A 72089-nucleotide genomic window follows, 5' to 3' on the forward strand; every position below is an offset into this window, starting at 1 on the left:
TTTTATTTCCATGATCTATTTACACTGTACAAATACTGTTGAAAAGCACGCTACAAATTCATAGGATGTTAACATATATTTACTTTAAAGTATATTCCTTTATAAAAGGTTCATAGAACATTGGCATGTCAACATGTGACAAAATGCATGCCACGAATTCTGTGATAGCAAGAATGTTTCCAAAGTGTTATCAATTTCACCATCACAAGTCACCATTTGAGTTTTAAATACATACAAGTTTTAAATAAAAAGTGAGGTCTACAGTGGAAAGTTCCTGCAGCAATACTTATTAGTTAATTAACATGTATTTTCATGGAGATGCTGTTTCATAATAATTTACAATTATCAACTTATCTGCCAAAAAAAACCATTTCAATAAGTTTTGCAGTCCAAAAATTCTTGTTATTTGTTGTTTTCTACTTTTTCTTCTTTGTTGGTTCTCCGGGTTCTACTTTGCGCCCTTTAGAAGGATGCTCATCTTTTTCATCCTCTGATTCCTCCCCTTCTGGGAGAAGCCTCCTTTCTTAACGTTCTGTGGGGCATCACCACCATTGTCCTCATCTATGTTAGACCATCTTATTGCCATATCCAGTTCTGGAGGGGGAGGTTTCTTCTCAGTAGTGTAGGTTTCCGGAGGTGGGACATAGTTGGACTTCCATATTTTGAATTCCTCTGGAGGCTCCTTGGGCGCCTTGATGACGTGCCTCTCCCAGTCTCCCTGTTCATTGAGTGGATTGTACAGAAAGGCGGGACGAGTCACGCTCCCAAACAGCCCAGCGTGTCCCGGCAGCCATTTCTCCATCTTGTTCCCACAGCCGCTACCCCATGTCTCGGAATCCAGAGCCCTGCGACTCCTGTCCTCCAGCTTGCTGTTACCCTCCTCTTCCAAGGACCCTGAGCTGCTGCTCCCATATGCTGTGAAATAGCTCAGGGGGTCCTTCTCCTGGCTGGCCATGACGGTTACCCAAAGAGAAGAATGCTAAGGAGAAGAACTGCAGTGGAGTAAAGCACGTCAAATATGCTACAATCCACGAGGTCATAAGGATACTAAACATAATAATAAAACTTCAGTAGTCACTTTGGAGGATGGTAGTAATCCCAGCCTCAAAATGAGTTTGGAAACTAAAGGTAGCATTTGGGCTACCTTTCTTACCTGAAGAGCAGCGTGGAATAAGCAAACAGTAGGTGAAGGTGGTTTCTCTGTATTACACCAGCTAGTAAGTGGAAAAGGAATGATAATTTAGGACAGCTCACTGGCCGTACTGGATTAATGGACACAGGCAGTGATCATCAGTGGCTGCTGAGGTCACAGAGACACAGCCACATGTCACGTGCCCCTCATAGAAGAGCACACCACCTCTTATGAAGTATTCTTGTCAAAATTTTTGAACCTAAATCAGATCAAACCTCTAGATCAGATTACTGCTTCCCAGAAAATAACCGTGATGCGGGGCAGGGGTGCAGTCAGCAAAACCCAGACGATGGGAAAGTCTCCAGGACAAACAATCCAATTTCTTCAACAAAAGATTTAAAGGAAAAAAATTAAATTGACGGGTAGCAATGGATTAAAAGTTACTTAAGAGCTCTATTAACCAATCACAATGCATGATCTTTACTTGGATTTCAATTTAAATGTAAAAAAATCATTTTTATAATTGTGGATTTGTGAACACAGACAGGATTTTTTTATGATATTAAGGGATTACTGTTCATTTTTTCTGGTGTATAATGGTATTGTGGATATCTTTAAAGTCCGTATCTAGTAGACAAACATACTAAAATATGTACAATTGATAATGTCGGACTTATGCAGATTAAAGTGGCCATGAAGGGGTACTTGTTGAAGCTGGGTGACATATTTAACAGAGTTCATTGTATGAACTTTTGTATGTTTGAATTTTCCATGATTAAAACTAAATTCATATATTTCGTGTCCGAGGCCCCACCCCAGACCTGCTGAATTAAGATCTCAAAGACGGGGACCTGAAATCTGAGTTCCAAGAGCTCCCATGTGATGTAGCCGGTCTGTGTACTGGGGTCTGGGAAACAGTGATCTGACTTACAAGGAAACTGAGTCACAAGAACAGTCCATTTCTTGCCCAAACTCACAGAGCTATTTCATGAAAGAACCTGAGTCTGGCCTGGGTTCTTTTCAAGATAATAGGCAGCTCTTGAATGCCAACGTCCTGGATCCTGAATGCAATTCCCCTCTTAGGCAGTGTGATGGTTTAACCCATTTATACGCATGCGACCAGAAGGCACCCTGGAAGTTGTCCAGGATCTTCCATGTCTCTGAAATCACAGCCCCAAGGGGCTTCCTGATCTGGATACACAGATAACATCTATAGATAACTTTTTGAAGTTGAATTGAATTATGGTAGCAATGTGTAGTATGGCATTTGCTCATAAGATGGTGTTAATCAAATGAATGCTAGCATCACCATGAGACAGGCAGGACAGTGAAGGAAAATGGCAAAAGCACAGTTGTTGTTCAAGGAGCGCAAGACCATTTTGAAGTGGTATTTGAAATTCGAGACCGTTGTGGAAGTACAATGACAATGGAGGCGTGAGTCTGCAACAGAACCTCCAACACGCCTGACAATTGCATGCATTCGTGCTTCTGGCGGTACTGCGGAAAGAAATTGAAACGGCATGCGCAGGGATACAAGTGGTGGACACTTTGGTCAATGTTGCTCAAGCAGTAGTTCGCCTTAATCAGAAGTGTCTGGACTCTGATGGTAACCACTTTGAACACCGCTTGTAATTGCAGAAGTCAAATGTGACTTGTATTCATCTTTTGTTATCGGTAAATATTGAGTATACAAATGTGTATAAATTTTTTTGGCACCTTCTGTAATATGGTAAAGGAGAGGACTTCTGAGCCATACCTGCACACAAGAACTCAAACTTAAGACCTCGGATATTATTTCCAAATGAGATTATATGTGAGGAGGGTAGGAAGCTTAGGGCAGGTATGGTCCACTCTCCGACTGTGCTACCACATTTGATGTACAGTACTGCTGTTCTGTAGATTAATCAAACACAAGATAAGATTTGGAGAATAAGAATCTTAAGGCCCAATTTTTTAAAAATTTGTTAATTCATTATTTGGTTCTTTAATATTTTTAAAAATTATGTTTCAGGTGAACATTATAATTTGACATCAGTATACCCTACAAAATGAACACCCCAAAAGTCTATCATTGTCCATCACCAGACACCCCTTTCACCGACGCCCAACCCTCTCCCCCTCCAGAAACCACCGATCTGTTCTCTGTATCTGTGAGTTTGTTTTTGTTTGGTTTGTTCATTTGTTTTAGATTCCACATGTAAATGAAATCATACGGTATTTGTCTTTCTCCTTCTGACATTTCACTTAGCATAATCAGGTCCATTTTTTATTAACTCTTAGTAGAGGAGGAACTCACAGTATTCCATCTCAAGAGTCATCTGTGGGGGAAAAGAAGGTTCCCCCAGCCTATACCAGGATAGAGTAGAAAAATGGAAATCTGTCTAGCTGGTCCCTTGTCTGGGAAAGAAGACACAGCATTGCTTAAACTGATTTTTTAATGTCCCTGAAATGTTTTCCTTTCTATCTCTCTTAATCCTCATCCTGCAACACACAACCATACTTGTACACTTACACACATGAAAACCTAACCTGACAAAATTAACACATTAAAAACTGAAAACAGCAAGTCACCCAAAGACTTACATTTATTATATAATTTCTTTCTTCTAAAAATACTATAAAGTGATTTTAAAAAAAAACTGAGTTACAACAGATTTACATTGGGAGTCTTTGGCCTTTTGCCTTAGCTGTCAGAGGAAATCCATGTTGGATCCAGGGACACAGCTGCCACTCACCGTGGTTTCTGGAGTGGGGCCATCTTAGAACCACACATTTCTTCAGATGACTAGACCAGTTACCTCACCCACCTATGTTGCCTGCCAGAATCACCTCTGCTTATAGATTCCAGAACCTTCCCAGCTGGGAGCCAATGGTTTCATCCACTTTGAATTACTTTTTAAAAGAGACTGTCACAGATTCCCAGTGCTGGCAAAAGTGTGGTGAAGTACTCATTCCCCAAGATCACAGTCTAAAACAGTACATTTTTGGAAAGAAAGTTGGCAACACGCACCACATGTGCTTTAAAATATTTGTATTCTTTGACCCAATAATTCCGTATCTAGGAATAATCCAAAACTTTTTAAGAGAATTAAAGCAAAAAATGTTATGCATAGTGATGTTCATAACAGCATTATTTAGAATAAAGTGGAAACAACCCGTTTCTAACAGGGTCTTGGCAAGCTATGTAAATGATTGTTTGTAGCCATTGAAGTTATATTTTCTAAAAGTTTGTAACCTGCAAAGCTAGGTCCATCAGGTGCCCTTGTCCTGGAACCCAAAAGTCCAGCAGAAGGCCAAAGGCTGAAGGAAGCTAAAGCTGTGGTCCTTCCTGGGATCCTGGTCAGATTGCCCAGTGCTGGCCGAGTCTGGCTCCCAACGCCTACTGTCTCACGTCCTCTCGCGTCCTGCTGATTCCCACATCTTGCTTCCCAGGTGCACTGTCAGCTCCCTGCGTCTCCATAGGCTTCCACTCAATTCCTTTTTGCTTCATTCAGCTATACATGGTGTCTGTTTGTGCCACAGAACCCTGACACACCTACACAACCCATTAATCAGACGGCCAGACTGAAAAGAAAGTTGTCCAATCACAATTTGAAAGAGGTTTCCAAAGTACGGTCAGTGAACATTAGCCCTGGATCACGTGAGTTTGGGAACTACGACGTCATGACTCCTGCCTGGGGATACATAGTATATATTCAGGGTTCTGAGAAGTATTGGTGTGAAGAAGCCTGCCTGTTTAGACCAGTGTTTCCCAAGTTACTTGACCACACAACTCCTTTTTCCAAGCAACACCTATTAACAGTGCAGTAGGTAGGAGAACCATGGGTAGAAGCGAACTGAAGATACGAAAGAATGCTTATGTAGTTTACAGTTTATCATTTCCTCAGATACCAGCCCAAGAGCCATAACAGTGTTACCGTGTTTCCCCCAAAATAAGACCTACTCCGAAAATAAACCCCAGTTAAGATCTTAGCCAGACGGACGCATTTAGTACATTATGACAATGTTCCAGAAGATGACATGACTGTGTTTGAATAAATGTAGATTGTTGTACATGAAAAAATAAGACATCCCCTGAAAATAAGCCCTAACGGAGCAAAAATTAATATAAGACTCGGTCTTATTTTCGGGGAAACACGGTATGACCCAATCTGGGTACATTTGTTTAAGCACCAAGTGAGGTGAATCTCAGGGTAAATACTTAGCTTCTCAGGGGGAAGGGAATCCAAAGATCCAAGACCAGGAGAGGAGAAGTTGAATTATTTAGGGAGCTGCTATGTGCTTGGGGAAATGCAAGATACTTTCCTTACAGGATCACGTGTAATCTTCACAACCGAGAGCTTCCTAACTGGTTTCCTGCTTCTCCCTCCTTGCCCGTCCCATTCTCTATGCACAGTGGCCGATGATCTGGGAAACGACTCCACTTCCTTGCTTGCAACAGCCCAGTCCTAGCTGAGCGCATGCCATGCTACACCTTCCTCCCCACGCTGCTTCCCACTCCTCAGCACACCAACTGTCCCCTAAAACACCCCTCCTGTCAGCTCTCTCGTGGAGCACACAAGTCCCTAGACTGCTCCCCCTCATTGCTCGGGTCTCTGTTTAAACAAGACCAGTGTCGGGAGGCCTTGACTATCCTCTCTACAGAGGGAACCTCACCCACTTTCTGTCTCACCACCGTTGGGTGTTTTTGTCATTTTATCCTCTAAAACAGTCTTGTCTGGCTCCTCAGTTAGTATGTTAATTCCACGACAGAGGATCACCAGCTGTCCTAGTCATCATCCTGGTCCTCAGCTGCTAGAACAGTGCCCCGCGCAGATTTGAACCATGTAAAGCGGGCAGTGCCCGCAGGCTGCACACCAAGAAATGGGCTCAGCAATGCCTCCTTTGAGGCAACCTGACCCAAGCCACCCAGCTGGGAAGTGACTGGACTATGCTTTGCAGCAGAGGAAGGCTGAAGGGGGTCTCTGGGCCGTTGGGGTCCAGGTGTCACGTTGGATGGATGGCCAGGTCTGTGGGGCCACAAAATACAAGAATTGGGTCTTCAGAGAGCCGCTCAGCTTGTGAGCTTTCTGCCTATCAAGCCATGTAGGAGCCAATCCAGGTTTATTCAAGACGATCACGGTCAGTTCATCTTTAAAACTCACATCCCACCCAAAATATCCCAAGCTCTAAGGCATTGAGGTTCGACTGGACTCACTCATGCAGGAGACTATGGAAGTGATGACACCTGATACTTCATGCCCCTGCCCATCTGTCTTATTGCACTGGGTTGTGTCTTGGCCAAAGTAATCGGTTAGAGAAATGTCATTTCAGCCAAGATCAGACAGGTCATCATATTTACCTCGTCTGCAACACATTCTACAAGGAAAGAGAAGCTTAAGAGAAAGTGCGGAGGAAAGAAGTACTGCCATGCAATCAGAAGGGGTAAGTGGGCAAGGCAAGTCCTCTATTTTCTCCTAAAGTATATCATCTCCTCCTCCATCTTTATCGAAAAGGTCTGTTTCCAGAACTAAGCCATCTTCCACACAGGCGGAAGGTGCTTGCTCTGCAGGTCCTCATGGGCCACTGGGTCCCCAGGGAGGGCACGGAAGGACACATCAAGGTACACTGACAAAAGGCCAGTGTTTAGGTTACAGGGGGGCGGGTATTTAGTACACTCGCACTAAAACTAGGCTGCAGGCTGTTGGCCTCTCATCTGAATTACATAAGGACACCTGAGGCACAAAGGACACTGAGGAGGCCATCTGTGTAGCCAAGTACTTTTAGTCCCACCATGATAGGCTGTGGCACCTGAAGACAATCATCAGACCTTTCACCGGAGAGAACAGCACCAGTGCGTGCCAAGATCGTAATCATAAAGAATATTATCAAATAAGCTGTTCCAGGAACACTCAACAGATCGAGATGAATTCTCCAACTTATCATGAATGGTATTATAAACTCTGAAATACACAATAGGTAGAGTACTTCTTTATCTTTGCACCAAACCTTTCTCTCATTCTTCATACACTGTTGTGGTTTTATTTTATAATTGTCAAAATAAAGACTAGTTTCATTACAAAATACACGCAAACAAAACATATTCTGAGAGGCACTGATGAGTTCCATGTCAGTCAGGAGAATAAACAAGTAAAAAATCATTCTCCACTCAGACTGTCTCTAACATATGCCTGCTGACTGAGATTCAGCATGTTTTTAGGGCAATCAGTCCAGAATGAAACCAGCATTTGTAGACGTGATGCCCTGGGGAGTCCTTGGTGAGTGTCCTCTGCCTTCCCGCACTCACAGATAGTATTTGGCACAGAGCTGGAGGTGCACGTTTCTAGTGAGGAAACATTCTTAAAATAACAGAGGATGTATCAGAAGTTGAGGATAAGAACCCTAGGAAATAAACATGTGATCTTGAAATTTAGAGTTGAAATTCACGTTAGCTAAATGTTACTGTGACTGGAAGATAAAAAAATCTCCTTAGAACACCTGTTGGTTTTGCTGCCACGACACCCCAGCGGGAGGCCAATATTAGGCCCAGGTATTTTCCCAGAAAGAAAGGGTTTGGCAAATCCTTTATTAAAATGGTAGCATGGCCAAAAACCAACTGAAAAGCATTTTCCTAAATGTTCTTAACAAACTGCACACACCCAACAGCCATTACAGTGCAATAAAACAAAATATGCTAAGAAAAATCATCTAATAGCACTTCACATAAATAGAACCATTGGCTGCTTAGCTAGTGTCAATGTATAGCGAGGTGCTTATTCAATTTCAATGTTTTAGCTATATGGAGGACCAATAATGTTTTCAATCAGTTTTGTTCTTCCCAATTTACATTGTGCAGTTTCTATAATGCCAAAGAGCTTTACAAATGTCCTGAAGACACTGCTACAAAGCCATATTTCTTAGTAGAATTTAAAGTGTAATTTCCTTTCCAAATTCTGTATGGTTTCAGCTCTCCGTCCTTACAGTAATTTTAGGATACAGTTCTCATTTCTGCATAATCTGAAAATACAAACTATAATTTGCAAATACACACGAGTTCAGTGACACTCTAATTGCCCCTCTTTTTATCTGCTCTAAGGATACCGTTCTGTGTCCATTTTGTGGAAACTACACATTGCTGCTCAGCTCTGGTAATTTGTATAGATTTCTTTTTTTTACTTTGAACTTGGACAAGAACTCCAGTGCTTCATTGTATTTCATACTGTTCTCTAGGCTTTCACATATATCCTATTGAAGCTGTTCACATTTCAATTTTACTTTAGCAACTTTGGTTAATGGAATCCTATAATGACAAGTAATAGAATGTTTTTAAATCCACTTAATAAAAATGTTTTTTTCTAAAATGAATTTAATGTCATCTAGAAGACTGGGACAGCAGATTATGAAGTGATATTCAGTGTGCAATAAACCAACATATCTCTAAGTATAAGTCTGTAAACTCTGTTAAATACAAATCGAGCAAAGAAAGTATCTTTTAAAGTGCTATGGAATTGTAGTGTCACTCCTTTAGTTAAAAGATGTTCACCTCTCTGGTTTTCAGGAATACTGGATGTTTACTGATTTCCAATATCTCTGTATGACAACTATTAATACGTGCCAGTGACTTACATGTGATTTCATCCTTACAATAAATACACAAGCTCAACACCCCATTTTATAGGCAAAAGAAAATTCTGAAAGATCAAAGTGGGGTATTCGAGTCCAAATATGACTCCACAGCAAAATGAGTATCTAATCCAAACACAGAGCTTACTAAATGCCAAAATTTGAGTTTCCTTTTCATGAGGCAATAAATAAAACTAAGCCAGCATCTGTGTATGGTCATTAATAGTAATTCACTACAATTTTCAAAATCACATAGCTTGATTTGAAAGTATATTTTGTACCCCATGCTATGAAGTGTTGAGATTAAATTATACCACATACCCATTAAAGAGAATACAGCATAAAAAGTGATAAAAAATGGTAAAGAAAGTGGTGTGGGGTAGTTGGCATACACACTTGGTTATTACTGTGATTTCTTTTGAAGTTTTTACTCAAAATAGTAAATACCACTGTGCCATTTGGGGAAAATCCTTTTCAAATTCTATAAGGAAATACAGAAACTTTAAAGAAAAAGGAGGCTTTAAAGAACCAATGCACATGCCACCACATGGATGAACCTTGAAGACTTTATGTTAAGTGAAATAAGCCAGTCACAAAAAGATAAGTACTATGTGATTCAAATAAGTACTAAGTACTTATTTGAGGTATCTGAAGTAGTCAAACTCACAGAAAATAAAATGGCAGTTATTGGGGGTGGGAGAAAAAGGGAGTTGTTTAATAAAGTTTCAATTTTCTTAGATGAAAAGTTGTGGAGACTGGCTGCACAACAACGTGAACACACTTAACACTAATGAACTGTACACCTAAAAATGGTTAAGATCGTACATTTTGTTGTGAGTATTCTACCACAATTAACAACCCTTTAAAAAGGAACCAATGTATAATTTTTTTTAATATGATAATGATACTGTGGTTATTACGCTTTAGAAACAACAGACACATACTACTAGGTTGATATTTGCAGTTTGATGGGTATTAACGACAAATGTTCATTCTACTATTGTATATGTTTGAAATTTTCCTCAACAAAATAAAACAGAACAGAATAATTTCAAAAAAGGGGAGAACCAATAAGGAAACAAAATTTCCTAATCAAGAGATTAATCTATCATGAAAACATTTTATTGTAGTTTAAACATGTAAAATGTAGTAACATTTTAGCTACAACAGAGAAATGTGACATCACTTATTTCACTTGGGAGAAAGCGGCCCAAAACTAGATACAGTTTACTGGGCTTGCATTAGAAAAACTATATGGAGAAATTACATGAACAGTCTAAAGTTTGCTATGAAAACAACGTATTTTATTAAAGAAATTAAAAGTCAAAAAAACAACAACAAAAGGGAAATTCCACAACCTTTGTTTGTAACTATATCATCTTTATGTAGAAAAACTATAAAGTGACAGTCTGGAAAGCAGCTCCACAATAAATTTGATCCTTACACAAAGAGTTAACTAAATTATGGAATCAGTTCACCCAAAGGAAATTGTCTTGCTGTAGAATATTTCAGCTGAGCTGATTTCAACTATATATTCTCATTTCTGAAAAATTGTCTTTCCTAATATTTCAAATCACCAGAGATAAAACGTACAAGAGCCTGTTGAAGTAAAAAGATAAATCACAAATACTGCAAGCACAATTCCATGAGAGAGTGAGGACATTTTATCTATAGGTCTACAAAACTGTATAAATAACCGTTATACACACAGTCCATTTACACCGAAGCTCCACAAGGTGGTACTGAGTAAACATGAGGCACTGAATTGTCAACAACGGAACGCGGTTCACTCTGCACAGCAGCATATCCCCACCTCCTCAGCTCTCCTATGACACAGCACTTCCCCTCAGATTTGTATTTGTGCGTTATCTAAGTCCTGGGAAATTGATTAACAACAAAGAAAAAAGCCAAAAGAATAATGAATTAAACACCCCTAAACACTATTCTGAAACATGCATGTGAAATATGAAGAAACCAAGCTCTCTGAGTTTTTAGTCACTAGTGCTTTCCTTAGTATCCGCATTAAATTTTCTGTAATTAGCTTTTCCATTAAAATATAATAGAAAACAACAAAGGAAAAAAGCTCTTATTTCTTCAATGTGCAGTCTTAGAAAAGTTGTAGTATTTTTTTTTAAACAACTTTCTCTGCTAAAGAAATCACATTGTGGTCACCTGAATAGGTTAAACAGTCACTTTGGCAACACAGATTAATTTGCTCTCGTTTATAATAATCAAAATATTATCATGGCCATATGATTTTTCAGAACTTACACCACCATGTAGTACACAATATTTCTAATAAACCTAAATTAGATCATGATTGGAATTTTTTACAAATATTTTTAAGTGCTTAAGAATATTAAAATTCAGGAGAAAAATACAGAAGTCATAAGCAAGTATGTCCTCCATTTAAGATTACTTAGGATAAGTCTCAGGGTAAACCCACAGGAATTGTCTGCAATAAAGAAAAATTAGGTCAGTGTATAATAATTTCTGCAATTTTAGGAGAAAAGCCAAGAACATTCTGAGCCAAATATGAGCATTCTTTTGCTCAGGGCTTTTCGTTTAATTCTTTCATCTCTAACTTCTCCACACATTATAATTCAGAATGGCCCATATGCTTATTAATCATCAAAAAAAAAAGATCACAAGCATGATTCTTTCAATCACAGGTCTCTCTCTCTCTTTGGTAAGAAACAGACCACCAATTTATTTACTTACTTTCTCCCACCTACAGAAGAGAGGAAGATTAAATGGTATGAACCTGGTAAGGAATCCTGTTTAGAGTTTACGCTGTCTGCTGTAAGAAAAGCAGACAACAGGACGTCCTCTTACACACAGCTATGGCAGAGGACAGTTAGCTGTCTATCAGAGCTGGAACAGGACAGTTCCTGTAACTAGAATGCTCTGTCTGTGAACATTTTAGTTAACCTGCAGAAATTTTGCTATACAATTAAAAGTGTCCTTTAGGATAGGAAACAGATGAATAATGTGCTATTTATAAAAATGTGGTAGAATATCTACCCCCTTACTATTCACCAATTTCTGATCTCATTAAACTTGCATAGAATCCATGGAGAATTAAACAGGCTTACTCTAGATGTTTTCTCATTAAGTAAAATTTGAAATAACTTATCAAACACTATCATTTGCAATTCCGGGGAAAAAAATCCAGTACAATCTAATACACACATTAACTTCCCAGAACATATTCCTCCCTGACATTCTGTCCAGCCTAAGCAATCCTCAGCCATCCACCCAAAAGGAAGCCAGTCTTACCCACCGTAAGATAAGTGAAGCTCGCTCTTACTGGTTCTAGATTAAAAGAACTGTTAAATTTCACTGCAGTAGAAAAAATACTACAAACAAGCACCGAAAACTGACATTAATTTCTTCTCCGGGATATTTTTTTAAAAGAGAGAGAAATAAATATTCCTTGCAACTTTACTGGCAAAATCATTAGCTGACTAATTATTTCTAAGTCTAGACTAGATACCAAATGAATGATGGAATGCCCAAATCACCAGGAGCTCAATATTATTTTTGCAAAAAAAGGTAATTATATAAAATTCCATTCTCCCAGGCAATGACTAGGGGAGAAAACCATGTAACTTTACAAATGGCTATATTTGTAAGTTTTAGAAAACCAGCACCAAATGTTCCTGTTTATTCTGAGCAACATTTAGAAATTAACATTTCCTAATATGGACAAACTAGAGTGAACAATAAAATAATAACTTTCAAGCAATACTGCATATTGGTAAGAACCATGAAGTAAAAGAATCTGATTGGCTCATTTCTAAAGCTACTGTAGGTTTGCCCAGTTTGGAAATAGGAGGCCTCACTGCTCAGCTAATATATCTAACTCCCCATATCATGGGCACAGCTTATTTAATATCTGACTAGGCAAAATTAAGTAAAACTTGAAAAGCAAGCTAACTGAAAACAACCTCTTATTAGAACACTCTTCCACTCTCCCTATTGAGGGGGCTAAACTCCATCAAAGCAGAGTACAGTGCCTAAATGAAACCCTGAGAGCAGATTCACGAATAGCAGTGTCAGTTCAAGTCTCCATAACCTGTATTACACCACGTTTATAGCAATATTGATTAATGTTACACAAGGCTTCTTACTTCTTCCTTATACTGCAGCAATTTTTATTCCCACTGCATAAGTGATTTCAACTCTAACGGTTTACATCAACTTTTTCCACCTTGAATTTATAATCCACTGGATGTTAAGTTTCCTGAAAACTATTTTATTTTTAAATTTTAAACTTAAAGCTAAAACTATACTAAATTGAAAAAAAAAAAAAAAACTAAGGTGCTTTAAACAGAACCTTGTAGAAATACACTAATACCAGTGTTTAAAAGCCCAGAGGGCTATAAAAGGACAAGTATCAAACAAAAAATTGTTAGAAAACTTTTATAAATAAACTTTTCATGATACAAGATGAAATCAAAGATGGATATTTAAGTTTTCCCTAATAATAAGTAGTTGATCAGAACACAGGTTGAGTGTATCAAAATCACATTGTTACTTTGAAAAAAGAAACACCATTTTAGCCAGGCATTCCATTAACAAAAGACCACACCCACCTAGTCTTTTGATCTCTGGGTTACCAGTAGGACCCATGAGAACCTTCTCCAGGAAATCGGTTGGCAAACATACCAAACGCGAGTCTTGGGTCCCTTAATTTGACAGTCATCTCAGTCAATATAAAACTGCAGCGACTTGAAAAACGGAGCTTGTAAACGCATTAGATATAGAAACACAACAGAAGTGCTCAACTCAGTAGGATTTTAAGAGACTTGATGTCACCAATATGGCAAAAAAACAACATTACAGTTTTCTGTTCAGATTTTATTTGAAATCTAATTCAAATTGTCAAAGCTACAAAAGGGAGGAAGACATCTGTATCATTTTTGCTAAGTCACAACATCCTAAAACAAAATACTACTACTGCCAGCAGATCCATTATACACATTTCCAATGAAATTCATTAGCACAATAAAAACTTCATCTTGAGAAACAGCCACAATGAAAGTAATTTATACAATAAAAAACAATGACGGGTCTACAGATGCAGTTACTCATGAGTTTACACATGCATTCACAAACAAATAAACAAAAACCCCAGGAATGCTCTTTCATTTGATTTTTTGTTTTTTTTTGTTTTTTAAAAAAACAGACCGTTCAGGCACAAAACAAAATCGCATTTCCAATAAGTGACAGCATCTTAAAAACTTATGTCAGTGTTTGTTTTTCTTTGACTTTTTATGAGACCTGTGTGGAGACCGGGACTGGGATCTGGATTTCTTCCCTGATTTCTTAGGAGATCTAGACCGTGAGCGCCTAGACCGTTTAGGTGTCCTTGAACCAGATGGTGACCTGAGGAAACAAACAAAAACAATTTATCAAAGTACTCATGTGACTAAAACTAGTTATCTAAAATGAGCTTTAAGGGAACAAAACAAATGTCACTGAAATGAAAAAAGGTAAACTTCCCAAATTTATGCACGCGCGCGCGCGCACACACACACACACACACACACACACACACACACACACAGTCTGTATTTCCTATGCGTTAGTGGTGCACTGGTGGTGCACTTGCTTAGAAAGACAGTTTCCTAAGCCTTATTCACACTGCTCTACTGAATCAAAATCTCAAGAGGTAGGGACTGGGAATTTGTATTTTTAACAAGTTCCTCAAGTTACTGATAACCCCCCATAGTCCGAACCTCTAAATCTGCAATAGAAAGTTCAAAACGGCATCTAATATCATTCACAAAATTTAAAAACCATGGCAGCTTTTCCAGCCTATATTCTTGACGGAAAAAGCACCAACTACAGCAATATCATCCAAGGGAACAGGTTAAGACAGTATAATTTGGGTAAGTGCTATTCATGAAGGCTACCAAAACAAATAAACACATTTATATGTACATGTAAGTACCATTTAGAAAAGGAGAAAGGTATCGATTTTGTAAGATTTTACTAAAAATGGATACAACTATAAAGTTTTAGACATAAAGCAGTGTTAGCTCTCAAGAAAATTCCTCTATAAAAGTAAAATATTTCTGAACCACTTTTCTGGAACTCCAAGGAAAAAAAGTATGTAGCACACTAAATTATACACTGAAGAAATGGTATTTATTTCCACAAGTTTCTACCCAAGATTGCCGGAGGGTAGGGAGATGGATTTTTCTTTCAGCCTTGACAAAAATCAAATATTCTACAGAAACTAAAGAAGAACAGAATGAAAAGTAAAGCAGCTACTCCAGAGGAAACACTGGGTCTGAGGTTTCTAATTCTTGGCTGGTCTTACTGTTGGAAGCCTTCTTGGGCTTTAGTCACGAGGCGACTGGTAAAGGGGAGGTGCGAAGGCATAATCTAAGATGACAATATGTCTCTTTGGTTTTCAAAAACCCTTTAAAAAAATGGCTACCAACCAAATTATTTTCAAAAACTCGTGGAATGACAGGGAAATTGGTGTTTGAAATATTGCGAAACATGACTTGCATTTACCTTTTGGCCTTTTTGCTAACATCTCTAGGAGAGTCTTTGTGAGATGACCTGGACCGTGAGCTCTCTTTATGAGATCTTTCTGAACGCTCTGACCGCTCCGATTTTGGTGATGGGGATTTCACTCGTCTACCACTGCTACTGCGAGATGGGCTAGGGGATGTACTGTGTCGCCTTTTCCTACGGAACAAAGCGCCAAAACATGCCATAAGTGAGCAAAGGATCAGGTATTCATTTTCCTTCTACTAAATTAGCTATTAATTCCTATCAGTTTAAACAAACTTTATTTTCACTAATCTTATTGATGTTATTTTCCAACAACATTCAATGCCCTTTATACCAAGACCGATTAAGTCTCAAAGACAGGTTGATCAAGACAAAAACTGAATTCAACTAAACTGGATTTTCTTTTGCTATGAGATTACTGGGACAATGAACAAAATTTCATTAAGCTCTCTGACAAGCTTTTTTAATGTTAGTTTCCCAGTCTTGAAACTTTTATTGTCGTTATATAAGAAAATGGGGCATTGAGTTAACAAGTTACTCTTAAAATGGTTGGGGAGAGAAGAAGAAAATAAGGCAAACGTAGAAATATTTTAACATTTAGGGAACATGGGTGAAGGATATCTGGAAATTCTTTACACTATTCTTGTAAATTCTGTAAATCTGAAATTATAGCCAAATAATATAAAAGCAAAAACAGTGATAGATTTGTTATTTAACCATTTAGTATAACTATGTTATTTGTCTGTAAAGTGACTAAGCCAGAATTTTATTTGCAGTCACTTGGTTTTTCTTAGGAAAACCTCAGTTCTGTTAACTGAAGCAATTGTGTCTACTAAATCAGAGATGTGGGGACTATGAAAGTAGGAAATAAAAGCTAAGAGAAAAATGATGTTTATTAGAGAGAAGACAAAGTGAGGAGCAAGTCCTTACAGTCTATGTACACAATCTCCCTTCGGGAAAGGGCTGGGAGACTCAAGTTTACAGGCAGCAGGCTCCGCCACGGAAAAAAATGCTTACACTGGAGTCAACAAGAAAGGCCTAGCCAGCTGCTGAGTTATTTAAGTCTTCAATGTGATACCTAATACGGTAACTGAATTCAGCACTGAACTAAGGCTAAGGTACCACATGAACCACGTAAAGGGGTGATGCCCCAGTTCACTAAGCCCAGTGCCAACTCACTGTCCCATTTCTCAGCTAATTCTACCTCCTGTAGGCAGGAGCCAAACATGTTTATCATGAAAATATACTTGTCTAGTTTGCTGGAATCGGCGATGAAAATACTGTAAAACTGAACATCATTCTTAATCCTGAAACCAGCATGCGCAGTAAATGAGAAATGTTATACCTTTCTTTCCTTGTTGGAGTGCACTCGTCTTTTTCCTTCTTGTCTTTGGATCGAGATTCCAATTTTTCTTTATCCTTCTTATCTCTTTCTCGTTCTCTTTCTAATTCTTTCTCTTTTTCCTGTTTTGTTGTTTTTTTAAAGAAAGAATATTTAGTCATTACAATTACCAATCTGGGTTAATCTCATTTATAGAAGTTTCTCTTCTAGTTAACTACTTCTTAAACCACTACTGAAGGTGTGAGATACCATTTTTTTAAAAATACCAACTCTTCCAGGAAAGTTAGTCATTCCTTCTACTTATCCTAAACAGTGAGACCAAACAGCAGCAGCTTAACACTCACTGACTGCCTCCCACAGGCCAAGCAATTACTAAACAGCTTTCCACACACCATTTCAGGTAATCCTTCGAAACACCCATAGTACTGAATAGTACTATTATCCTCATTCTAGAGGTAACAAATGAGACTCAAAGATCAGGTGCCATGCCCATGGTACCACAAGATACTGAAATCCGGATCTGGTCCCAGCTCTAGAGCCAAGGCTCATAACTACTTACCCTGGGTGCTGTCCCCCCACAAAAAAAGAAAAAAAAATTGGGAAAGCTAAGCTAACAATACACTGACATTGCCATTTCAGACTATAATAGTCAGTTGTGATTTTAATTGTTCAGAAAGTCAGTTCATTTAATCAAAAGAGAGCCATTACCAAAGCAATAGGCTGAAAAGGAGAAATAGCTATTCACAATAATCATTAATAAGAAAATCTTATCAGTGAGAAACAAGTACCAATTGTATTAGAAATTTTAAATCCTACTTTATGAAAGTACAGACTGGCTACATGACTATACAATTATGTAAACCAGAAAAATAACTTCTTTGCTTATCCCCAAGCTGCGACAATTGCCACTTCTCACTTAAATTATGATTTCTGTTGATTACATAACTAAAGGAGTGGCTGGGGACAATGAAGCCACAAAGGCAGCTTAGCTCTTCACTAACAGGACTTTAATTTCTCTATGATTTGTATGCATCGGGAAGCTATGACAACTGATAAAAAGCCTGTACTAGACGTTGGCAAACATTTTCTAAAAGGAGCCAGAGAGTAAACAGTTTGTGGTCCGTGGGTCACACAGTGTCCGTGAAAAGCATACCGCACTGCCACGACAGTCCCCAAGTTCCCGGCAGACAGTCTGTAAGGGAAGGAGCCTGACTGTGTTCTGTAGATTTATGTACAAAAACGGGGTGACGACCAGTCTGCTAACCCTGGTGTACACCTTCAGGAAACACAGCCTCCTTTCCCACTGCATCATGGAAGGCAAGGGAAGTAAAATGGTAATACAAGTATCACTGCCCCTGGGACCCAGGGGGGTACAGTCAAGGGGCAGTCTTCCATGAAGATCAAACACCTGCCTCCGTCACCAAAGGCATCCATGGGGTACAAATACGAAACACCTTTATACAAATTATCATTTATCTTTTTCCAAAATAAAACATACAGAGCAAAAATTTTAAAAGTGATGCTGAGGAGACTTACTCTGGTAATCTGTAGGATGTATATTCCTGATTGATAATTTTATAGGAATCAAACTACAGTTAAAATATTTTAAAGATTTTAATAATAAAGTGTAACAGTAGTAATTATCTAACCCCGTCCTGCACAATCAGGACTAACAGCCCAGTTTCACAGAGAATAAGTGGCTGCAGCAGCCTGCTGTGACATGCACAGCAGGGATGCCAGGAGTCCGAGGGCTGTGCAGTGACAGCCACCAGCCAGTCAGTGCTGCCCGTCACCAGCCTGCCACCCTCACAGCCTGCTAGTGATTACACTCTCCCTCTAGCTTTCCTATTTCCCTTTCTATATGATCTTCTATAATGACATTCAAGATACAGCAGTCCCAATAAAATCCTTGGAGTCTTTCAATTAGCACATGGGCCTCCTTGTTCTAAAATTCTCCGCATATACATGTTTTTTTATGTGCAAGAATGTCAGGACCCTCAAAAGGTTAAAATTCACGGATGAGGTATTCTACCACTTACTGTCCTTCCCTGAAAACAATGGGAAAAGTGTGCAAAATGAACTTCCTAACCCTAACTCCATCTTTTTGTCTCTGTGCCACTTCTCATGGTTGCTAGTGTCTCATTGTCACAAATATATAGGGTCTTCCAGATTGAAAGCATACTCTTAGCAGGATTTTCTAGTCCACAGGTAGTATTCAGAATAAAAGAGAAAGCTGTGGCCCTAAGCATTTTGCAAGTTGAAATAACTGTAAAACACCAAATTTCAAATGTTCCTAATTGTCTACCAGTACCCAGCATTTACACATCAAAGGTTATGATATGAGGTATACTTTTCCTTCGTACCCCAATATTCTAGGTAGTCTAACAAGTAACTTCAGAAAATGCATATCACTGAGTGTACTTATTCCTTACTCGTTGAAGAAGTTTATCTCTGTAGTGTTCTACTTGCTCTTGAAAGCTCTGGCCTGGTTTTTTAGGTCTTTTTCCAGATTCCAATTCATCCTGAAACTTCATAACTTTGAGCTGTGAAATAAGACATTTTTATAATAAATACTTTCATAAGAGTCTTATAATAAATCTTTTCATCACTATAGCTTCTTAAGCACTGCTGTGCTCCTCTTCTGAAAAATTCTTTTTGAAACATGTGTAAAAAGTAAAAACATAAACAGCAAAGTAGTAACTGATAAAACCTCAGTCAAAACACATCAACACAATACCCCCTTATCTGCTTGCTGGGCCACTTGTCAGACAAGCCCAGCTATGCAGATCTCACGTTAGCAGGTGTGGCCCCACATGTTCTCTGCAAAGCCGTAACACGACTCAAAAACCATGGGCTGTGGTTCACGCCCTTAATAACTTACTTATTATCTCAACACAATGATAACAAATTCCGCGTCTGGTTCCCCAGAGACCTACATTTGAAAATTAGAATTTGGTTCACAGCCCAAATCTCAAAAGGATTAAGATGTGAAAGAGGCATAACGAGAAAAAGAGAAACCATCGCCGAGTATCTAGCAGAGAAAGGGGGTGCCAGCTCAGCAAAGAGCGCGTGACGTATGGGGATGTGCGTGCAGCATGCCTATCACACATATACAGAGTAGAAATAAGAATGCTCATAGAAACCACCCAAATTAAGAGGAAGTTAAATTACTTCTCTTAGCTTTCTTCTCTTTAAGCCAACAAGGAAACAGAACATTTAAGAACGATTAGTCTGTTCTGGCCTTTTGCGGGTAACTTGAATTATTTTTACTGAGCCCAGTTTTTGTTTCTCCTCCAATAGCCCCACTAGGTCAGTGAGGCAGAGTTCAGTAAAATAGAAGGAGTCCTGAGAGAAGAGGCATGTGCAGCTTGAAAAAGGTCAACAGGTGAGTGTCTTCATGACACACCTCACCTTACTTATTCCCCTAAAAATTTTATAAAGAATGTAATTGAATATATTCAAGGAAAAATGAATCAATGTATTAACTCTGAAAATCCTTCCTCCCCCAAGTATAATTAACACCATATTAATTCTGTGCGAGGTTAAAACAAAATGCTTTCTGTTAACTTTTCGGCTTGGTAACCTCTGAGAAAGAAGTAGGCAAGAACTTATAGTAGCCCAACAGTGAGTAGGTGGAGAAGTGGAAGTAAGGTAAATGTAAATATTACCAGTGAACAAGAGGAATAGTGCTAACGCACAATAGGCATTCCAAAAAACTTAAATGAATGGACAGTGTTAAAATTCACTCTCATGTACACTTTTGAGATTTGGGACTGACTGCTACACTACTGCTAACATTTACTGGGCATGTTTCATCATCCTGGGGCAAGAACAGGAAGGTTCCATCATAAAACCCTTCCCTCTCTAACACATCTGAGTACCTCTGGTAATAGAGGCACTGAGAAAGGAGAGGAGATAGAGGGACAATCTGTTTGAGATACTTTGGACTCTCCCCTAAGTTGTTCCCCTTCTTAGTGTTGAGCCCCACTTAATGTCTACTCTGTCCCCATCCATCACTACAGGTGCAGACATTTAAAATTAGCCTGTTGTAATAAAATGTACACACAGCCCGAACATGTCAGAAAATACCTCATGTGTCTTAGTTATATACCATGTGCACTCAACATGTAACGGATTGCATAATGCCAGCTACAAGCTACCCCTTAGAATCACTGTCTTCAGAGGATCTCCTCTGTGCCAGCAGTAGAGATAGAATGACAAACAGTTGATAGACATAGTTCTTTCTCTCCATGGAAATCACGGTCTGGTGGGGAATACAGACATTAAACAAACAAGCAAGCAAGCAAAAGAAAACACAATACACACGACAATACATGTACAATCACAACAGAGATAAACAAGGAACAAATCCAGGTTAAGGAAATGACACCAGGAGAAGGGATGCTTGCACCACGACGCCTGAAGGAAGGCAGCTGGTGTGATGGTTTCTAGGCATGGAAGGAGCAGGAGGCACCAACCCTGATGTCAAGAGGGAGCCTAGTTCAGTGGCAAAAGTGAAAGGCCAGTCAAGTGTAGTTTCAACTTTTTTATAACACTCACCTCGATTTCACGAAGTTTAGCTCGTTTTTCCTCACTCATTTCAGAGTACTTAGAGAACTTGGACTCAGTCATTTCTTCTTTGATCGGATTAGAGTACAAATGATGTTCTTCGGACTTGGAACTTTGAGTATCTTCTTCATCTTCACTTTCTTCTTCTTGACTTTGGAAATAAGCAGAATATATTGTATGTCAAGGCAGTAAGAAAAAGTTACATTTTACAGTCTGGTTTAAACTGCCTTAAAGCTTAAATGTTAACAAAATGTAAAAGGGTAGTTCATTACTAAAATATTTTTTACAAAATATTTGATCAAATAATATAGACAATTTTGCTTCCTCCATAGAAAAAGTTTGAGCTTCAACAATCATACTTTTTCAAATTCTGCTTATGTTAATATCAGGTATGCCTTTAATTTTGCAACAAACCTTATTAACATTGTTAACATTTAGTTAACATTTAGTTAACTAAAATGAATAATCAATGATTTTTACATACTTGACGATTCAGAGTAACTTCATGAAGCTTAATGTTTAAAAAGCCATGTTTAACCTTCCTCCAGCAGAACCTACAAACTAGAGAATACATGACCTCAAGGCACACAGAGCTGCTATAATACAATCAATGCAGCATATAAAGACCTTATTTGATTAGCACATAACCCTACGAATAAAGCATTGTATACATTTTAAATAGCGGCACACCATACTACCATGTTTCCTCGAAAATAAGACCTAGCTGGACCATCAGCTCTAATGCGGCTTTTGGAGCAAAAATTAATACAAGACCCGGTATTATATTGTATTGTATTGTATTATATTATATTATACCTAGTCTTATGTTATATAAAACCCGGTATTATATTATATATTATTTATATTATATTATATATTATACCCAGTCTTGTATTACATTAAAATAAGACCAGGCCTTATATAAATTTTTGCTCCTAAAGACGCAGTAGAGTTGATGGTCTGGCTAGGTCTTATTTTCAGGGAAACACAGTAGTCATGTCATAGTTGATTCTGGAAGCTGACTGGTTCTATGTCAGATAAGAAGAAAATGAAAAACTGACTACCATTGGTAGGTATACAAAGAAGAAAATTCCTTCTGTCCTTCCAGAAGCAATCTAGTGGAAACAGACAGGTAGGCAACTATGTATAAAGCTGGTCATCACTGCTAGAACAGGATTAACAAAATGTTTTTGAAGCACAAAGAACGAAAGGGCTTACAAAGAAAAGCTGTGTGTTCTCAGACTGGTCTCTATGTGTGTATATGTTTAATGTGGACAAAACAGTCATCCGTGTACAAACAAACTCAAAATGTTTACATATATGAACAAAATTCCTTATAAACTAGTATTACTGGCATGGCCTAGAAAATACGCCATTTCCCTTTAATATTTGAGCCTGATAAGCCCTTCTATGTTAGTATTTGGGTACTACATACCTTCTACCATAAGTAGACCTGTTAGTGCGTGTGTTTGTGTGTGTGTGTATATCTATACATATATATACACACACACATACACACACACACACACACACACACACACACACACACACACACACACATATAACTATTCATAATATGTAGAAAGTTGTAACTTCTTTCCAAATAGAATTTTAATTATTTTAGAATCTGATGATAAGACTCACACACTGAATGAGAAATATTTAAGCAAGGCAGATAAAAATAAAGTGCCAGCAACACAGAATCAGAAAAGACATAACACTAAGAGAAAACCATGCTACTAGCTTTTTAATTTCTCATCCAAAGGTTCTTTCCAGGACATTATTAAAATGTTTTATAAACTTGATACTCTCTTAGCCCACAAATCATTAGTACCACCTTAAGGTACAACTCAATACAACATTTAGGTAAGGAAAAAAAATCAAAACCAACCATTAAAACAAAAAAACTATCTCCTTTTTGGAAATAAACCTTTCACTTAATATTTCTCATTGTCAGAAACTTCCAAAATGCAGTTTTTAGTTAATTTTTTAAAACACAAGAATTTGTTTTATGGTGCATGAAATTTTTACAAGTGTTTCAGATGCTTTTAAATGGTTAAAGGTTAAACTATGTGGTTTGTGTATGTATACGCATAAATGCAGATGTTTGCTGAAGGATTATTCTGGAAAGGGCCGATGAATAAGGACATGACACAGTTAATTAAACTGTGGTATCCACGTAATGGAAATCACTTAACCAACTCCATCCTGTTATTTATATATGTATTTTTCTTGCAATTTTCAATATTCCTTGATAAACATCCTTGTAACTTATCTGAATGCTTGCTTTCAACCATAGATGAATACATAACAGATAAATATGTTACATATTTGACTGACATGGAACAATACCCATGACACTAGAGTGAAAAATGTGGGTCACAGAATAGTATGTATAGTGTTATATAACTTAGTTTACAATAGATGCGCATGTTTTTATACATACAGAGAAAAGAGCTAGATGGCTAGATATTAAACTATATTAAGACTTTTTAAATGAGCTGTATTTCCATAACTTAAAATATATACATATTTTACAGTTGCTATTTTAAATTATGCAAGGCCCGAGCAGTGTGTTCTAATTGGTTTTGACTTTAGCTCTTAGCTACCAATTCTAGATCTCATCACAGCTTCACCTTGCTCTTCTTTTAAGAAATGAAAATTCAAGATTCTAAACCCATACAGAATTCATTACAAATGAAGCTAAATTACTATTTGGAACTTTTTCCCAAAGCCTTCGTAGTGTTCTCTATTTTTCAATCACATTTCTGCCGCAAATACAATAATTAACTAGTTTCAAAAAGCAGCTCCTTAACAAAAAGAAATTTTGGATTCAGCCACTAGAGAGCAGTATTGAGACTCAGGAAAACGTCAAGGTTCAGAACGTTGTATGTGAAAGTATTTTTTCCTTGCTTTGTACTTTCATAAAATTATTTTATTATGATGATTTATTTGGAGCTCCTAGGAAAAATCAAAAATATAACTTACATTTTCAGTGACCCATGCTTTACTATAGGAACATGATTTATTCTACCGTCAACACTAAAATGCGTTCACATTGCAAACATTAACACACATATCAAATTTATGCAAAAAAAAAATTAATACCTAGAAACAAAACCAACCAAACAATACTGGAGTTCTGCAATGGCTTTTTTACCCTTTCTTTCCCCTAAATTAAATAGTTTATGAGTACACATACTCATTTTAAAGCAGTGATTCTACAATGATGAGATGTTACTAGTGATGGGATTATAGATACAAAAAGGGTTCAGAAAACCAGTGTTTTAAAGCAAACTGAACTGCTCACATCCCTGTTCCCTGTACTCCTAGCCGGCCTCAGACAGCTATTTCCATCAGCAAACCAAATCTTTAATTTATTTTGTAAATATTTTGTCATAAACATTGCTGTCTTGTTCTGGTCACACCAACATTTTCTGAAAAGGCATTGCTATTGCCAACTTTTCCTCATAGTTTCCAATTGTTTCCAGGAGTGCTGATCAATCACATTTCCCTAACAATCTGCTACTAACATCAATTACTGAATCCATACAAATGAACAAACTATGCTGGGTCACAAAGGTCCCTCTGTTCACTCTTCCACTTGAGAAAAATAAAAGAACAAAGATTAAAAAGCAAAACAAAACAGGAACCTCTACTTTGTGTTCTTGATGCCATCTCTTCTATTTAAAAAATTAACTTCCTTTGCAATGATTTGGAAAAGTATCACATGCTCCTACAAACTGGCAGAATTTGGGAGCAGGGATTCCTGTCATTCTGTTCGGCGTCAAATACAAAAACAATTTTGGTGTAATTACCAAAGAGCAAAATTCAAAATTATAATTTCTTTAGATGTGAAAGGAAAGGTTTCTTTTCCTTTTAATCTTAGTTCTGAGATTTTTACATTTAAAAAACAGAGCAGTAATAATGCAATATATATGTTTTTAACAGTGTACAATCCAAAAAAAAAAAGCATAATCTTCCCATTCATATTTAATAATCACGTTTTGTGAAGCCAAAACAATATTTGATGACAAAGTTTTGGAATAAACTCAGGTGACTATTTATTAACTACAAAGTGAGAATGTATAACCTAGCATAGAAAAACAAACTCAAAAGCAAACTCAAAAGCAAAAACAAACTCAAAATGTATAACCTAGCATAGAAACCAGATGCAGAAAGACCAGAAACCAAAACCTCTTTATTCACTGGATAAACAATGGAGAACTACAAATGATCCTCTTAAGTTTTCTCAACTGTGAAGTTTTCCTCTTCCCTATTATTTCAAGCATACCTCTTAATGAAAAAGGGAGCATATATGCAATAAGAAACTGAGTATATTCGAAACTTAGATTCTTACTTTTGATTTTCTTCTTCTTCTGATTCTTCATGCTGGTCAAATAACTCCCATTTAGAAGTTGTTACAGCTGAATGGAAGGAAAAATGGATGTAATTCCATAAGGTAAATTAACATTTCTGCAGTAGCATAGTAGACGCCCAGCTTTAGAATTGAAATTTTATATTACAGAAGCTATCTACATTTATCTATTCTTTGAATAGCCACTTGTATGTGCTAAATCTATTTCTTTCCTCACACCTACACTAAAATTGTATTCAAATTCATGAAGTGACAAATAATGTTATCCTTATTTCTGTGCTGGACAGTAAGATTTATTTCATTAGAACTTATAAATATTAACTATTACAGATGATAAGCACTAGGATATATGTCCAAGTATGTATAAAAGGCAGGTCTAAACTCCATTTAATGAGTCAAGCATTATGCGAGTCAAATCTTGATTTCTCTGAAACTAACCTCTAAGTAGATTCCCAAACAGGTACAGCTTCCTGTCTACATTTTCTACTGAAATGCCTTAACCTGAAAGGTTTTTAGTGATTTCAGATTATTCTCAAAGCATCCAAACTGAAAGATCTAAGAAAATTAAATCAGCAACCACAACGAAAACTTAGCCATAAAATACGGTTAACACTGGGTCTTAAGGTTGAAATGTTGTAAAACATAAAAGGAAAACATACATACAAATACATACACACCAATGATTAATTTTCAGTAGTCAATTTTTTAAAGCTCAGTATTTATGGTACTTTATGAACTCACCCTGTGCTTCCAATTCAGATTCATCTACAGCTTCCCATTTTGATGGGGCAACTTTAAATATAGGCTCATTCTTCTTTGAGTCTTCAGTCGCATCTACTATTGAGGAAAGAGAAGTCATTTAACCTTGACTTTAGGGGATGACCTAAATTAAACAGTTCATGGGTATTCACTATATTATTAAAAAGTAAAATAAAATAAGGCCACACATGGACAAATAATTGTAGTGTCAAGAACAAGGATTATAACTGATCCAATTCTCTGCATCTGAGGTCCAATTTTTAAGTAGTGTATAAATCAATTCAGAACATGTAAGTTACTATTATTTCAAGCAAATGGAGAAGTTAAAAAAATATTTAATACCTTTACTGAATTATTAAACCCCAGAATTCATATATTACTCAATACTTTAACATAATTTAAATGTACTAAAGACTGTGTATAATTCCTATTTCCAAAAATAATTTCAGGCAGCTAGGAAAACTGAACCTATTAGTTAGGAAGACTAATAATAAAAACAACTGATAAAACTAAGTACCTGGGATTATGAATACAATTGAGAACAAGATTTTGCCTATAGTTTCCTGATAATTAAGACAAAAAGAGAAACTTATTATAAAAGGCTGACTGTCCAAAGAAATGTGACACCCACCCCAGGAAAATAAAAAAAACACCACCACAAAATAAACCTTACTTTTGGCACAGTCAAATGTGTTACTGGGTATTTGAGTTTTGAAAAGGCAAAAAAAACCCGAAGAAAGGTAATGACTGGCACCTTAATGAGAAATTGTAACTTTTTTCCACATCAGCTTGTGTGGAAATTGGCTCTGGAATCAAACTTACTAGATCTAATCAGTCTGAAACCTGAACTTACAAGGCACTCCATCGAGATCGTCGTCGAAACTCTTAATAGGGACCCCATCGAGGTCGTCGATGGGAGCAGCATCAATAGGAATTCCATCCACATCTTCCAGAGGTGCCCCATCCAGCTCCTCCTCGATGGGGGCACCATCGAGATCTTCTGGTACATCCTGTGGAAACACACACACTACAGTCACACGTTTTTTCATTTGCTAAAGTCACACTGCTGAAGATTAATCTGTAACCCAATACAAACTACTCAAATGGATACCCACATTCCCAGATACAGTGTGAGGACACAAGAAGATATTTCATCATCCAGTCTGACAAAGCAGCAGTCATTCATGCGTCACTTATCAATTATTTACCAGTTCTTACTGATGCCAGGTACCATGGGAGACACTGACGACACAATGATGAGCAAAAACGAGCTTGGTCCCGTGGTCCCTTCTGTCACAGAGCTTAGTAAAATTTTACTGGGCTGGGGGATGTTGAGGGAGGAGCCAGGCACTCAGACAATCAAAACAATTTACATGTAACTGCAACTAGGCTGACTGCTACAAGGAGGTACGTCATACTAGTAGAGTACATAATAAGCAGGTATATATAACAAGTATGTGTATATAATAAGTAGGTTTCACTCAAAGAGGTCAAAGACTTTATGAAGTTATGCTTCAACTGTGGGCAGAAGGATCCCAGGTAAAGAGACATTCCAGAAAGAGGGAAAAACATGGACAAAGGTCTATAGTACGAGGAAACATTGTATATTTAAGAAACCGATACAAGGACCTGTGCTTGGAGAAGGGAGGCCAACAGGGAGGCCCCTGTAACAGTGAAAGTGAAAATGTGATAGCTGGGTTAGGATTACAGAAATAAGGAAGGACTCAAGGACTCCTGAGGAGATAAGAAGCAACAGAATGATGAACAGAATCCGTTCTCACTGTGGCACATCTTTTTATGAACATAGTTACTTAGGTAGTTATCTTCAGTCCAACAAAATGAAATCATGCTATATATATTGCTCTATTACTTGCTTTTAGTGGTAAAGAGTAAGCATTTTCCACAAAGAAATGTTACACCTGTAACATCACACCTCCACGGCATCCCCAGAAATAAATTTTAAAATAATCAGACAAATACACTGAGTGCCTACCTCTGTCTCCTTTTCTTCAATAATATTTACAAGTCCTAAGAAAATATTTTGTAGTTTGATCAAAAATGGTTCTGGATAAATTGCCCAATCTTCCCAAGCTCTGAAGCAGGTCATTACCCGTTGCTAAATAGCAAAACAGACAACGAATTATAATTTAGGACAGTATGTCTCAAACTTCATCTCATGAGAATGACCATCACAATTTGCTAAATTTTTCTTTAAACCAACATTCTTTTTAAAATGTAAAGAAAATAACTATCATTACCATGTTTTTTTTAAAAAAAATCAGTGTTACCTTTTAATTAAAATGAAAAAGTCATATAACTGTATAATGAAAAAGACAGTCACTGTTTGCTCTGACTACCTAAGACCAATGTCCCACACCATGTACATGAGGCCACATTCTGGAAAACACTAGCGTAGACATTTATATAAGCTGGATATCAAAGTAGCCAAGTATTGACCCAACTTTCTTTATGGTCCAATAAAGAACTTCCTAATTCTTACTAACACTTTTCTCTGTCCTGTCCCTAAACTTTTCTACATAAACTCTGACTTGTGGTCAAAACTTAAGGTAAAAAAAATTTTAAGTGTGGTTGTTTGTTTGAATCCCCTAAATTGCAGGGGTCACTGGGCATCTTCCCAAGCTAAAATATTTCTTCACAAAAATCTTCCCATGAAAGCATATCTGTTTATTCATTAATAAGGTATTTTATTTGGCTTTTCTTAACACTGGTTTAAAGCTTAAGAAATTATAGAAATTAGTAACTGCATATGCTTTGTAAACATGAATAACTAAAATGTATGTTCCTAATCCAGCCAAATCATAAGTCATAAACTGCTTAACAACTGGGATCCATTCTGAGAAACGAACATCAGAGTACACTTATATACACCTAGATGGTCTAGCCCAATGCACACCCAGGCATATAGTGTAGACTACTGCTCCTGGGATACAAGCCTGTACAGCATGGTACTGTACAAAACATGAGATTGAATCAAACACAAACAAGGGATAAAAAATGATGCAATCAAGAGATTTCGAAAAAAAAGAAAAAAAAAAGAGATTTCGGAGGCTGCAGCTATTTTACAGCAAACATTTTAGTGGTAAGTAGAAAGAGAACACTCTAAAATAACGATAATAGTATAATAAAACATAAACCAGTAACATAATTGTTTATCATTATCAAGTACTATAAACTATATGTAATTGTATGTGCTATACTTTTAGACAATTGGCAGCATAGGTTTGTTTACACATCACCACAAACCCTTAAGAACGTGTTTGTGGTACAATACCATGATGGCTGTGATGTCACTAGGCAATAGCATTTTTCAGCTCCATTATAATCTTACAGGACCACCGTCAGTATGCAGTCCATTGTTTACCAAAACATCACTATGCAGTACATTATAAAACAAGTGATCTTCTGAATGTGTTTCATGAAAAAAGACTAATATTGAAAATATTTAAATAAAACACTTCAAAATAAAACAAACACCTGACAAAATAACACTAGGCAATATATTGTAAAATTTCAGGAATTTTTTGATACTGAAGATAAAACTTCAGTAAATTTTAGAATAATAATTTATGAAAGACGAAAGTTGTCTTATACTTGTATTACATACTTTTTTAGCCCTCCAAAGTGCTTCAAACCCCCACGCCTCATCTACAACACTAAGACAAAAGCAACAAAACAATAAACATACCTTGAAGTTCTCAGACTGTAAATGGCCTTGAATTGTACGATAGGTAGCATTGAGGTCTGAAAATATCTGACATAACTTTGTTTCAAAACTGAAATTCAAATAATATATTCTTTACAATATGTTTAAAAATTACTATCCAATTCAGCATGCTAGCCAATGAAAACCCCTCCTGAACTTAAAAAAAAAGACCTTATAATCAAATAATTCTTTAAAAATCAAGAGCTAGGTGTTTAAACTCTAAAACTGTAAATGAACTGCTTTAATTCCTATAATTCTGAATATTTCACCAGCAAAATCCCCAAGAGTTTTTAGGAGTTCCCTTGGTTAGCCAGGAACCTCACATCTAGGATACTCAGCCATCTAGTCTGATCTCTCTGTTTTATAAAACAAGAAATGGAAAAGTGACTTGTCCAAGGCAAAGAAAACTAACAGCAGACTAAGACTAGGACCCACACCTCCATATTTTTTTTCAGAGTCAGTTACTAGAAAAAAAGTGCCTTAATTCACAAAATAAACACCAAAAAGGAACTCTGGGGAACTAAGGAAAAGTTATATATTAATTACAGCAGAGCAGCGTAATTTCCTATTGCCTAGGAAAACATTAGCAATGAATTACAACTAATACAATGATTAGACAAGAACATAGATTCTACAGTTAATGCTGTCTTCAGTCTCTTCCTTTTTGCCATTATTTTTATTGTTTCAGCTTATTTATTATACAAGTGACAAAATATGCAGTAAAAAGTTATTTTTTTAACTCTTATTTGTCTTATTATCAAGTTAATCAAGAAACTGATATAAAAACTTTCAAAAAACCGTGATAATTTAGCTTACAGTGGTTTAATTCAATGAATGCAATCCAACTTTTTAAGAAAATTCTACGACTATGAAGAAATTCAAATTATTCCTTATTACTGGATCTCAGGTCAACATTCACCGATGTTTCGGTAAATAATCCTCTTTTCTGAACACCCTACCGTTAAATATTTTATTTCAGAAATATCAATTTACATCATTATACTTACAATTTTCTATAATATGAAGCATTGGCAACTTTGGCTGAAGAGTTGTACAAAACATCAGAAACCAAATATAATCTGGCAATCTGGAATACCAAAAGATAACATAAAACCACTTAAAAGATAAAAACCATCAGCAAACAATGTATCTAGAAAAAATTCCATATTGAATTTGTTTGGAATCAGTTTAGCTATAATTTAATAATCACAACTAATTAGAATAGTGATAAGCAACTCAACATCACCACAATCATAACTTTGGCAGAGATAAAATTTGTTAACTCACACTTCAACCTGTTGATAACATGTGTGTCAATTAACATAGTAAGTCTGCATGGAAACATTTCTTCAGTCAAGTTCTTCACGCAAAACGGAAACCAATTTCCATCTAAAAAAGTCAACTCTCCTCTCCCTTTTACTTCACTGAATGTTCCACACAGAAAAACCATTCCCATACCTTTTTGGGCAGGGGTGTCTTTAAGATGGACAGTGACTCAGTAATGCAATCCACTATTTCTTCTGCAGCTTCAGCATTATTGAGACAGAAAACCATCGCATCTCCAATATCGTTTTTCCTTGGAGTTAAACCTCGCAGAATTTCTTCTAATTTGTCCCTCTGTCTGAATACAAATTTTGTAAACTTATAGATACAAACTTCAAATGCCATTATAGTGTCTGCTTACAAAGTCATTTCTTTAAAACTAACTCAGATAAAATAATTCTGAAGACTAAATTGTGTTAAGTCAGATTTGTAGTAATTCCCCCAAGTAAGTTACATTTTTTTAAGAAGTTATATGAGGAAGAATAATTTTCCTGGCCTGGAACTAATAAATGATTCCAGTAAGTTTTAGCTTACAAATTAAGTAAATTTAAAATTATGGGCATTTTTTTCAAGCTTCTTTGAGAGGATCCTAGTCCTAGGACCCCATTACGTAATTAAGACCATTAATCAAGCAACCATTAAAGCAACTTTTCTGATGTGTAACGGAAACGGAAAAAATCTTACTCTTCCTTAAGTGCTCCCTTTTTACTAGTCTCCTCTACAAAAGCTTCTGTTTCTTGCTCTTCTGACATCCCATGCAGGTATGGATTTAATGGGGGTGGCCTCCAAAAAGATCCATTTTTGAACATACGAAAATCTTCCGTCCGCCACTTAGTTGGAGAATCTCCCTAACAAACACCCAGAATGTTATTAGAAAGTTCTGATACCTCAGTCAAAATTAACCAAGTAATTGATTCTACTTGCCTGCAAAATAGAATAAAGCTTCCACCTATAGTAAACATGGGCTGGTGTCTGGTTTTCAAATAAGAATCTAAGGTAAAACAAACAAACAAAAAACATCAAACATTACATTCTTTAACAAAGAACGATATTCAATTAAATATAAACAAATGAAAAACGTTATTTGCGTATTTCTAAATGAAACCAAAAGCAAAGATCCCTGAAGAGAAATCCTCACCCGCTGTCATGTACCATCTATTATCCCCTTCCTCACCCCAGCCCCAGACTGCCTCCATGACTGACAGTAATACTCAAAGATATGTATGCAGTGTGCTGAGCCTTACAATTTTACTGAACACTTGTATGTCAGATACCTTGTCTGGCAATGAACAATTTTCTCAAGATATCATTTCAAAAGCAGTGGTTTTTAAATTACTTAGTAACGGCCGGCCCGGTGGCTCAGGTGGTTGGAGTGCCGTGCTCCTAATGCCGAGGTCGCTGGTTCTATTCCCCTATGGGCCAGTGAGCTGAGCCCTCTACAGCTAAGATTGTGAACAGCTCTCCCTGGAGGTGAGTGGCCGTGTGCTGCCATGAGCGGCTGGTAGCCAGCATGAGGGGCTGGCAGCCTAGTGAGTGGCCAGCAGCCAGCAAGAGCGACCGGCAGCCATCGTGAGAAGCCAGCAGCTGGCGAGAGCTGCCATGAGCTGCTGCGAGTGGCTGACCGATGGCCAGCAACCGACTGCCTCAGCCGCAGGAGCCCAAGGCTCATAATACCAGCATGGGCCAGGGAGTTGTGTCCCACACAACTAGACTGAGAAACAACTTGAACCGGAGGGGGCAAGGGGGGGAAGGGGGTGAAGGGGGGAAGAAGGGGGGGAAATAAATAAATATCTTAGATAAACATGAGCATCTTAGATACCATAGCTACTTAGAAGATGAGCAATTTCCTGTAAACCTCATTGATTCTACTCATATATCTGACTTACAAAAGATTCACTGAAAACCATAATGGAAAGTATTTTCCTCCTAAAGAATGCTAAAAACAATGTTATATAATTAACTAAATCAAAATCACATGGAAAATTGACCGAAGCACATTCTGGTCCAATTACTAAAACTGCTTTCTCATTCCATTGCAAAAATAACCTGATACTTTTAGAACTTTATTCTTTTTTTTTTTTTTTTAAACAGGACTTTATTGGGGAACACTGTGTACTTCCAGGCCTTTTTTTTTCCAAGTCAAGTTGTCCTTTCAATCTCAGTTGTGGAAGGTGTTGTTCAGCTTCAAGTTGTTGTTCTTTCACTCTTAGTTGTGGAGGGCGCAGCTCAGCTCCAGGTCCAGTTGCCGTTGCTAGTTGCAGGGGGCGCAGCCCACCATCCCTTGCGGGAGTCGAACCGGCAATCTTGTGGTTGAGAGGACGTGCTCCAACCAACTGAGCTATCTGGGAGCTCAGCGGCAGCTCAGCTCAAGGTGCCGTGTTCAATTTTAGTTGCAGGGGGCACTGCCCACCATCCCTTGTGGGAGTCGAAGAATTGAACTGGCAACCTTGTGGTTGAGAGCCCGCGCTCCAACCAACTGAGCCATCCGGAGGCAGCTCACCTCAAGGTGCCGTATTCAACCTTAGTTGCAGGGGGCAGAGCTCACCATCCCTTGTGGGACTCGAGGAGTTGAACTGACAACCTTGTGGTTGAGAGCCCACTGGCCCATGTGGAAATCGAACCGGCAGTCTTCGGAGTTAGGAGCATGGAGCTCTAACCTCCTGAGCCACCGGGCCGGCCCCTAGAACTTTATTCTTGGAAATATTTTTAATTCCAAAAATGAAGTGAGAAGTATTTTTAAAATGCACATCTGATGATAAATGCAATGTGGTACATATATCCAATGGAACATGTTTTAGCCTTAAAAAGTTAAAGAGATTCTGACACCTGCTACAACACAGATGAACCCTGAAGACATCAGACTAAGTGAAATAAGCCAGTCTCAAAAGTACAAATACTATGATTCCACTTATGACAGTCTAAGAGCAGTCAAATTCACAGAGACAAAGTACAATGGTGGCAGCTGGGTTTGGGGGACCAAGGGAATGGGGAGTTGTGGTTTAAGTGGCACAAAGTTTCAGTTATGGAACATGAGAAAAGTTCTGTGAATGGATGGTGGTGAGGGTTGTACCAACAACATGAAAGTACTTAATGCCACTGAACTGTACACATAAAAATGGTCAATTTTATGTTAGGTGTATATTTTAACACAATAAGAAAAGCACACCTGAACATGGGATTGTTGATTTCTCTGTTCATAATCATAGCTTCAAACATTGGCCCTTCACGTACAACAAACTCGATCATGCGATGTATCAGGGCGAGCAAATTCCTACAACAACAACACAGTTAAAGAAAATGGATTCAGACCCACCACTACATAAACTACACTTGACCTAAGTTACTATATTGTGCAGAAAAAGTATTCTGCTGACTAATACAGAATTTTACACCAAACAAGTAACCTGGAGCACGTTAATGCCTTGTGTATTAGGAGGGAGTGGGGCAGTGAGGATAGGGAAGTGGGAGGGGGAGGCAAAGTGAAGGGAGGGTGGGAAACCACAACACAGCTTCATAGCAATAAAGATTTAATTTTCTAAATGCCACTTAATTTTATTTTCCAAATGCAAAACATTAAATTATGAATTCACAACTAATTGGAAAGCTGCAAATATATAGTATCAGTAACTTAGAGCTTACATGTTATCATAGCCACCTAAAAACTTACACACTATTTTAGGCTTAAAATATTCCTAAACCAAGCACTTTTGTGGTGGTTTTGAAATGTTATATACATGACTGTAATTTATAAAAATGCAAAACTATTTAACAAATTGAAGGCCTGATTTAATAAAAAATCCATCCAACTGCTGTGCTTTTCTGGTACACATATAGCAGATGGAGTTTTTATTGAATCTGACCTTTAATGAGACAACATCCCTTTGGATCACACTTCAAACGAGGTCAAACAGCTCATGACATGTATAATTCTGCCTGGGTATTACGAATCAATGAAGCAATTACATTGCCAAAGCCTTAAATGAATGGAGTCCTCTTTCCAAAATATCCCAAAATAAGGGACATGGTGAGATGCCCTTCCCATTTTTCATAACAATTACTTTCCAATATTTAAGCCAAAGATAAACACATTTAAATTTTTAATATTCATTTTATTGGTTGGGCTCAGAGAAAGTCTTTTTTTTTTTTTAAATCTGAAGCTGAGTCCTACAAGCATATATAACTTCTTAGACTCCAACAGAATTTTAGACACTGATTATGGTATGAGGCAAAAATGACTCAGCTCATTACAAGATGCTTTTGTGTTCTCATTTCACCAGTCCCCTAGCATATAGAGTTGACAAATAACAATTGGGAAAAGCAAAAGGATATTGGCTCTTGGTACAAGGCACACATTAAATTACACCTTTAGCATTCCCAGCTCAAATTAAGTTCATAAAACTGCTAGAATATAAATAAATATATAGTTATAGAATAAGACAGATTATTTTGGCTCTGTAAAGCCTGCTTCAGAATACATGAACAGTAAAATAATTAATCTCATGGTGATTATAATTATTTTCTCACAGTTTTCAAACAAACCTACTTGAGTGGAAACTAAAATCTCTACATAGCGAAAAAAGTGAATTTTTTTGACCTCCTAAAGGGTCCTAAAAGAGGTCAAAAAAATTATATGAAGGTTTAAATCTTTACAAAGGGCAAACTATATATTTAAAACTATTAATTCAACTTCAAATTGTTAAAAAGCCAAAAGCATTAATTTTAAATCTAAAAATTATTTTTCTTTCACAGAAGTATTAATCACTCTGCAAATTTGCAGTTCTTGATATCCAAATGAGAATGAATATGTTCTCAGATCCATAGTTAATAACATTATTTTGAAGGAAGGGAGATAACATGAAGTTATGATTCAGTTCCAAAACTCTTACTGGTATGTGTCAAATTAAGGGAAGGGAAATTTTATGTATCATAATATATGAAAAACTACTAGGTGGCAAACACTATATACATCCAGAAACTTGTATAAATTAAGTCAAAAGCAACTTGACTTGAATATCAAAGATAGATGAAAAAGTTTTAACAAGTTTAAAACGAAGAATTCACTGTAATGGTGAGTCAAGACTTTTTTCAGCAAAATGTATACTCAAAACTTTACTTAGAAAGCAGCTGAGCCACATGGAAAGCTACTACTTAATATATACTTTTTGAATGCTACAAAAATACTTTCCCGTGAATGCTTTATCAGTGGAGGAAAAATAACCACTATAGTTTTAAACAGGCTTGTAACTGATAAAATCTATTTTTAGAAAATTTAAAGTTTAAAAGTCTTAAAATGTTGCATATGATTTAAAATCAAAATCTGACAATTTGTTGTTGCTAACTTAAATTCAAGATTATTAAAGAACTGTAATCACACTTTTTCCTTAAGGATTGTTTCTTATTTTAAAAAGGGTGACTTTTCTATCAGAATAAAACAGTGTAGTACAAAAAGATGATATATTTTAAGTGCATTATTTTATTTTAAAATGGTAATTATCTTATTCTGGGCAACAACAAAAACAAAAAAAAAAATGCTTCTCAGTTATAATAAAACCACATTTATTGGAGTCGATCGTACCAATGTCTGGTCAAAAACTGTATACTTTCCCAATCCATCCCATGATGTTTTCCTGGTCCCCCGCTGCCGCAGACAGTTCAGCTGGTGTTGCTCACCAAGGCCAATGTCAAAGAGAATTTGGTATTCTTTTGTGTTCATTTATTATTCAACCAGTGTTGTGTTCCTGTGTTTGGGAAAAGGCTTAGCTTGACTGAGCAAGAGCATACCTAGAGCATGAATTCTTCTGCTTTAACATTATGTTGGAAAAGAAAAAAAACAAGAAAGGGAAATAAAAGAATTCCAAATACCTTTACCATGAAAAAAAAAGTTTCTAGTATGTTTAGTGTTCATGAAAATAATAGGAATTCCTTCTTAAAATCAATCAGAAAAAAACAAACCTATGCCTTCAATAAGGACAACTCCAACTAAGGTTGCATATCAAACAGATAATTCAGAAATGAAGAAAAAAGTAACAGATTGGGTCAAATTGTAACATCATCTAAAATTCAAGATACATTTAAAACACCCATTTTCCCATCACAATAGTCTAACATTATTGGACTAACAACTCCAGATTATTACACATATCCTAAATACTAAAGCTGTGAAATTGCCTACATTGGTAGCAATAAAAACAAGAAAGATAACGACATAAAATTACAAAGTACACTAAAGATAGTTAAATTTCACATATCCCCCCAAAAAGTACTGGGAAGGAACCATTGCTCAGTCAAGATATTACCTTTTCCTCAACACCATTTTTTTTAAAATTCAGAAGGGGATATTGTCTATATTTAGATCAGTAATAATAAAGAAAAACATGTACCTTTCTGTTGGGATAACCACTTTGACTATGGCTTGCGACAGAGTCTGTATATGAAGTCACATCAGATAATAAACATAGAATATGTGAGTATTGTTAACAAGTAACAAGCAAAAATATACATATGCATTGAAAATACTACATATCTAATCTAATCACAAGTTTTGCAGGCAATCACTGCATTTGAAGTAATTATACACTAAGCAATTACATAAAAGTAAATGGATGTGTTCAGTGAACAGTAAATGTTCACCAAATGCAAAGAATCAGAACATCCCTGTCAGAATGCACATCAATGCACTGAAATAGGTACTACACTGAGAATTATCAGATAAAGATTTTAATTTGTGAAATAATTAACCGTTTGTCTCTGACCATAATACAGTTTGCTACTTTGTTCCCAAGCCTTTAAAACCAGCCCTGTCATTTTAAGTGTAATAAATTCATAACAGAACCAACAAATTCTTATAACTTGAAATTAAGTTGGTTTTATGCTTAATAAAAAGAAAATACTCACCCTTCGCTTTTACTAGTAGTTAACTTTTTTAAAGAAAAACCACATATGCTCTCAAATATTCTAATACCTCAAATCTTGAGAACTAAGTTAACCTAGCTGCCATCCAAACAGTTTAACTATTTAGGTCTTTCTAATTGAAAAGTCACTTAACCAAATACAAAGTATCACTTTCTCAAAACAAAGTAAATTTAGATACTGTACTTAAACTAACCTGGGTATAAAAGTGGGCAAAGAGGGGGAAAAACTTAATAAGTGGTCAAAAAGGAATGGTAGCCACAAATAAAAATATGACCTAAGTATTTCAAACAGGGTCTCCTTGGGCTAAGGCAGGGAACACATCTACTTATTTCTTTAAGAGTTGCCAAACAGAATTACACACACATTTTCTATAAAATTGTTGAAAAGAAATACTACCACAGATTCAGTATTTACAAATAGATGCGGCCCTATGTACATTTTTAAAATTACCTTCTCAAAATCCTCCTTGTTTTTAGGTGGTGGTAACATGGGAGCATTGGGGTTTTTTAACCGCTCTCTAGGCTGCGCATTAAAAGGCAGTCCTGATGGAGGTGGGGGAAGCGTGTGTTCCATCATAGAAGGTGGGATGTATATCGGATGTGGAGGAATAGGCACAGCTTTACCCCAACCTAGCTTCATTTCAAAAGACATAATCATCTTTCCTACAAGAAAGAAAAGAAAGGTAGTAACTCTCAAAAGAAAATAAAAGATTTTGGTGATCAGAATTTTTAACTTTTCCGTTTCTGGTCTATTTTCTCTCTAAAATTCTTATACTTTTCAGAACCAATATAAAATAAAAGTCTGAATTAATGGACAATAAGTACTTTACCATTTAAATTTTTTAAAGCTCTTTCAGCATCTCTTCTATTCATAAAGGCCACAAAGCCACAATTTCTCTCTCTTGCTCTTTCTTCATCGGTTCTAGGCCACATAATTTTTACACTAGCTAATGGTCCAAATCTTCCAAATTCTTGGCACAGCATTTCTTCATTCATCTATTAAAAGGCAGAAGGATTTTTTGGTATGCAGAAAAAAAAAGGAAAAAAGAATTCTATGCAACAGAAAGCAAAGTAATTTTTGCAAAATGAACAGAGATATTATTACTGCTACATTTTTCCATTCAAGTACTAGGCCCTCCACACAAATCATATCCTGATCTCCTGGGACATTCGCAAATCCTCAGACCAGAAACCTACTGTTTTATGTAAGTGCATGGCCAGGGTGAAGAGGCTGGTGGCTGGAGAAATCCAAGGCACACCGTTACCTCCCCTCTTCTTCCTTTGAAGGTCCTGCATCTACACACAAAGCTGTTCTGCAGTGATTGTTAGGCACTGAGAAATACTTTTCAGGCAGCAGTTGTTACCACATTTAAGAAGGAAATATTTGTTGGTGATGAAAGAAAAACAGGATCTGATCACTCTTTTTCTAACTACCAGAGTAATCAAGAAGAGAGAAAACAGAAAAAGGTAAGCATGCAGCGAGGTCCAATATATAACTTTTTGAAAGAGTGTATTATGTGTAACAGTCACTACATTCCTCATAACACAATTAACACCGATGCAGGGAAAAGAATTAAAATATAAAGACAAAAAGCACAAATACTAGATTTACTATTATGACGAAAAAACAAAAAGGAAATCCATAAGGAAGCAAGCTATGCCATCAAAAGGGGACAGTCTCAGAAGAATACTGTCCACCACTGGTCATATCCTGATGTGGTAAATAATAAGATCACCACCTAGTAAAACATTTCAAATTCAGCGCATGTACAGTCCAGTTACAGGAAGAGGAGATAAGCCCTTAAGAATTACAGCAAGACAATTCAGCCCTTACTAGAGAGATAATTTTAGAGTCTATCCAGTTCCATCAAATCTGCCTACCTCATATTCTTGACTTTATTTTTTTTTTTTTACTGATTGACACAACAGTTTTCTTCCAAAAGTATAAAGCATATAAGCCAACATTCATCTTACTTTTCTAATATTACCTGTGGATTAATGTTTCCAAGGTATAAATTAGTGGTGCTCGGATCTCCTACATCATGTGATCCAGGTGCATAATCATCAAGAACTAGGGCAAAGAGAAAAAAAATTATAACCTGAAAAATACAAAGTCTGGACAATTTCTGTTAATTAAAAAAGCAAAAAACTGTATTACCACCAGATGATCTATTTCTTCTTGAAGGCGCATCCACTTTAAAAGGGAGAAAAGAAAATAATTCTTAGTTTTTAGCATAGTTAATCACAAATATAAACATTAAAATAAACGTCACTTACTGGAACGACGCTGACCATCAGAATCTGACTGAGGAGGCTCAAATCGACTTAACCTGCCTTTTGTTTTATGCCTCTCATCACGCTCTTCTTGAATTCTGTTGAAAATATTCAAAATCACTAATAATGAGCCAAAATTTGTTCAAATTTAATAAAAATAGAGCTTTTCCAAGTATCATCTTCAAAGAACTTGAAATATTTATAATCAAATGCCAGTACTGACAACTAAGATTAGAGAGTTCCTCAGCTGTAACAGTTATGGCAAAATTTCTGAAACAGCATACAAGCAATGAAATACAAAGCTCACTTCTAAGACAAGAAAGAAATTCAACATTAAAACCAAGGATTTGTTCTTTCTTGGCTAAGTTCAACCATTCCTCACCCCTACTTCAGTAACTGTATTGTTTCCAATGCAAACAGGAGTCTGGCCATTAATCAATTGAATTGCACCCACATAATGCAAGCAACCTAGATGCTAGAAGAAACGCTAATTCATTTTCAAATATACCCTACAATGTATCACTGTGATATCTAAAACAACCTCATGGTAAGCCAGTTAGAAGTAATTAACTGGTCCACTACACTCTTCATACCTACATCTGTGAGTACCAATACACCTATGCTAACCATTCTTAGCACTAGAAAACTTACTGTTTCAATTCTTCTTTGAAGAGTTCCAAATTGCTTTTTTTCTTTTCTTTCTCCCCTTTCTTCAGTGGCTATGAAGGATACAACAAGTTATACTTCAACCAAAAGAAGGTTACACAAAACTAATACTTCAATAATCATTTTAAATAATTTATAGCTTAATGCCCACTCTGTTCTAATTATTTAAATTAAAAAGAATGATACTTCTGTTATCATTGAATTTCCCTTCCTGTTCTCTCAAACTAAGAATTAAACAATTATTAAAACAAACAACATGACAACGAGCAGTCTTCAAGTATAGGAGCCACTAACTTTATCCCCCAAAAGCCTGAGATACTTAGGCCTGAATACTGTTGGAGGGGAACAGGGGGCAAAATTAATGAGCATCAAGTAACTAAACTAACATGTAAAGTAACTGCCAAGAACAGCTACCAAAATATGTACTCGACAAAACAATAATCTCAGGAGGATATGAATTACTGAAACAATCAATAACATATGTAAAATTCCTTTTAAAATTACTTCCAGAACTGCTTTTGGAATAACCTCTTTTAAAAGTACCAGAAGAATTCAATGGGGAAAAAATATAGTCTTTTTAACAAATGGTACTAGGACAACTGAATATCCACATGCAAAAAGAATGAAGTTGGACCTGTGCTTCACACTATACACAAAAATTAACTCAAATGGTTCACAGACCTAAATGTTAAGAGCTAAAACTATAAAACTCTTAGAGAAAAACATAGGAGTGAATCTTCATGACCTTGAATTAGCTTAGTTTCTTAGACATAACACAAAAAGCACAAGTGACAAAAGAAAAAAAAAACTGATAAACTGAACATCAAAATTAAACTTTTGTGCTTCAAAGGACACTATCAAGAAAGTGCAAAGATAACCTATGGAATGGTAGAAAACATTTGCAAATCATACAGCTGACAAAAAACTTAATTCAAGGTGTAATATATTCTTACAACTCAACAATAAAAAAGACAAATAAGCAAATTTTAAAATGGGCCAAGAATCTGAAAAGAAATTTCCACAGAAGACAACAAATGAACAATAAACACATAAAAAAAAATGCTCAATGTCATTAGGGAAGTACAAGTCAAAACCACAACTAGGTACAACTTCACCTTCACTGAGATGACTAAAATAAATTTAAATACAGATAACTTTAACAGATGTTGACAAAGATATGGAAAAACTGGAATCTTCACACATTGCTGATGAAACTGTAAGGTAGTACAACTACTTTGGAAAACAATTTGGCAGTTTCTCAAAGTTAAACAAATAGTTACCATATGACCCAGCAATTCCACTCCTAGGCATATAGTATAAAAGAATTGAAAACGTAGTTAAGCTGTTATACGTCAGTGTTTTATAGCAGCATTCTTCTATAATAATGGCCAAAAAGTGCAAAAACCCAAACGTCCATCAAATGATAAATGGATAAACGATATGTGGTCTACGCATAATACAGAATATTATCCACCATAAAAAGGAATGAAGTACTCATATACACCACAAATGAGCCTTAAAACAGTATGCTAAGTAAACAAGCCAGACCCAAATGACCACATGTTATATGATTCCATCTGCATGAAATCTCTGGAATCAGCAAGTCCAAAGAGACAGAGTATATTAGCAGTTGCCACAGATTGGCGATGACTAAAAACAGGTATAAGGTTTCTTTCTGAAATATTAATAATAAAAATGTTCTAAAATTAGCAATTAGTGACAGTTACACAACTGTAAATATACTAAAGAAAGACATACTCAATGGTATCTTTATAAGGAGGAACTTTATGGTATGTGAATTATATCTCAATAAAGCTGGGGTTTTTTTCATTGCTTTCAGAGTTATTTTAAAAGTCACAAGAGAAAAATCAGTCTCACTATTCAATGGAATCATACTTCTTCGCCAAATCTAATTATAAATGACACAACCCACATCTACTACCTTCCCCCATAAAACACCTCACCCTCAAAAAATAAAGTTCTTTAACATTAAGAATATTTAAAAGAAAGTGTTGCTAGTTCTAATAGTAATTCTAAATAAATCCCAAAAATGTTCTAAGTAACAGACACATCGTTGGAGTATGTAGTCTTCCAAAATTAACTGACACTATATATGCTGATATAATTTAAGTACCATAGTTCAGAATTCTTTCAAAATACAATCCCATTATTTTACATTTACACCTAAAATACAGTCAACTTTTTACTTGCAATATGTTATGAGTATAGTAACAGCAAATGTCCATGGCTCAAAGAGCATAAAAATATTACCTACATTTCCTACTCTCCTAGGAAAATTACTCATCAAAACTCAACATCTATTCCCAAAGTAAATAAAAACAAGAAACCAAAGTCCTGCTTACAGTGCAAGTACTGAAAGTACCACCGGCAGTGTCACTTCTTAACATAAATGCTCACTTACTGAAGTCTGACTTACAGGTTTTTTGGTTTCTATCACAAGAAGAGATGGCGGTCTTTCATTAGATGACTGGCTTGGAGGAGTTTTGGGATCTGCAAATCTTGAAGACGGCTTATAGATTTTGCCTCTTTTTTCATCTGTTTCATGTTCTTCTGAAATTTAAAATACTCAGTTTCAATGCAAACTTCCCATTATTTTGATTTCATTTACTTGCTATTTTATTTAAAAATAAACAAAAATAAAATGCTTTTAGCACTAAGATATATCATTATTGAAGAAATATGTTAAATTCAAATATTGGTGCCCTCCTCCCCCAAAATGCTAATTTAATGATTTTATAGTAAAACTATGAAATATATTAAAATTTTTGCAAAGTTCTCTGCTGTCTTAAATCTTGGAAAGTAGTAAATATTTCTAAAACTTATCTGGCTCCAACTTCTTATTAATCTACCTTTGGCCATTTATTTTGCTAATTAATGTCACCACTAGAGGGTGCTGATAGAAAGGAAAAGCAACCAAACTCCTTTCATAATTACCTGCAGTCATTCAACTAAGACTTTTTGGGTTTACTATAATATTCACACTTACCTTAAGCTGCATTAACAGACTATAATATTCACACTTACCTTTAGCTGCATTAACGACACCTCCACGCACAAACGTTTTCACTTTATTACCATCACTTCCTTCAAAAGCAGCAAGAAATTCCTCATAAATCTCAGCAGCAGCCTTTTCATCCTCCTAAATACACGATTATATTAACAGCACTTAATACAAAATTATTGTAAATAGGGAGAAACTCATCAAGAAATAATGTAAATGAAACCTTTTCCTTCACTAGGGAAAGAAGGTTAAGCAGTCTTAACAGGTAATATCTAATCCTTAGTAGATATTAGATGTTAACACTAAAACTAAGAGAAGCTTTGCTCTTCTATTGGCAATCTGTGTAAACAGCAAAGGACCCACTAAGTAATTCTGTTCAGAGACAATTCAGGGGTCAAATTGTATGACAACTGACCATATAAAATGTATTATTCTATTAATGTTTATGATGTTTCCAAGGCGTGATGATTTAATTCAGTGGACAAAAGATTTCCTTTACAAACCACCAAAGACATGTTTATTAAAAACTGAAGAAGGGGATGGCCGGTTGGCTCAGTGGTTGGAGCACACTGCTCATAACACCAAGGTTGCCAGTTCGATTCCCACATGGGTCAGTGAGCTGCACCCTCCACAACTAGATTGAAAACGACTTGACTTGGAACTGAGCTGCGCCCCCCCCACAACTAGATTGAAAACGACGACGTGACATGGAGTTGATAGGTTCTGGAAAAACACAGTGTTCCCCAACATTCCCCAATAAAAAACAAACAAAAAAACAAAAACAAAGCTGAAGCAGCAATATCTCGAGTTGATATTTTTTTAAAAAGCTCAAAACCTTGATAATTTCCATTATAACAATTTTAAATGCCAATTTCCATTATAACAATTTTAAATGCCTCCAAAATGTATGAATAGGAAGGCCAATGGAGCAGAATAGAAAATACAGAAATAAATCCAATAGCATCTGGAAATTTAGTATTCAATAAAAGGGGCATCTCAAATCAGTGAAGAATAGATGGACTTGAATGGTGTTGGAGTAACTTAATAGCTATTTGAAAAAAATAAAAATGAACCAATTGTTCACATTATATACAAGTAGAAGTTGCAAATTAATCAAAAATTTTTTTAAATAAAACCCTATAAGTATTAGGGAAAAAATGAGGAAATGTATAAGCTGGGAGTGGGAAAAACTTGACTGAAAACCCAGAAACCATAAGGAAGGACTGATAAATCTGATTACATAATAATAATTTCTGCATGAAAAAAACACCAGAAGTAAAATAAAAAGACAGTCAACAAACTGGGACAAAACACTGCACCTTGTATTATAGACAAAGTGTTAATCTACTTAATATACAGAGTTTCTAAAAATAGAGATAACTTACTTACAGAAAGATTGGTTTAGTTATGAGTAGACAGTTCACAGAAACAAACACAACAAAAGCTGTTCAACCTCTTATAAGCAAAATGCCTATTTACAACTACACTAAGATACTATTTTTCACCTAGCAGATTGGGCAAACTCCTTTGATAACATCCTCTGTCGGCAAGGCTCTGGGGAAACCACCTTTTATACTTTACCGATATGAATGCAAAATTGCCCTGCCCTTAGAAGCAATTTGACAATAACTAGCAAAGCTACAGTTATGTATTTACCATTCAGCCCTGTAATCCAATTTAGAGGAAGATATCCCAAAGGTACACTAACAAAACAGCATATGTATAACCCTATCCATGAAATGGCAAAAAATTTCCTCAAGTATTTTAGTTGAATTAAGTATTGCATATCTAGACAGCAATTTAAAAAAACAAGGAATATTTAAAAATACTTGCAGTAATCTGAGATACAATGTTATGAAAAAAGCAAGATGGAGAAAAGTGTACTTTATATAGCATGCTATGTTCCACTCAGAAAGAAGAGTGGGTACAATATATATGTATACACATCTGCTTATAAAAGAAAAAGAATAGACCAGAAAATAACCCAAATTGTTCCACAGTAGAGAGAAAACTGTGAAGGGACAGGGATGGAAGCTGGACTGCTCTGAGGATACCCTGGGTTAGATATTTGACTTGGAGTTGGCAGCTAGGATACCCTGGAGGTCAAAAACCTCTGAAAAACATCCCTCTACTGGCCATACATTTACTGCCCCCTGAAATACATTTATTTCCAAGGATAATTCAAAATACATTTTAAACATTACCTTTTTCTTCAATTCTTCTTGCTCCTTCTTACTTAAAGTTCGCTTAGCTGTACTCATTTTTCCAATACTGAATGCTTTAAGTTTGTTTTCTAGAAGAGGCTATGAAAAGAAATAAAATAAATAAAAAGGTATACCTTTAGCATTCTTAGTGTTATCTATCACTTCAGTGATACTCCTCAACTGATAATCAAATATTCAGAATAGATGACTTTTGAAAAAATAATTCATTGTAAAGAAAAGCTGATAGTACTCTTAAGTGTCAGGTGCCTGCCTACCCTAAGCTTAATTCTGAAGTAAATATTCATTTAAAAATATCATTTGCTAGCTGAAGGTCAGCAACATACAAAAGCCACTTTAAAAAACAAGTAAAAACAAAATAGACATGCCAAGGCTTAGAACTCATTCTAACTGCTTGGCAGCAACAAAAGCACCTGAGAAGGGAAAGCACAGATGCTTCTGGGTAAAACAAGCAGTACAGAAAACAGACATTCAAATAGGGAGAAGGCGGCATACATTTCCAGGGCTCAACAGCAGGAATCTGAATACCATTTTTAACCGCCATTCCAGGTACTACAAATCGTTATCACTTCCTTTTATAATTCTGTAAATCCCCTCATTCTTCATCAACAATACTGTTTATGAACATAACTTCATTTTCTTCATTTCAGAATACATCACATACAATATTCTAAGTTTCCACACAAATAAACATTCATCAATGAATTTTGGATATGAGAAAATCCTATTTTAATGAAGTCTTCATTTATGTAACTTAAAAGCAACTTTCTTCTGAAATACGGCTTGAATAAATTGTAGACCTTTAGTTGTTCAATTAGTTATTCATCTGAGTATTAGATTTTGATTCATGAACTTGAGAGAAATGTTTATTAAATACAACCTAAAATATTAATCTGAAACTGAAATCTGAAGGTATCTCTAGCCCCTACGAAAATGAGAAGCTAACCAATTGAAAAATTAAACTTTATCAATTCCCAGTTACTAAAAAGGCTTGTTCTTGAGATATAAAGAATGAAAGAGTAATACTGCTGCGAACTACCTTAAAGTCACATTAAAATCCCTTTGAAAAAATAAAGCAGTTTATAATCCAAAAGTCAATATTGGGTTTCTGGAACATATTCAAAGTAAATTTTGTTTCTCCTCCAAAACAGAAAGAAAAATGTTTTGTATCATTCAACATCACCGGTTTCAACTTCAAAAATTTAAACAAACTGTAAAATCACATATAAATTCAATGAAAAACAATTTTACAAAATGTTTGAGCTCAAATTTTATTTATAACCTCAGAGCTAAGCCCAAGAGGGAAATGGTTAAGGAAATTAAGGAATGTTCCCTAAAATACAATCATCCATTAAAAAGTTTACTTACAGAACTTTTGCTAAAATAAAAAAAATTAGAACTAAAAACAGAGTATTTTAAAATGTGTTCCTGTAAAATGAAGCTCAGCAAAGTAAAAACATATTTATGCTGAGAAATATTAAACAAGAAAAACAAAGAAAGTGTTATCAGTGTTAATACTGGCTCCTGATGACTATCTTCATTATATTCTCCAAATTTAATCACATGAAAACATGATTTAAAATACAAAAAAGAACACAACAGCATTTTGCAGATATATGCAGTGAAGAGTTCTCGTATTGCCCTGTAAATGTACTCACCAGCATCCACTGTTTGCCTCCCAGGGCAAGACTATAAGCACTCTGAAAGCAAGAGCTATTTTAATCGTCTGTGTATTTCCAGTGACTGGCATTTGGCACTTGGTTCAGTAATGTTTGGTAGAAGGAGGGAACAGTAAGTCCAACCATTAACCATTTTACATCCAAAACGTTCCTTGTTGTTGTTTTTTTAATAAAATTTAAAATAAAGACATATCTTCACATGAGCAAAAAAAAAAAAAAAAAACCATTCCCTTAGATGAATTTGAGTTTATCATTAATTTGAATACAATGAAGAATATTATTTTCAAATAGTATAAGATGAAACAACAAGTACAAAACCAAGATATCCAACCACCAAATTCAATCAAGGACAGATTAAAATCATTAACTATACTTTCTTATCTTTATCAATACTTACTCTTGAAAGATTCTGATGAGGAGAATCACAAAGGCTTTCTCGGGCACTTTCATTCCTATAATTATGTTTCCTTGGGCTCTTAGGTCGTGCCCGACTTGGCATATCACTATCTGAGGGTCCAGATGCATCCATCTTCAGGAAAAGTAAAAAACATGTTTTTAAAAATCACATATGCAATATTGAAAACTAGAAATAACCCAAATGTGCAAATTAACTGAATTATACGCTATCAAAACTCTCATCTCTTAATATGACCACTTATTTCATTAAAAAAGTTCTTAACTACAGGGCAAGTTTTCAGTAATTCTAACTTGCACTTGAACGCTCGAATTTTACATAGGTAACAAATAGTTGTTTTCCTTGAAATAACAGGTTCATTTCCTTCATTTTCAAGAAAACATCTGCCAAACATCCAAGTGTGATTAACCATAGTTTATCTGTCACTTGCCCCTTCAAATAAAAGTGGTATTCCATGAAAAAAAGAAGCAAGTTTCACTTCTCAATTTAAACAATCCCACAAGTACTTTTCCTCAAGACAATCATCACACTTTGGTAAGCGGAAACGCCTTACATGTACTTCCCATTTCATCACACCCATCATTAAAAAGACCTGAACAAATGGACAAGATCAAATATTGACAAGTTTTACTGCTTCATCAGGAACATTCTTCAGTGACACTAGCATGTTTTCCTGTGCCCGGGGGGAAACACACTGAGGCCACACTGTCGCAATTCGTGCTAAGGTGCCCACAGTTTACCCATCTATTGCTTTCTCACCATCAGGGCCAATGTCAACACAGAGAAAAAGGCAAATGTCTCAGTGTTATTACAAAACAGTCTAACTCACAAACCCCGTGCGAGTGACCCTTAGGGGTCTGAAGAGCACACTGAGTACTGCTGAAACAGCGTATGTAAAGGAATGTTTACTACAGTACATCCAAAATGTCAAAAAGCTTTAAACTCAAGTATACACCCATCAACAGAGAAACAGCTCACTAAACATTAAAATTAATAACTGTACCTTCCACAGGGAATATTAGAGCTATCCCTGTTGACTCACAGGGATTTCCAATAGGTGTACTGTGCAATGAGAAAAAAAATGAGTGTGTATAATGAATGCCATCGTCAATGTGTAAGTACACATTTATGTGTATATGGGATTTTATAAGCATGATTTAAAAAATAAGGAAATACACACACTAGTTTTCTAACATGGTTGAGGGGCCCGATTCATGCAAATAGAAGACAAAGAAAGGGGAGCACCTAACAAAAAAGGTGGAAAAAAAATAGGCACGTACAACATAATTGTATTTCTTTATCAAGTAAAACCATAAGTGTAGGAATATAAACAAAGAAATTCAATTTCAAAGAAAAAAGACAAAGACTGCCTTTTAATACTCACGTGTGCATCTGAAGATCCAGATGAATGAACATCTGATGATCTGGTCTGCAAGTATTAAAAATAAAAGTTAATATTTAAATGATCAGAAAGCAGTCTTGGTATGCTAACAAAACAAGTGTTTCTCATACAGACTTGATCTTTCCAAACTTGTAGCAATTTCTTCTCAGCTAATAAAATCAAACAAGGGCAATCTCTGACAAACAAAAATGTTATGATCCAAAATAAATGTGCAAGTCAATTCTTTAAAATTCAGAACAGCACATTTCCCAAGATTGATACAAATGATAGGCTATATCTGAGGCATAGTTATCTTTTTATACTGCAGAGTAGAAACATAACCACTATTTATACAACAGAAGTTTCAAGCAAAAGTTCTTCCCAAGTCATAAGATACACTGTTTACTGCTTCCACTCTGTCATAGCAGCAACTTCTCACTACACAGAAAAGAAACCTCCCCTTTTCTCTAACCTCCCAGTCATAGAAGTAGATTCTAATACCAAGAAAATTCATAAATAAACCCTTGACGTCTAGCAAAAGGTACAAATTCTACTACAGAAATAGTTCAAGAAAAACAAAATCCTATTATCAACTCCCCAAACGGCCTCTGTTTGCAACTTGTTTTAAGGGGGCTGTTTCTACTTCAGCATGTCACTGTTGCTGACTATTGCACAATGAAGAGTTCAGTCTTCATATAACGGCAATTTTCAACAATGTCAACTCTTAAAATGTCATCTTATTTTTCCTTAATTGATCTACATTTCTAATTACATATAGCATACAATAATTTGCTGGTTTTTCACTACCCATCTAAGGACAAAGATGCCAAACTGCAAGGCTATTTAAATAACAGGATTCACATGGATCCACACAGTACTGTTTTATTCATCTTTACTCATCTAAACATAAGGCTGAGAACAGCTGGTCAGATTTTCCTACTGAATCAATTTATTCCTCTGAACTCCACTGTACTGGGCCCTAGGTAAAATCAGCCCCAAACCACCAAGCACTGAGATACTGCCCACCTCCATTTTTTATATCCGTCATTTTCTGTCCCCAACTTTTATTGTGTCCTTCCTCATTCAGTTTCTTTTCCCAGCTAATCTTTCTTAAAAGGCAAGATAGTAAGGAAGAAAAAATTTTTTGGTATTTAACTCTGCGAAACACACTTTGAAACACTTTGAAATGTGCCTCTTTGCAAAAACTTAAAAGTTAGAATAGCCAAGAGAATTCCTCTTAGAAAAGGAAAAATATCCATAAAAGACTGAATGGTCTGAAAAAAAAAAAAAATCTGAAAAAAAAATAAATCAACTGCCTTCCAATATACTAGTGTTAACCTGCTAGGTAACAAAAATAATATCCTAATCATAATAGTAATAAAAATATAAAACATGTAGAAACCAACTAAAGAAATGTACACAACCTGTGTGAAGAAAACACAAACTTTACAGAAAGATTCAGTTATTCAAGTCTCGAGTCACCTTTTAAAAAGACTCATCATATTCCTCCATGGGAAAACAACTCATTATTAAGACAATGTCTACTATACCCAAATTTATTTACATATCTAATACAATTTCATTCAATAGCTCAAAATTCCAAAGGTAAATCTTTACAAAGGGGCAAAGGGGATTGCCAGGAATAACTCTCAAGTTCACTCAGAAGAAGCAGCACGCAAGAGTAGCTAAGAATGTGCTAGCCTTTCTTTAATCATCTATGCCACCACATTCAAACCATCATTTCTAGCATTTAAAAATAACTGCATGGCTTAGGAAGATGCATCAGCTGATTTCAATTAACCTAAGATGGCACTAGTCATAGTTACTGCAAACCAGGCATTTTGCAAAGATATGTAGCTATAGCTGCACAGCATCCAGACTGGGATTTTTTTTAGGCTTAAGGACAGTTAGGTATTCAAACAGTGGTCCATAAGATTTTAAAAGAACAACCAATTTCTAAAGCCAATGGTCCAGGTAAACAGTAACTTCAGAACCTGAGCCTCCCCCTCTTCCCAACTCCCCCTCTTCCCTACCTGAAACTGAACTGTATTATTTGTTTTGGGCTTGGGTTTTTATTTTCTTTAAAACTTAAGAACAAATTAATGATGTTTAAAGATCTTCTGAAGTCTGCAGCACAATTCCTCATCCAAATGAAAAGACCCAAAAGAAAGAAAAGAAAGGGCAGAATAAAGGAGATTTGAGGCAATACAGAAGCAGATACAGAGAAATTTCTCGAGTATAGAGAGAGCAGACAGTACAGACATGGGGAAGGATGGTAAGAAAATCCAAAAGGAACAAGGATCATTCGGATGCTGCTGAGATAAAAGTGCAGCCAATGACACTTATGCCATATGACCCTGTATCCTGGTGACTGAGAAGAAAACCTTTTTTTTCCTGGCTGCTCCTACTTTACATCACGTGAAAGGCCTCCACACCTGAGTTTTAAAATGAGCTAGCTACCCACAGTGACATTCCTCCAACGCTGCCACTCTGCCTAGTCAGCTCTCCATTCCCACTTCCGTCTCCTGAATGTCCTTTTTCTCCTCTCATCCTCTAAAGCATCGACTTACATCTCCACACATTTAACCATTTCTCCCATGGAAAGCAAATCTACACCTGTTTGCACTACAATGACTCCCAATCCTTGAAATGCAAACCTGGTCCCTTTCCGAGGTTCCAATCTCTTCCTAAACTACCTCCAGGACACCTTCACCTGAATGTCTGTAAGGAACTCAAATCCGAAATGTCTAAAAGTCCTCACAAACCAGCCTGTCCTTGTGACCTTATTTCCAACACTGGGTCCTCACACTCTGGAAGCAGTAAATGTTAAGAGCGCCAATCCTGGAATCAGGGGTTAGCACTTAGCAGGGCTGTAACCTTGGGCCTAGCTCCTTCATTTGTAAAGCTGAACAGCACGCACCTCAGGAACGTGAAGGCCAATACAGAGGACGCACTGAGAACAGTGTTTGTACACAGTATTACTAAGTCCCAGCCAGCAGAAGCACTACAACAGGCTCGTCCTAGATCCCATCCTTAGCCGGTAATCAACTGCGTCAGACTGTTATCCTACCTCTAACACAGCTCTTCTACTGGGACCCCTTTTCCTTCGCAAAGACACCATTGTGGTTCAGATCTTCCCTTCAGTCAACCACTTACTGGGCACCCACTGGCTGGTATGGTACGGTGTCTTGCATTAGAGAGATAAAGGAAAATAAGACATAGCTCCTGTCGTTAGCAGCTAATAAAAGAGACAAGTAAAAATGTGGCTACGCCACAATGGCACAGAGGGGAAGATATTAAGAAAAGCTTCCCAGAAAGGATCAGGTGAGACTTTCTGAAGCGACCCTCAGTATCAATGAGAAGCACTGCAATAATCTTCAAACTGGTCCTCACTTCCAATCCCTTCCTAACTATGCTCCCAGAATGGCTCCATTTTCCAAGGCTCTCTAATTTTATTCTGTAACATTCAAACCCCTTCACAGTTTAGCTAAAACTTACCTTTCTATCTCAGCTCCTCTTAAGTCATATGCAAGCACCCTATGCACTAGCTAAACCAGAACACTTATCAGCCCATTTCCCAGCGATTTTCTCTTCTTCACCTCACCCATCTCTTTTTCATACACCCTCTCTATCCTTCAAAGCTCTGCTCATTGTTTAAAAGGACTCAATCAATCAAATTCCTCTGTGCTCCTGAAGCTTCCCCCTCCTCACCCTCCATTCAATCAGCTGCCAATTCTTTCTCTAAACTTTCAGATACTTCAGATAGTGCTGCCTTGTACTCTCACGTGTTGACTCTGTTATGCTAATAGACGGCATGCTCCCCAAAATGGGCATGGTCTTATTCAATGTTTTCTTCCTCAAAATCAAGCACAAGATCTGGCAAGCGACAGATCCTCAATATACTTGTTGACTTAACCTGTTGGAACAAGTACCTACGCAATGAAATTACACTCCACATTGTCAATATGCCGTGCTGTCTGTCCCTCACTAACACGCTGCAGCTACCTAGCTAATTACCACTCTCCAAGCCAAACCAAGGACCACCTCTGAAAAAATCTTTATACGATCAGAGACAGGCACTATGTATAATAAAGTTAAATAACAAACCTGAAATGATCTTTAAAATTACACCCAAAACATTACCAATACATAAAAAGTTGTAACTATAATACATTTTGAATGTCCTGTAGTTTATCTAAACTGAGGAAGGTCCTAGTGAAAAAACTTTTAACTCCTCAAAGAGACATCAAGCAGTACCAAAAAGCACTGAAGAAAACGGAAGTTCATAATTCCACTCTCCACCCAAAAACACAACCTTCCACACATAAAACTAACCACTTTACATTTTCAGATAAGGTTACAACCCGTATCATAATAAATATTCAGTTTAAACTAAAACTGGAAAACTATGAAGAGCCTGATTTTCAAGGTTTGTGTTTTGTTTGGAGTTTTTCATCATATTTAAATCGTATATATCTTCAGGTACCATAAAAAAGCACGTACGTAGGCAGTAATATATACCTAAGGATCACAAGCCTTGAATGGATCCTCATTTCACTTATTTCTTACAAGTGAATACCTAATCAGCAATCAATCAAAATAGTTCCCAAACCACTTGTCAAGGAAGCTAGCAGTATTTTCTACCTTATTTACCTATCTAACCCAATTTTTGACAATATGGCAAAAAAATAACCACTGTCTGAGTGAAATAACAGAGCACACTATTCGGCATTACTATTACCAGCACATGAGATGCAGAAGAAAATACCACATTCTCTTTATATCCTCATTTTGCTGAGCAACCAAAAAAAAAAAAAAAAAAACAAACAAACAAAACAAAAAACCTCTTAAAATCAAAATAATAATTAATTTTATAAATCAAATTCTAAGGAAGTATGCTTAACCATTTTCTAAGCAATTACAGGTTCTCTCTTTGTCTCTCCTCCCAAAATCAAAGCTACATCATGGCACCAACACCCTTCTCCCCCAAAGTGATATTTTAGTCTGATGATAAACAGGAATAATGGATAGAAAAAAATTAGCTCATTCTTAAAACATTAACTAAATTTCTAGTTTGCTGGGCTTTAAAATGAAAAGTATAGCAAAATTACACAGAAAATAAAAGGGCACGGGATCTCTTCATTGGAGACAACTATATATGACTACTCATGCATAACATGTAATTTTTAAAGCTAGAAGAAACTGTAGAGGTTATCTAACTTTAACCTCTTTATTTTCATAATTAAGACATGTCAAATAATTTTGTAATTATCAATGGCAAAAATCCTGTCTATTGTAATTTTCCTCAATGTCTAGAAATGATTAACCAGCAACCCTACCCATATCCATGCGAATTTAACTGCCAAAGAAGAATGAACATGAAACAGAAGAATCTGTTTACTCCATATGTATTGTAGAATGTCACTCATCTGCTGTCCCCAAAGAAAGGAAAATCAAACCATAGAGATCAAAGGCTAAAAATTCCACGTACTGTAGTATTACCCAAAATGATCTGCTACTCTCTCCAATAATTTCTGGACTTGTGTTAGGGGAAAAAAAGCAACAATCTGGGCAGTCATCATGATAGTTGATGACTTAAATTCTAAATCTCAGAATTAGAATTTATCCTGACATTTTAAAAAGTAAGTACTTTTTATTTCCTCTACAAACAAAAAGAAGAAAGGAACTAATTTATTATGAGCTTTATGGACATTATCTCATTTAATCCTTACATCAACCCTGTTAAAAAAAGGATTATATCCATATTACAAAAGAGGAAATTGTGAAGGTCAAGTTTAAGCAACCTACCTTAATATCACAAATATAATTAATTGCCAAGTCAGTATTTGAATGCAAATCTAGTCTATCAAAATTCAAGATCTTTCCACTATCTCAAGCAGCCTCCACATTAATAGAGAAAATCTTGTCAATATCACCTGAGTCCTGAGATATTCTGATTCCTATTACAGTTGATGATAATCTAAAGCAATATAAACTAAAAAGATTACTGGAGGACCCAACAATTTACTTACAGGTAACACACAACCATGAGAAGTACTATTATAGAAGGAAAACTGAACACAGATATTAAAATGTTTACAATGTATCCAAGGCCTCAAAATAAGAGATACTTAAAACATTACATGGAAAATAAACAAAAATCGTGACACTTATGCGTGATTATGGAGTTAGCTAGCTTTAGTTCCCAAATAGTAAGCAAGGCTGTGTTTGTCATGAGTCTGTGTAGGGAAAGTGAGTAGGGTATGGCACCCAACTAGTCAGTCCCCTATTCCCTAAGGGGAAATGTACCTGGGAAGGAAGAACACGACAAAGAGTAAATGCAGAATGTAAAGCAGCCAAAACTGGCCCTCTACCATAGTTTCTACCCAACTAAAGGATGTCTGGTAAAGCCATTACTAATTACGAACTAATTATGAACATCATTCACCAAAGGGCATGAGGATCATGATTTATCAGAAACTGAGAAAGCAAGTACAAAACGGGTTATGTTTGTCAGAACAAACTGTGAACGCAAGTCTCGCCCAGTCTACAGTAAATTTCCTAATAACCGACTTATAATCATACACACTTTAACATGTAACACTTTAATATGTAGCATTCCCTAGAACACAGCTTCTTACCATCAAAAAGCTTAACAACTACTTCCCGCAGTACCTGTAACTTTTAATATTGTGTCCGAAATGAGAAACTCAAAGCAAACAACGATGAAATAAATGCCCCGCTCAAGATGGCAACTGAGACGTGTGCTAACCACAACCTAACACTGAACGACTTCCACAGATCAATGGTTTCACAGCGCGCGCGCACGGTTCCCCGTCAACTCAACGCAATTTACTCATCTTTGGAGGCTTCCAGGTCTACGGAAGTTCCCCTTTCAGGGGAACACACGCAGACACACACAGAGATGCAGGAGACCCCGAGTCCTCGAAAACGAGCCCTCGAACGAAGTGCTCATTTTGTACTTCCTCTTAAAAGAAATAAGACCACGTGCAGAGAGGAGCACTACCCTTGGCTATGCAGCACCGCAAAGGAGAGCTGCTCCCGCCTCTGCACTCCCCCCCCCCCCCGCGTCCCTCCACTGTGGGTCCTCCTCTCACAACTTGCGGCCCTGGAGGTTATTTAATTCCCTGGAGGCCGCGAGGAAAATTGAGATGCCCGAAGCGTGAGGTACAGAGCCAAAGGACCGAGGGAAGAGAGGCAGACACTTAAGCACCGGGAGAGATTCCCGCCTCCCCCGGGCGCTGCCCGGCGGCCTCAGAGCGCAACAAGGTGAGATACAGGGGCGCGTGTTCACGGCTTCAGACCTCAGTCTCAACTCCTGATTTCACGCCAGTGCCAAGCGCGGGCCGAAGTACTCACGCCGCCCCACCCGACACGCGGGCTCGCCAGTCTCGAGCCGAATCCAGGCTGGGGCTAAGGGGAGATACCAGGCCTCTCAACCTGCGCACCACGGTGCGCCCGCACCTCGGCCTACCGTCGCCGCCAGGACCTGGCCTCCCACCCCAACCTACTCCCGCTGGCCAGAAGCGTCTGTGGGCCCCAGACGACAGGGACAGACCCACTGACTTACGCAGTCCTCTAGGAAATTACCTTTGAACTGGCCTTCTGAGATCCGCCTGGCGTTTTGTCCGCCATCTTGAGCTTTGCCCCTCCTTCGGCGGCGGCAGCAGCGCGGGCGAGTCGAGCGCCGAAAGAGTGGATCAGCGCGGAGCCCGCCGGAGCGCCTGCAAGGCTGAATACTCGACTGCCGAGATAGGGAATTCGAGCGCCGCCGCACCGCGTGACTTCCGGTGTCACTCATCTCCCCGGCCCCGCCCACTACGCTGGTTTTGCTGGTTGTCTCTGTTGCTGGTGGTGTGGGACCCGGGAATTTCCAGAATCTTCTTGTCCCGGCTTTCAGGGCCAGCTGACACTTCACTCTTCTCAGCACCAACCCTTGATAGGTGCGAACCGGTTGTATTTCCTGGGCGAGGAGGGAACGGCTCCTTAAAGAAGAAATGCGCTGGCCGGCTGGGGAGGAGCTCTCCAACTCAGAAAAGAAGTCTGGAGCGGACTGGGAGTCCGCGCTCTGTGGACAAAGACCTGTTGGCGCCGCCTCCAGAGCTCACACCCTAGTGGGAAACTGGCAGCCTGCTCAAGGTACTTGAAAACAGAGTTGTGCCCAGAAAGCGAAGAAGTGGAGCGTTTGACCGACCCAACCTGAGGTTCCGGCAATAGGAGTATCCGATAGACTTTGTTTAGAGCGTCTGCAAAATGGGTGCCTGCAGAGAGAGGATGAATGAAAGGAAATCAGAGACAGTATTCTAAATCTAGCATACATGTAAATTGTGTGGTATTGAAGAGTTACGTTTTACAATTTCGTGTTATTTTTAATCGCATGTGGAGGGGAACACCATAGCATTTTCTGTACTTAATACTTTTTTAAAGTTCTTAATAGGATCTGTATTCAAAGAAGGAAAGCTGACTTGACAACGTCATGCCTGAACCGAGCCAGTCAAGGAAAATGGAAAGGGGTGCCAGGCAGAGGGAGTAGTGGAAATAAAAGCCTGGTAGCGTGAGTCAGTCCAGGCCGCTGTGCAGTCACCATAAGGAGTCAAGTCGTGTTAGACCAGGTGTAGAGACGGATGTGGCAGGAGAAGTGGACCGGAGCAGCTTCACCCAGGGCCCTGAGGCAGCCAGTGTGCTGAGAAGTTAGAATTCTATTCTGAGGAGGAAGAGGGGCCTTTGACAGCGTTAAGTAGGGTTGTGATGTGGTCAGATGATCAGTTTTAAAAGATAGCTCCAGGGACTGGGGGAAGGGAAGAAGAAGAAGGGTTCATGACTTTCTCTCCTTAGTTTATTTATGCAAAATATTTTTGAGGTCCCTTTTGTGTATAAAAGCCTGCCCAAAGTGTTGAGAGGCTTAGAGACACAAAAATACAGTATTTTCATATGATTGAAAACTTAATGAGGAATGGGGAAGAGAAACAAGGGAACAGCAAACTAACACTATGGAGAATTAAATTGATGCTGCAAGGAAGGATCAATAGCTGTGGGAACTCTGAAAGAACTAATTAATTCTGAGGGTTAGGGGTGGAGTAGAAAAATGCGGGAGGTTTCACAGAGAAGGAAGCATTTGAAACAACTCTGAAGAAGTAGACTTTTGTCTCTTGGATGGTGTTGGGGAGAGAGGGTGGGAAAGTTGGGGTAGTGGTGAGGGCACTCAAAGCAGTATCTGACACATGGCAGACCCTCAGGAAAGGTTAGCAGTCCTGTGCCAGACAGAGGAATCAACAGGCTAGGGCTCCTGTCCCATGTGAGGGGATGGGGGTAGAAGAACAGACAATAAATAAGCAAACAAGAAATGAGTGGAAAGTGGCAAGTGCTATACATTAAAATGGAATGACGTTTTGCATCCTCCAGTCCAATTGAATTTATTTTTGATCTCAGATCTTATCACACTTTCTCAATTCTGTGCTTCTTCCCCCACCCTCGTCCCAGCCTCTAATTAAAGGTTAATTCATTTTATACTCTTATTGAAGATATTGCTTCCTCCTGGAAGCCTACGGACCTCCCTCCCCCACCAAACCTAAGTTAGAGACTGCTTCTGATCCATAGGAACCTATACTTTCCCACTCAAGATGCTCATCACACTAGATCTTAATTACCTGTCTGCAATCGAGGATTAGAAAGTGAAATCAGCAGAGATAAAGTGAGAAGGAGTGGGATTGGCTGTGCCTAGTCACGTTCTGGCAATACTGCAGGCTGACTGTCTCTGTAAAGTGACTATTGCATGCTTTTCATTCAAATCCCTCAAGTTCTACTTCTCATAAAAATAATCTTTACTAAATGGTTACTCTGAAAGAGTTAAAAAAAATAGTTCATGCAGACTTCTTCCCCCTCTCTTCTTTTTCATACAGTAAAAGCCCCAATGGAAGTCAGATAAATGTGACCTGACTAGTTATACATAGGCCTTTACTAAAGCCTACTTTTGTACACTTTTAAATAAGACTCACATCATGGTTAGGAGCAAACGTCTCCAGAATACATGTAAGTCATGAAATCTTGGCCCTGTTACTGAAACCACACATTAAGGAGGATGAGATACATACTATTTATGTGAGATACACATAAATAGTAAGGAAGTCATACAATTTACAGCAATTATTACTTTTTCACAATCATGCTGAAACCAGGCCACTGTCTACCTCCTGATGTGTTGGTTCTCTAGTCCCACACCTGTCGTCTCTTACACGTTCTCCCTGCAGCTGTGTTCCACAGAGATCACAGAGTAGAGCCAGATGGAGCCCACGGAGGTGTTTTGCTTAGCTCAAGCAGGGAGTTTTGTTTTGTGATTGAAATTTGAGCTAACATTTTAAAATTGGGAGATTTTACTTTGTTATACTCAGGATTTCCAGCTTTTCTTGAAAAATGGGAGTCTGGCAACAACCCCTGCGAGGTGAGTCACAGCGACCTCTACGGGAGGGGGCTATGCACTCCAGTTCTGCTGGTCTTCCCCACAGTTGGACAAATGCTCCACACCCGGACCGCTGGAAGGCATTCGAGTTTTCTACTTCTCAAGGACAATTTAAGTCTTAACCAAGGGCCATGACCAAAACATTTAACAATCAGTCCCCCAGGCACCAAGGAGAACTGACATCCATTTGGCCAGACCCACAGATACTTTCAAGGGCCTCCCAAAATGTCTTAATTTCCTTTAAAATAAGCAAAAAAAAAAAAAAAAGTGGAAAGACTGGGGGGGTGGGGGGAAGCAGCATTTAACAACAATGTACACAATCAACGAGAGAGAACTTAAAAGTGATTGTCCCCAAAGCTAAAATCTCCTATATTTTGTCAATGGACTTCTCCTACTTGGTGGCATTTTCATTCAGATAATTTTTAAGCAGCTTCTGCCTGCTCTGTAGGCTTCAGGACAGAGGTTGGTGAAAGCAAATCCATTTGTTTGTTTGGCAGTTACTGAATTTCTAGCATGTGCCAGGCTCTAAAGATAAAAAGGGAGGGAGGAACAGTTAAAAATGAGACTTAGCTCTATGGCTAAGGGATCCTCACAGCCTCTAGGAATAGTCAGGAGGGGGGGGTCTGTGGACGGAAGAGTCTCTGAGGAGCATGATTGCCTGCCCCACCTTATCCCACGGAGTTAGCCTGACAATGTTTCAGTGGCAATAGCAGCTTCTCCCTTTTCTCCCCTCCCCTACCAAAAAAAAAAAAACAAAAAAAAAACACATTTATATCTAGAATTCCTTTGACAATAGTAATTACCAGTGGCATTTTTTTAAAACTACAAATGCCTGGGGAATAAGAGATAAGTAAAAATGGTGTCAAAAGGCATATAGCCCAAGATGGGCTGGGGACATGTTGAAGCTAATAAAAATTGCTATTTTAGCTATGGTCCTGCTGGAAAGATTACCTTACTGTGTAGTAATTGTATCAATAAGCTATAAAGCCTACCATGGTCCAGATGGAATATTGTGGAAATGGGTGTTCCTGAGTGAGTGTGTGGTGTGTGTGTGTGACAAAGGAGGACTGAAGGTGCCCATGGCAAGTCGTGACAACTAGCAGAGGGCAACATCTCACAGGGAGTTCTCACTGTGGCCCAGCAGTCTAAAGGAGGGCTTGACTTGGACCACCCAGAGATCACACCTCACTTAACCTGTGACCTGCCTTCTCCCACTCAGGAGCCTACGTATCCCCATGAACTAGAACTCCGGAGACAAGACCAGGTAATATAAAAGGCTAGGTGGAGAATGAAGTTACGAAGAGAAAATGAGCAAGATTTTTTCTCTTCAATTTCATTGGTTGCCAGTAACACAAGTCCAGCTGCTATCACGGTGAGTCTTTCCAGCAAAGAACAGAGCATACCGTCTTTTTCAAGTTTTGTTTATTTTGTGTATGCTTCATTTTGACTTAGCATATTTCATGTTACCTTTTATCATTTCTGTTGTTACTGCAAATAGGTTAAGTTTTTCCATTATTTATATGTCCTGAGTGTTTGTATACGATTACTATACATTAATGTTGTGCCCAGCCACTTTGCTGAATTCTTTTATTATCTGTATAGTTATTTAGTTTTTTCTCTTGGGCTTTCAAGCATACAGTCATATCATTTGCAAATAACTACAAGTTCACCTCCTCTTGTCCCATTTTTATCTATCTTCTGTTTTTTTCTATGTAATAACATTAGCCAGTTCCTCCAGAGAAACATTAAATAAGAGTAGGGCTAATGGATAGCCTTGTCTTGTTCCTGACTTTAAGGAAAATGCTCTTAAGTGTTCATAGGAAAATGAGACTGACTTCTAGTATTAGGAGGATGAGCTGTCTTTCAGGTTTTAAGTTGAACTATTTGCTAATTTTTTAGCTAACCATGGAAATGAATATGCAGAATTTTAAATTCTCATGGACTCGAGGAACCCGAGGATATGCCAAAGAATGCCAATGGTTAAGACAACCCTATTAGAGAAACACAGTTACAGGCTCGTGTTAAGAAAAACCAGGGGCCGGCCCGGTGGCTCAGGCGGTTGGAGCTCCGTGCTTCTAACTCCGAAGGCTGCTGGTTCAATTCCCACATGGGCCAGTGGGCTCTCAACCGCAAGGTTGCCAGTTCGATTCCTCGAGTCCCGCAAGGGGTGGTGGGCTCCACCCCCTGCAACTAACGAACAATTGGACCTGGAGCTGAGCTGCGCCCTCCACAACTAAGATTGAAAGGACAACAGCTTGACTTGGAAAAGTCCTGGAAGTACACATTGTTCCCCAATAAAATCCTATTCCCCTTCCCCAATAAAATCTTTAAAAAAAGAAAAAGAAAAGAAAAACTAGGACAACTCCATGAGTTAGGAAAATAAGGGAAGAGAAGAAATGTCCTGCTCTATGCACCAGAGAGAATGGGCCGTGGGAGGGAGATTATGGGGAACGACAGGTAACAGATGACCACCAAGTTAGTGGCTTAGAGCACAATGCCACATATACATAACATTTATGCATCTAATATGTAATGTATACACCACAAATTGATGATCTCAAAGTTCTGGAGGTGCCTGCAGGCTGTTCATTTTGGAGGCTCTAGAGGAGAATGCATGGCCACCTTCCAGAGTTTGCCTCCATGTCCTGTCTTTTCCTGGCCCCCTTTTTCATCTTCAAAGCCAGCAACGTAGCCTCTTCTCTCCTCTCTGACCTCTGCTTCCATCTTTTATCTGCTCTCTACCTAACTCTACTTCCTCTTTGTAAGGACTCTGATTACACTGAGCCCCCCACAACAACCCAGGTTCATCTGCCCATCTCAGCAGCCTTAACTCAATCACACCCACAGAGGCCCTTTGCCCTATAAATTAACATACTAGAAAGGTTCCAGGGATTAGGATGTGGACATCTTTGGAGGGCTATGATTCACCTACCCCAGGACCTGAAATGAATTTTCTGCTTCTGTACTTTGTCCCTGGCTGACAGGCACAGCTTGGATCCCATCAGAAAACTGACATGGGAAGGATCCTAAGAAATAGTCATCTCAAATCAATTAAGTTCTGAAATTGTTACTGAGGAATTCAGTGCATAGCAGGTGTGGTTCCAGTGAAGATGGGATGAGACAGATGTCTATTATTAGAGACAGGGCACAAAGCAGACAGATGTGCCACAGTAAACATGGATAGTAAGTAATCAGCGAAGACACCAATTTTTGTCCGATTTGTTTACTGCAGTAATGGAACAGTAAGCACCATGCAGGCACTCAGTGAATATTTGTCAGTGAATCGTCTCCATCAGAGGCAGGTTGGGAGAGCACAGAGTGGCACTGCACCAGAGGCGTCAGGGCAGGCTGGTGAATGCTGTGGCAGAACTTCCGGAGGATGTGTCCTGCTCCCTGAGTTCAGCACCAGGCGAGCTCCTGGGAGTTGTTAGCGGCTTCTCGGAGAGCAGGATGGAGACCTCAGCACAATGCTGTCTCCTGGTAAGAAAATGCAAATCTTGCTCATTTTAAACAGATTTAGAAGTCTCACATACAAATTTTGAAAAAAAATACCAATCTCATCCCCAATTAAAAATTTTTTTTCAAGAATTGTGTAATTTCGGGAGTGCCCTCTTTATTGCTAGATGGGATGCTGCGCAATTCATGATAAAGCCAAAGAGATCTTCAAATTAGAAAATAATTGTGTAATTTCTACTCAGGCAGGCTCGAGGGACTGCACATGTCATTCACTACTTTGCCACGTGGCGGCGCTGCTGCCGCTGTAAACAAACACCCACCATCCTTTGTAGGTGTCCAGTGGACACACTCAGAACTCCTGTGAGTGGTCTTGCTGCTCTTGTCACCTTTGTTGTTACAGTTAAACATCGTCCTAATATCCTGTCACTGTCAACCAATTTTTCAGTGAGCAATTGTGTTCGTGCTAGTGTTGAAAAATAATTTAGAAAGGGAAGTTAAATGTGTAAAACCCATAGCATGAACTTCTTGTTCATTTAAGAGAGAACGGTCCACAAAATACTAGATTAAAAATATTAGGTATAACGTTAGAGATAATACCTTTACAGTCAGGCTTGCTCTGCTTCTCCAGGAGGGCAGGGACAGGGCTAGTACAGTGCCTGGCACACAGTAGGCAAACAATAAATATTTGTGAAATAAATAATAAAAACATGGAAGGTGGTGACCTTACAGCCCCCACCCATATGTCCTCGCAGTTTTACCTCTGCACATAAACGAAAACTCCTGAAACCAAGCTCCAGAATCGCAGGGTTGAATTCCTGAGAAGTCCAGTGCAGATCAGCTGCTCATTCTTGGTATAACCAGCTGTGCCCAGGGAAATAATGCCACAATAGTACAAATGGCTCCCAGGGGCTTACGTGGGATAAATGAGGCTTTTCAGGGGTGGGGGGAGGGAGGTGTGAGCCAAAACTAACTGGAATGTAAGAATAATATAATACACAATTACTTTTCAAATGTTTAGGGTTGTTGCTGTGATTTATACAATTTGTTTCATTATGGTAAAATACACATAACATAAAAATTGTCATTTTAACCATTTTTAAATGTACAGTCTAGTGGCATTAAGTGCCTTCACATTGTTGTGTGAACCATCACCACCATCCACCTCCAGAACTTTTTCATCTTCCCAAACTGAAACTCTGGACTCATTAAATAATAACTTCCCAATCACCCTTGCCCCCAACCCCAGCAAACCATCATTCTAAGTTTCTGTCTCTATAAATTTGACTATGTATCTCATAGAAGTGAAATCATACAGTATTAGTCCTTTTGTGACAGGCTTATTTCACTTAGCATAATGTCCTCAAGGTTCATCTGGAATGTAGCATGTGTGAGATTCCTTCCTTTTCAAGGCTGGATAATATTCCATTGTATGTCTGTGCCACATTTTGTTTATCCGCTCATCCGTGGATGGCATTTGGGTTGCTTCCAGCTCTTGGCTGTTGTAAATAGTGCTGCTATGAATATTGTCAAAGCATTCTTGAATTATGCACACTCTCAATCAATGGTCCTAAAGGTACGCCTCCTATCACGTCGGGACCACCATTGGTTTCCTCATGCTTGGCATCTTTTTGAATCTTAGAATAGGAGTATGTTCCAAGGATTGAGATCAGTGTGGTGGTACATCTGGAAATAATTCCCGGGAAGAAAGAATGATGCAAAATCAAGTTGTCATCCTGGAGAAGAGCAGACTTGATGAAGCTATGGGAGCTGTTTGCAAGGAGTGAAAACTTGCCCTGTCGCTCCCTAAGGCAGATGAGGAAGCAGTGGATGGAGACACAGAGCAAGCTTTTCTGATTTCAACTCAGTGTACAAATTAATTTTTAACCTCTAGAACTGTTTAACATGAAATAATCTCATTAAATAAGTATTTCCCTGTTGAAATACACAGACAGAAGCTGATTGATTGTAGCAATTATTCCAGAATTTGGAGGAGAGTTGGAAGAGAGCTATATTTGGGCTCTAGGGTTTCTTTTACCCCGACATTATTTGTCTTTCTAATGCTTGAAGCATCAGAAAAGACAAAAAACGGCCAGAGCTGTAGTTTCCTAAGTAATTATACAGTGTAAACTTAGTTTACACTGATATTTGTTAGTATTGTGTCCTTTAGATGAAGTCGGAATCTGATAAACTGTGGCATGCTGGTAGACAGCCACACAAGCCTCAGAGGGGGAAACATTGTCTAAGATTATAGTGACAGGAGCCAGAGCAGGTCACCAGGTACACTGGGGCCGACACTTGGGAGTCCCTGCTCTCCTCCTACGTTATACTAGGAAAATACCAACCTGAACAAATTTGTCCCATCTACCAGACTTCGGTTTTTTAGCTTTTCTCCTGTTATTTCTCTCTTCCTTTTTCATTAAAACTTCTGAAAAAATTCCTCAAGAAGCTGCGGAGAGGTAGACAAATCTTAAACTTTGGGCTAGGAAAATAGCACAGCCACCTTTGGATGGCAGTTCAGCCACAGTTACCAAAATGTGAGGTGGACATACCTGGACCCAGCAACGACACTGGTTGAATTTACCTTCCAGATGTGCTCTCACACCAGTAAAGAGCATGAAAATATGCCATAGATAGATAGATAGATAGATAGATAGATAGATAGATAGATAGATAGATAGAAAAAAATAGAAAGATGCCCTAGCTGCTCATCCATAAGTGACTGTTAGGTACCGTATGGCACATCCAGAGAATGGTCGGTGTGGAGGCAGGGCTGAGATGCTGTGGCAGTCCCAGAAGGACGAGACATCTCCATGTCCTGACTTGGAAATCCTCCAGGATACACTGCTGCATGACAACAGCAAGGCAGGAAACTGCTTAAAACAAGGTACCTGTAGATAGAAACACAGTCCACACGTGTGCTAGGCTGCTGCTAAGGTGACCCCAGTGATCTCCAAGCCTGGTAACCACGCCCTCTGGAATCCCCTCCCCTTGAGTGTGGGTTCATTCAACTAGTGACACGCTTCTAGTGAACAGATCACAGCAAAAGTGAGATGCCACTTCTAAGACTGGTTATAGAAAATGAAGGAAGAGGCTTTGGCCTCTTCCTTGACTTTTCTAGCCCTTCCCAGCAGCTCACTCTGATGAAGCCAGCTGCCATACTATGAGGGGCCCAATGGAAAGGCCCATGTGCCAAAACTGAAGGAGGCCTCAGGCCACCAGCCAGTGAAGAAAGGAGGCTGTGGCCCAACAGCCTGTGAGAAACTAAATCCTGCCAACACCCCTTGAGTGAACTTGAAAACAGATCCTCCCAAGTGGAGTTATGAGGTGACTGCAGCCCTGCCTGACAGCAGCCCTGCCTGACAGCTGCCCACAGCCAGAAAGAAGGCCTGGCTAAGCTGCTGGATTCCTCTCACATAACGTGATGTAATGTATATTTGTTGTTTTAAGCCTCTATGTTTGGGGGCAATTTGTTACACAGCAGTAGATAACTATTATAAGATGTATGTTTGTTTATGCAATATATTTCTTTAAAAACTGGCTACTGTGCTTACCACTGGGAAAGGAAACAAGATTCTGGGGACCACAGGTAGAAGGAAACTTACTTTTTACTGAATACCCTTTGGTCTATTTGAATATAATGTTTGTTCAACAAATGAACAGAGACAAACAACATTTTTACTATCCTCCAAGAAATAATTCCAAAGCTCCATTTCTAAAATTCATATATAAATTTTTTTTCTGTATCTACATTAGCTACTCACTCACAAAGATGTTTTTCCTTACTTTCTTTAACTTGGGCACATATCACATCAAAAAAAGAAAAACAGACTCTTTCCTTTCACCTTTTTGGGGCAACAGGAAAAAATGCCTTTTTTCCAGCCTCACTGTCTGCCTGTCCTGGTCTGACGACCGTGTGCTCCAGCCACATCAAGGTCCCAGCTCTCCCACTGGGGCCTGTGGTTTCCAATCTCTGTCCCTTCACTCACACCTCCTCTCGACTTGAATACTTCTCCTCTCAGACCCCTCCCCTAATGCCTGTGCTAAATACAAGACTGAACTCCAGGTTCTTCCTGACACCTTCAGCCCACGCCTGCCCCAAACCCCCTCCTGCCTGTACCCACTGGTCCAGAAATTCTGTTCCTGGATATATGTCCCAGATAAGTTGGTCTTTCGCTCCTCTGTGGTATCCCTGAACTTTACACTTAGTTCCAGACAGGTCTTCACCCACTGTATTGTCATTTTCCTGCCTTCCTTCCCAGACAGCCAGCTCCTTAGAGGTGAGAAGGGCAGGGATAAAGGCAGGCATTTGGGAACTATGGTATGACGTGTTCTTTTCACTCTCCCATTCCCAGTGCATAATCCTACCCAGAGCAGAGGAAATGGATATGGTTATCCCATGTAGAGGTCACTTATGTTCTTGGCATAAATTCACAAGAGATATTTGAGTGTTTGTACATGTATACTTAGGATGCACGTATAAGATACCTTTAGTTGCCACTGGCAGAAAGAGCCACTTAAGTGGCTTAAATTATAAGGAATTTTTATTATTTCACCCATCAAGAAGTTCAGAGGCAAGATGGTTAGGATTTGTTAATTTAGCAGCTCAGTCTCATCGAGGACCCAGGTCCTCTCCACCTCTCTGCTCTGCCACCTTCAGCGGGTCTGCCTGCTCCTCGGGCTAATTCCCTTAGTCACAAAATGGCTACCACAGCTCCCAACATCACACCAGAGCAAGAAATGTTCCTTTCTTTCTGAAAGCTTGCATATCTTTTTTGAAGACACACAAAAAAACTTTCTAGAAGCCAGCCCCAGCAGATTTCCCTTCATGTCTCATTGGCCAGAAATGGATTGATGCCCAGGCCTGAACCTACTGATGACAAGGAGTAAGATGAGAGTGACGGGCTTGTATGGAGCCGCTGGCTGACCAGGGGGCGCATTACCTGCATAAAACCTGGGTTCTGCCAAAAGAAAGGAAGAGGGCGGGTAATAACCACACTGCTCTTACACTGTGAGGATGTAGGCTTACTGACATTTTTTTTTTTTTAATATTGAGCTAAATTGCATATATTATAGTTAGAAAACACTACATCACTCCCAGTACCTGGAGATCTATTTTTAAAATTATCACACATGTGACCTAAGTCTAGCTCAGAACACGAATTTTTAAAACTATGAGCGTTAGTAGTACTAGTCTTGTTATTTGGGAAAGATATGATGGGGTCTGAGTGAAAAAAATGAGGCAATTAAACCTAGAACCGTGTCAGTGTTTGCCAGGAGCCTGAGATAGTGAAGTTTTCCCCTGTTCCCAATTGGTCAGGATTCTTCAGGGAGCTTAAGGAACAACCAGACCAGGAGCTGACAGACTGGGCATGTTGTAGAAAGCAACCACGAGGCTCTCAAGTCAGATTGACTTAGTTTAAATCCTAGCTCTGCTACATAATAACACATGAATCTTGAGCAATGAAATTAAATTTTCTAGGCCTCTTTTTCCTTATGTGTAAAATAGAGAGAATTCTGATCTCACAGCTTTCTGAGAGGATTAAGTGAGAATCTGGAATATGGCTGAATGTGTAGAAGTAAAAAAAGATCAAATCTCGTATCTTAGTAAAAACAAAACAAACAAAAAAACAGTGTTATAATAGCACAAGAACTGACAGATTTGCCAATGGAATAGAAGAGATGTCTCTAACATAGAGCCATTTGCACAGTGAACTTAATACATAACAAAGGTGTCACCACAAATCAATGGGGGAAAGGATGAATTAATGGTTCAACAGATGGTGTTAGGAAAACTGACTCACTGTGAAGGAAAAGAACACCCACACCCTATGTAACACAATGCACCCAAGCAGTCATGGGAGCATGACATGGCGGAAAATGCCCCTTTCACTTTCCAAACTAGCATAATTGTTTCAAGATGAATGAAAGATCTAGTTGTCTAAGGGAGAATTCTAAAGTAGATAGAAGAAAAAAAAAAGTAGATGGAAGAAGTTGTAATAAGGTGTCTTTGTGACCCTGGGAGTTGGGAAACATTTCTTAAACAAAACTTCACAAACACCAACCATAAGGCAAAAAGTTGATGCATTTGATTACATAAAAAAATCAAGGAGTTTTATTCAACAAAGGCCATACTGGATAAAAAATAATACATTATAGAATAGCAGAAGATATTTGTAGTCTCTAAAAATACAACGGTATTAATATCTAGAACATCCAAGGACTAACAATCATCAAGAAAAAGACAGCAACTTCCAAAGAAAAGTGGGCAAAGGGTATGAACAGGCAATTTAAGAGGAAGCCCAAAGTTCACCGGGCATATGAAGACATACTCAATTTCCCGAGTAAACCTAAAGAAATCCAAATTAAACAAGACATCATTTATACCTATATACCTATAAGATGGGCAAAAATTAGCTTGATAATGCCAGGTGGCAAGGAGGTGATACATAGCGTGCCCTGCTGATGGGGAGTTACCTCATCTATTGCTGCGTAACAAAACACCCCAAACAGTGGCTCAATGCAACAACCATAGCTCACAATTCTGTGGCTTTGCAATCTGGACCAGCCTCTGCCAGGCAGCCCAGTCTTCTGGTCCCATGAGTCATCCTGCTCTGAGCGGAATTTCCAATCCTGTTGGGAAAAAAGTTCTCTCATAACATCACCTCCCAATTCTCCATAGGCTCTAGACCTCTTTTAAAAACACCCTGGTTTACCATGACCAGGCCAAGGACACTTTGCAGACGGAGAGTCTTAACCATCACTCTCTCTGACAGTTTCTGAAAAATTTCTATGAATTTTGTTCTTATATGATTTACTAAAATCAGCCATTTTTTTATTAACCAATTCCAATGGCTATTTATGGTATATTCTTTGTTTTTCATGGGCAAATTAAAATCAGAGTTTAGTTTTCCACTTCCAGTTCAATTGCATCATCCACATAACTAAATCTAGACTTTGGAGTGTCACACTTGACCTTTGTATTTGGCTTCAGAAAGGTAAATGGTAAAGCAAATTAAATACATTTTTTATCATTTTCTTCCTCAGTTACTATTTGTTTCTGATTTAAGAAATGTACCTACTGTTTGGGGCTGAATGTTTGTGTCCCCACAAAATTCCTACATTGAAATCCTAACCCTCAATGTGATGGTCTTAGGAGGTGGGGTGTAGTGCAGGACAGCCTGCAGGGCCTCTGGTCCCGCTCCCCACATAAGAACGCAGGATATGGCTAGGCCAAAAAGGAACACCCACGGAGTCATAGCTAGGGGAGTCACACCACTATAATCTCCCTGGACGCTGGGCGAGACACACGCAGTAATAGCCACATGATCCGCAGTCCGCCATTCACTTCTCTGCCTGCCAACCAACCAACCAATCAACGCAGTCCCGCAGTTACATCAGTAGCCAAGTGGCCAACCGGTCACAGCTGATGGCCAATCAATCACAGTCGACAGTCATTCACTACCCGAGCCAGCACCTCCCCACACGAGGCCGAGAGCCTGGAAACTGCTCTCTGGGACTCGGTCCCCACACTCCACCCCGCCAGGGTCTCACCTCACAATCTACACGACAAGCATAGAAAAAAGCATTGGCCAAATCCACTACATAGCAATATGTTCCCAGGTGGACAGTCAGACGATCCATCAAATCGTGACTTGAATATACTGCCATGTGCAAAGGTGGTGTCACCTTATTTAACTCCCTATAGTCCACAGTCATTCGCCAGGTCCCATCTGGCTTCTTGACAGGCCATACTAGGGAGTTAAAGGGACTGTGCGTTGGCCTCACAATACGTGCCTTCTCCAATTCCAATATTGTACGACCAATCTCCTCCTGCCCTCCTGGCAGGCGGTACTGTCGCACTGTAACCATGCGCCAGGGCTGTGACAACACTTGAGGAGGGTGGTGAGCATGCCCGCGTGTCACCTCCTTTCACCACCTGGATCCGGAGATGGAACTCTCCTACCGATATCAGTAAGCTGAGGCCATGTAGCACGTCCACCCCTAGAATATACTCCGGAACGGGGGAGACATAAACCTTGTAGGTACGAGGGGGAAGCCTTCCTATACGCAGTGGTAAGGAAACGGCTTTTACAGTCAGTCTTTCGCCCGTAGCCATCAATGCAGATTGCTGGTTTGGGGAACAGTTCTGGGTTCCCGTATACGAGACTGCAGTCAGCGCCAGTGTCAACTAGGGCTAAAACTCTCTGCACATTAGAAGGGGAC

General features: G+C 38.1%; 1 protein-coding gene and 1 pseudogene across 5 annotated transcripts; both read right to left on the reverse strand.

Annotated features, from left to right (window-relative positions):
* Positions 1 to 314: 314 nt before the first annotated feature.
* LOC109459250 (UPF0690 protein C1orf52) lies at positions 315 to 1087 on the reverse strand (annotated as a pseudogene).
* A 12489-nt stretch (positions 1088 to 13576) lies between these two features.
* On the reverse strand, positions 13577 to 57703 carry U2SURP (U2 snRNP associated SURP domain containing). 5 transcript variants are annotated; one of them, XM_019753583.2, is made up of 28 exons: positions 57545 to 57703; positions 49937 to 49981; positions 48535 to 48666; positions 46441 to 46539; positions 44260 to 44374; positions 43652 to 43785; positions 41200 to 41267; positions 40552 to 40646; positions 40436 to 40468; positions 40263 to 40345; positions 39105 to 39270; positions 38726 to 38937; positions 37744 to 37787; positions 34530 to 34634; positions 32288 to 32354; positions 32048 to 32211; positions 31499 to 31661; positions 31048 to 31127; positions 30023 to 30110; positions 28310 to 28432; positions 27170 to 27326; positions 26299 to 26394; positions 25540 to 25606; positions 21171 to 21330; positions 19043 to 19153; positions 16614 to 16732; positions 15266 to 15442; positions 13577 to 14125 (listed from the first exon to the last, which is right to left on the reverse strand). In XM_019753583.2, the coding sequence occupies exons 1-28, from the start codon at positions 57587 to 57589 to the stop codon at positions 13987 to 13989; spliced, it is 3087 nt and encodes a 1028-aa protein (XP_019609142.1). In that variant the 5' UTR covers positions 57590 to 57703; the 3' UTR covers positions 13577 to 13986. The 5 variants fall into 5 exon arrangements, with proteins under 5 accessions (XP_019609142.1, XP_019609144.1, XP_019609141.1 ...); XM_019753585.2 differs by having other exon boundaries at positions 26299 to 26391; positions 40433 to 40468; XM_019753582.2 differs by having other exon boundaries at positions 40433 to 40468; positions 57545 to 57702.
* Positions 57704 to 72089: the final 14386 nt, after the last annotated feature.

This window comes from Rhinolophus sinicus, linkage group LG01, assembly GCF_036562045.2.
Source record: "Rhinolophus sinicus isolate RSC01 linkage group LG01, ASM3656204v1, whole genome shotgun sequence".
NCBI classification, from domain to species: domain Eukaryota; kingdom Metazoa; phylum Chordata; class Mammalia; order Chiroptera; family Rhinolophidae; genus Rhinolophus; species Rhinolophus sinicus.

Bases quoted from the DNA above. Each gene is read 5' to 3' on its own strand.
- U2SURP (XM_019753582.2), bottom strand. From the start codon at position 57,589: ATGGCGGACAAAACGCCAGGCGGATCTCAGAAGGCCAGTTCAAAG. The intron at 43,786-44,259 runs GTAAGTGTGAAT...TTTAAATTTCAG, and splicing joins TGTCGTTAATGCAGCTAAAG to AAGAACATGAAACAGATGAA. The intron at 30,111-31,047 runs GTAAGTATAATG...TTTGAATTTCAG, and splicing joins GCTTCATATTATAGAAAATT to TTTTGAAACAAAGTTATGTC.